The 71,908-nt window shown below is 47.7% G+C and overlaps 3 protein-coding genes across 4 annotated transcripts; 2 read left to right on the top strand and 1 right to left on the bottom strand.

Moving 5' to 3' along the window:
• Positions 1 to 40,730: 40,730 nt before the first annotated feature.
• Positions 40,731 to 42,795, top strand: LOC128267639 (rho-related protein racC-like). The gene is made up of 4 exons (XM_053004525.1): positions 40,731 to 41,108; positions 41,238 to 41,352; positions 41,702 to 41,816; positions 41,903 to 42,795. Exons 1-4 carry the CDS (start codon positions 40,996 to 40,998, stop codon positions 42,127 to 42,129), a joined length of 570 nt encoding a protein of 189 aa, XP_052860485.1. The 5' UTR covers positions 40,731 to 40,995; the 3' UTR covers positions 42,130 to 42,795.
• Positions 42,796 to 42,983: 188 nt separating this feature from the next.
• Positions 42,984 to 53,543, bottom strand: LOC128266911 (nuclear pore membrane glycoprotein 210). The gene is made up of 8 exons (XM_053003700.1): positions 53,374 to 53,543; positions 52,024 to 53,137; positions 49,776 to 51,954; positions 47,780 to 49,710; positions 47,571 to 47,709; positions 47,215 to 47,271; positions 46,780 to 46,935; positions 42,984 to 43,093 (listed from the first exon to the last, which is right to left on the bottom strand). Exons 1-8 carry the CDS (start codon positions 53,541 to 53,543, stop codon positions 42,984 to 42,986), a joined length of 5,856 nt encoding a protein of 1,951 aa, XP_052859660.1.
• Positions 53,544 to 54,269: 726 nt separating this feature from the next.
• Positions 54,270 to 56,696, top strand: LOC128267210 (angiogenic factor with G patch and FHA domains 1). Of its 2 annotated transcripts, none has more exons than XM_053004004.1 (6): positions 54,270 to 54,442; positions 54,513 to 54,749; positions 54,826 to 54,957; positions 55,221 to 55,599; positions 55,694 to 56,200; positions 56,265 to 56,696. In XM_053004004.1, the coding sequence occupies exons 1-6, from the start codon at positions 54,287 to 54,289 to the stop codon at positions 56,672 to 56,674; spliced, it is 1,821 nt and encodes a 606-aa protein (XP_052859964.1). In that variant the 5' UTR covers positions 54,270 to 54,286; the 3' UTR covers positions 56,675 to 56,696. The 2 variants fall into 2 exon arrangements, with proteins under 2 accessions (XP_052859964.1, XP_052859965.1); XM_053004005.1 differs by lacking the exon at positions 55,221 to 55,599 and adding an exon at positions 55,031 to 55,127.
• Positions 56,697 to 71,908: the final 15,212 nt, after the last annotated feature.

Here is a 71,908-nt window from a genome sequence, read left to right as displayed (position 1 = left end):
GAATGCCCCTTTCTGATGGAGGGCATTGTGGGGAACTTGTTAATTAGTAACAAGAGGAAAGGCCTTCGCTGAATTCGCTGGTTTTTTTTGGGTTTGCGACAGTCTTTCTTTGTTTCTGCACTTTATTCTTGCGCCTTTTTACGCTCTGTAAGGAGCAAAACAATTTATTTAATTTTTGTTTTTAGCTGTTTAGCATGTTCTGGAAGATTGGTCCGAGTGAGTTAGTTAGGTTTCCATGAATATAACACCAGTGTCGAGAGGTTAACTTATTAACATAGTATTTATCTATTTTTATTAGTAAAGCGTGTTCCGAGCCGGCAACGCATAATTGGTTCGAAATTATGTTTGCACTAGTTTATATGCGAAGCATAACAATACTCATACTAATTATTAGGTTTATTAGTGGACTTAAAATTTATGAAACATGAAATGTTAACCAAACAATCCCTATACAAGAGAAGAGTACAATTGGAGAAAATACCGCAGTGAACGACGAAATGCGTTATGCTTCGATAGCAAAATACTATGTTTGGGTTGGGCTAATGAAGAGAAAAGAAAGATTTAGAAACCGGAGACCAGACCAGACTCTTTAACATCGAATTTTGTTTTCACTCCAAAGCGTGTTTAATTTCATTTCACAGCCCTGAGAGATCCATAGTAAATTCATAAATAGTGCAAAACTTGAACTTCACCTTTTACACTTTTACCCAACGGTGTTCAGATCACCACCGTGCGATAGCTTCGGTTCCCTTGGATAAGCTAAGCGTTCTGTGAAAGTTTTCTTTCTCACAAACACAAGCACAGCCTTCGAAATGTTTCGATAAAAGGCGGGCGCCACAGAAGATGCAACGATCAAACGATGTTTCACGAGGAACCACTAGACACTTCTTCTCAGAAGGGCGCCCCACAGCCCAGAAGGGTATGCCACTCGCTGGCATACCTAATCTATTTTCACTTCTTTACAAGCTCGTTATCACTGGTCCGCCGGCAGATACGTAGAACGCAGCCCAACTAACACCGCCCGGCATCGTTGGCGACCATCTTCAAGATCGTTTGGCCTCTCTACGAACAAGGCAGGTCGCTTAATACACAGCGAAACGGGGGAACGGAGGGTCCCGATTGCAAACCGATTTCGATACTGACCGAGCCAATAAGCAGCATGACGCCGTTCGCCGTTGGCAGCAACGTTGTGGTGCGAAGTAGGAAGGATTTTCAGGCGCAAGATGCCGATCGTCGTCGTCGTCGTCGTTGTCGAGAAACGGGACACGTCTGACACCCAAAGCCGCCAGCACGCCATTTCGGGCCTCGCCAGAGGATTGTCACTGCAACTGCACTGTAGCAAGCCGTCGTGCAGTCGCATTATGCACGTCAATCGATGCAAAAACGATGGGATGAAATTGAGCGTAATTGGGTGCATAAAGAGATCGTGAGCGATGCGCGCGATGGGCGGTGGTGCACTTTCAGGCAAGAGATGCTAATTTTATCGATCAGGTATTAGGCGATTGCGTTCGTGAAGAAGCAACCGGAGCGATGCCACTTGTCCTCTGAGCGGTGTTCATTGGTGTGTTGAAAGGTATGTTAAATAGTATTAAACCCCATTTGAATACTTTCAAATGAACTCCATTTCGATGGTCATGATCATGAAACGGACTAATTTTTATCCAAGAAACTATATTTTTTGATACAGCAATTTTACTGACGTTACCCAAAACGTTGTGAAATACTTAAAAGCTTTTCCATTTACGATTTGCAGATTCGACGTATCGCTGTGTTTTATAATCGATGATAATGTCCAAGAAATATTTTCTTCAACTCCCGTACAAGAGTTGGTCACCGACAACATTTAAACATTATTCTGCTGAAGACCTACCTCTGTTGTGGCCGTGTCCGTGTATCGTTCTTTTTTTAATCTAGTACAAATAGGATTCTTTGTTAAGATTTAGTATAAAGTTGGGCTGGCACAATCATGAGTTATATTTTGTAGAGACACTCAAGAGCTTTTTCATTTATGAGACCAGCTTAATATCAGTTAAAAGAATACCGTTGTCACATATTCTAAGCACACAAAAAGCCATTAAAGCGACTTTTCTGTGGTTGGCCCTGTCATGGAATTATGACATTTGTTCAGTGTGCATTTACGATGTAAACCATTTTTGATGAAAAATGCTAGCTTATCGTCATACCCACGGCAGCTCAAACAATTATTGCTATGGTCAGAGGTCCTGTCATATGAGTATTATCGGATAACAAACAGAGTTTAACATTGTCAACCAAAGTGCCGACTAAATCGTTAGCAACAGATGTCAAAGCCAATTTTTGTGGCTAATTTCGTTGTTTTGCAGCCGATAGCAGAAATACTCATTTTCACTATCCAAAAGGGCACATAAAAACGCTGAAAACCTAGCACCTATCATTTCCCTCGACAACCTACAACCCGTGCCGTGACACCACCGGAAAGCTGATGCTGTGATTGCTATAGGTGTGATGAATTTTGCAGCAAAAAATCCTACCCAATCCCTAAATCCAACAAAAACGTCAACCTATCCGTTTGAACTCCCCAAGTTACGCTGCGGTGCCAGAACTTGCCAGGTTAAATCCGGCATGGGTTAAAAATAAATAAATGATCAACATCACGGCCCGAAACTGGTGGCGGCATGACTTTCCCAGAATCGCCTCGAAACGCCAGGACCTGCAGCAGCAGCAGCAGCAATAATACAGGCTGCATTTAGATGCAAATTAGATGACGTCTGCTGCGTGGCGTACAATATTTTGTGCCCCGGAAATGCTGACCCGTCGGTGCAAAGGTTGGTTGAAGGGCCCACACACACTGGCACACACACACACATCCACGAGCAATTTCGATTCTCTGTTGGCCGTTTTAATTGCTTGCATCAAATTATTGATCAATCGTCGATGTGCAGGAGAAATTATCATACAAATGTTTTGAAAACAGTTCGCTGTAGAGGCCACAGCAGTGCCAGCAGGAAGGATACACTTTCAGTGGCACTTTAATGGTGTCAACGCGCTGGTCACACCGCAGGACGCCACCGCGCCCCACCGACGGTTTGCGTTGTTAATTATCAGCAAATGTGCCAATCAACCAAATTGAATGTCTCGCGTGCGCGTTAGTAAAATAAAATTGGCACACCATGGGAAGTGGAGATCCAAATTATTGTGATGAGTTTTATCGATACGCCCTTCCCGTATGAGGAAGCGAGACTTTTCGTGAACATTTTGCGTTCCAATTACGCAACAAGCGTTTAAGACAAAATGGGCACAAATTTGAGTACAAATTCAGAAAGTTGTTATTCCTTAGTACTAAAGCTATCATTTGAATATCCTTCAAGTATTCAATTTGTTCCTAAACTCTGTGGAGCTATTCGCAATGAATGACTAGGGAAACGCTAAATACCTTTATTCCCCTAAAAGCCAGCAGCTCTACCGCGAAACAAATAACGAACAAGTTAGCGACATCGTTCCATCGAAGAGATCCACCGTATGTTCCGTTACATTTCCTTACAGTGTGAACCTTAAATTACCGAACCCAAAGGGAGGATTATGCTGCTCCAGCGGTATGTTCCTTAATATACGAGCGAAACTTTAGCTGGGCACAGCGAGATATTTACTTTCCCACCTTCAGGGTAGCTCCGATAGCACACACAACGGTCGCCGTACCCTTTGGATCCCGAAAACCATTAGCATCGGTCTTGGGAGCAGCGAACGAAGACGGGATGAATTCTTCGAAGGCATGCCCCGCACCGCTGTTGTTCAACGGTTAGGTAATTCCAAAAGTAATGTCAGTTCTCTTCAAACACAACAGATATTTCCTTTGTCAAGCAATCGCGACCGCTTTCGTGCCGACCTAATGTTTTGCTTTGTTTCAGCCGTGCGTCGGTTTTACGCGAAAAACTTCGGAACAAACTTTTCCCCTAACTCGCGCTCGCGTCGAAGCGACCGCAGTCCTTGCTAAGATCCGACCGACGTTCCCGTGGGAAGTGATTTTTTGCATCCCTAATCGAGGCTCAAGCTTAGGCTTTTCCCGGCTCGTGACAGTCATTTCAGCAACTCTGTCCCTTTAACACACGAAACAACACATGTGTGGAACCGACACCGAGTGCAGGATACGAGCTGCGGTAGCAAAAGGTCTCCCAAATATAGCAGCAAGACAGGCCGGTGCCACCCTTTACGAGAGCAAGGATTGAAAGAGAGAGAGAGAGAGACTGAAAGAGTAAGAGAGAAGTTTTCGGGATCGAAACGCACCAACAACAACTTGCAAAGAACTAACGGCTGGGTGTTAATTACTATATCTCGTCACCGCAGAATTGCTGCGGTTTACAGCAATGTGTCGCACTTCCGGCCCACGGATCGTTGGCTAAAATACACTTGACGGAATATTTATGACCACTGCTGAGGTTTGCCCAAAGACTTACCGGAGGTGGAGTCGACAGGATGCCGGTCCCGACGAGATACGCGGCGCGGCAATCTGGCCGGTCGGGGGTTGAGTGCTAAAAACTTTCTGTTTACTAGAAGGGAAACTTTCTGCGGTATACTTGCGTGCTGTGCTTCAGCTGGGCCGAACCCCCCGAAATTCTTTGGGATTTCGGTAAGCCACATCATCATTCAACGACTAATTTGCGATTGAATGTTACAGTTATTTTATAAACTCTTTTTAAACACGTTTTGCTAGAAATTGTAAACTATCTAAAGTCTGTACAACATTTCCGGGTCAGTAATGGAGTGCAACTATTGGTAAGAACGTATCTTGGGAAAACATGCCAAGTAGAAGAGAACCATCGCTGGAATCACATTTTCGCCTGTACATTGTGCAGCTTTCCTGAGATTGATAAGATTGTGCCATCGGGTAACGTGTGCCGAGTGTTTGAAAAAAGATTGGTGCACTCCGGTCTCTATCTTCTGCTAGCTTCTGCTAGCGAGTGCAATTAAACCAGGGCACCATCAACCGACATCAACGTCCGGTGCCGGTAGCTTAACGGATCAGCCAACATGGCAGCGGGGCGGAAATGCGAACAATGTGGAGCTGTTGACATTGTTTCGCAGTGAATGATTGCTTTTCTCGCAACGATGCCAGAAGATTTAGTCACTTCCCTTGGGTTTTGCTGGTTTTGCGGGACTAAACGCTGCTGCCATTGAGATGTTATGTGGATTTCGTTAGACAGTTCCTTCGGTTCCACTCAACGTGTTCCTGGAGGTGGAAAAAATTTATTGAAAACATTAAAAAACACGACTACATGATTGGGAATCAATTTTTACTAGACGCTCTTAAAAAATAGTTTGTTTAGCTTTTGTAGAGTGTTTACATTCCACCTACCAATCAATATTTCGTCGATCAACTATTGAGACTAACAAATTTGAAACGATTTCTTGAAAAGTTCTGTATTATTGGGTTTTGTACTATTAATTGCAAAGGGATATTGCAAAGGGATGTACTATTAATTGCAATAGTGTGCTTTAAACATTTTTTTAGAATCTAATTTTACGAGAAACGCATCAACAGGATACGTCAATAGCCTGGTCCGGTTAACCAGCTTCAAGCGTGTTCGCTGCTCGAGTTTCATCCTATTCAAAGTTCTTTAGCTCAACTTTATTGGTGGTACCAGGCCATGCCAACGTGCCAGCCAGGCCGAGAGCTAATGATGGAACCGTTATGGCCGGTGGCAGCCACCGAAAGCAGCAGCCACTCACAGTTGCTGCAAGTCCAACCAAACCGAGGCAAGCTCATTTGGAGTATTTTGATCCGCTTACGTGCGAGAGTATTACGTTGAACATTATTCAAGAGGTTGTTAATGATTCACGAGCTGGGCGGAACCTACGGTCGACACCAGAATCAGTGGGCCGCGCGGAGAGGCGACAACACACAGAAAAACAATGGCAAGATAAACACACCGCCCACCGGGCGACGTACCTAATCCTCTTTCCGTTTAATTAAAGGCACCCGAAAGCACTCTGCTGCATCGACGAGTGGACGAGAAATTCGAGACGACACACCGGACACGATCTCACATGCTGGGCTGACCTAAGATCCGAATATGGCCCACCTGATGGTCAACCAACCAGGATCGTCACTTCTTGCGATGCGATTTCAAGTGCGGAACAGCGAACCGGCCGGGAACAAATTTGACCAAAGCACCCGGTGTCGGAAATTCGAGCCCCAAATCGGCCTCCTGTCACGAGCCGCACCGAACACGGGATTTTGCTGCACTTCACGGAAGTTGTGTTGAGGAGAACACCTCTCACCCACGGGTCGAGTGCCATAGTAACACACTCTCCACACTGGATGAAATGGCCACGCCAACGCCAGCCACTACACACAAACGCAAACAGTACACCTCGTAGCGCGTGTGTTACACGGAAAGTATTCCTATTCGACACGAGCCCGGGAAGAGCTCTTCAATGGGTTTGGCGCGAAGTCCTCACGAAGAAATGACCTGAACATGGTGGCGAACATTATAAATTGAAGCCGTTCTTCATTGGATTGGGTTAGGAGTAGCTGTCGGAGAACAACAGCATCTCACAGTATACAATTCGTGGCACAGGATGTGCCGGTGTGTCGATGTGTGAGCGGCGGCTAAAATCCTTACACAGAGCTTGGAATGCAGAGCATTCGCAAACCGAACCCTTGCTAGCGACACTTCAGTTATTTACACGCCGCATAAGTGTAGATTAGCTGTCGTACTTTGCGGTCAGCCTTCGACACGCGAAAGGGCTTCTGATAATGGCAACTAATTTTTGCCAAAGCTTATGCGAAACGTAGCGAGCTGAACGCATAGAAAAGAATCCCAAATGAACGGTTTTAGGTAACTATGTTTCCTTCTTATCTGTTCAGCATCTCTTATCGACTGTCAACCTTCAACTGCCACACAAAAATCCATAGCTTGTTTGCCTAGCATAGTTATAGAATGTAATGCAATTACAATATTTTGGAAAAAAAACACCCAAAGATTTTTCAAGGCATTTGACGATTCTAGCTGATACCTTAACCAAAAGGCATTCTGGCATTTTATAATTGGTTCTTGAGTTTCGTTAATATTTTGAATCCTAGAAACGCCGTTCTTTACGGAAAGAAATTGTGGAGTCTCCGATAAAAACCTTCATGTTTTTGCAAAACGTTTATAAAAGTGTATAACATCAAGCAATATGCCCCCGCAGATCACACAACTGAGACAACTAGTTGCTGCCAGTGCCATGACGGAACCGCCCCAAAGTAGCGCTTATACTAGCACTCTCGTGATCAGCACTCCTTCGTTCCGCAAATTCCCCGGAACGTCGGAAAACCACGTCCCGGCCAAAGCGCCCTCATAACAAAATCTAGTTACGTCCGGTGTACAGATTCATTCCACGATACGAGAGAAAGCACGAAGAGCCAATTTTGCAGTGCCTTGGAAGGAGGTCGGTCGAGACGCATCCGCATCGACAACCCGGTCGCTGGTCTCCGTCGGAGATTAAACGGTCGCTATTAGGAAGGCCAAGTGTGAGCAACGCATTTAGCAGCAACATTTTGCTGACGCCCGTGAAGGTGATGCTGCTTGAGAGTTCAAAGTCAAGACATCGCAGCCGTACCGGACACGGTCCCGGGGTGCACGGCTGCAATTCGATGTTTGTGCTGCCGCGTTGATATTGATGCTGAAGCACGGACTCGATGCATATTCGGGCTGGTCAGCAGAAATCATCGGACATCAATTCGATTGCTGATTTGATTCCGATAATTTTCCGGAAATCGTCACGTTGCTCCAGCAGGGGCTTAGTTGACAGTGGTGCTGTGTTTTCAGGATGTATACTGCACGCCAAGGATGCATATCTTTTATCGGTCGGTTCGCCCGTCAAAAGTGCATAAAATCAGCCAACATCTGCTTTTTGATCACTGCCATTCGAGATCATAAAACCTTTCATAAAGCCCCAAGGTGTCCTTCCCCGGATAGCAAGCCCGTTTACGATACCGTAGCAGCCCAAGTGCCCATCTCATTCAGATGGGGGGATGGTGTCAATCAATTAGCTGGTTACGATCGCTCGTTTGCAGGACTTATCCTTGAGCCCACAGCCCAGAAACATTCCGACAGTGTAGTCGCCCCACAGACGGCGGCAAGCGTGGCCGGAAATTATAGACATCAGAGTCCGCAGACGATTACGGCGTCTTGGAGGATCCGGAACAACATGCTTCTATTTTGGGATGCATCATCATGCGCCACGCCCGGTTGGGCAAGCATAACCTCCGTTCATTAGGGGCTACTTTGGTGGGAAGTGAGCAAGAGCATACACCGAGCCCGGCGTACTATTGTCATCATAATTAATACTATCACACGCTGCTCCTCTATTTACCGTCGGAGGGTAATTATTCTCGGAATCTACCCTGTGCATGAAGCGATGCGAAAACACGGTGGCGGTGTGCTGCATGCAAACCGGTTGCATGTTACAAGCTCCTCACAGGCTATTCGTGTGCAAACAGCGTGATTTGTTGTTGAACGGCATACTCCCGGCGATCGCCTTAAGCTCCTCTCGGCAATCACATTAGCGCATGTGTCAAGCTTAAGCAGTAACACTGAAACTGTGGCTCGCAACCGAAGTTCGATGTGGAGTCGATTTTAATTAATTTCAAGAAACTTCCCCATCACCGTTGGGCCAGTTAATTATGCCATTACCGTTACTGCAGTACTGCGTTAAGCTGGACCAATGTATAGCGCCATAAATGATATTTCGCTTCGAATGAGTCAATGTCTTCAATTTTAAAATAATTTATTTACATCACGATGATTTATTACCTTTGATTGTTTTGATCATAACGACGTTCACTCCACGACGCCATGTTTTATTCGATGATATTCCACAGTTCTGGTGATTCGAGACATTGAAAATGAAAAGCTTCAATAAGAGTATCGTTTATGAATATTGAAGCTAGATGCACTTTGCGCTAAGCTTCTCAATAAATAAATAAACAAAAATAATAAACAAGCAAATCGATGAATAAAAATATAAATAAAAAAATCATAATAAAAGAAATATGTAAAAACTAAATGAGAAAATAAATATTATACTTTGCTAGATTCACGGACCGATCAAATAGAAAGGTAGGAGCTTGATAATTTGTATCTGTAAATGATTGTCTACAGCTTGCGGAATTGATGAACTTTGCTTGCAACATTAAATAATATTAAAGCATGACATAGTGAATAAAAGATCTAAGTTTTGATCGATTCAATTGTTTTCTTACCATCTTATATCGTCTCACACTACGAATAGTTTTGGAAAATAAACATAACTATGATAACCCTGGTTTATACCACACCATTATGTTTCCTCATTTTGTAATTTTAATTCTTATTTATGAAAGCTAAAACCAGTCCATTTAACAGTTTGAAAACTTCCAGCGGAATGAAAATAAATTAAACATAAACGCTGCAGTTGCTCAGCGCAACAACAATCACGTTTCACAACCACTCTACACTCCACGGGTTTGAAGACTTTAACAGCCAACGCTATAATTTGGCACTTAAAGCTACGACGGCCCATACACGCCCGCCCGAGCCGAGTCGAGCTTCCTTGAGCTGACTTACTTCCGTGGCTTGGTCTGAGAAAATTCCCTGCACGAGCCATTTCGAGAGCACCGTATGCTTCCCAAAATAGGATTACCGGCCGGCCGGTGACACGGAAGCCATCAGCGACCGTCAAGGGCTCCTGAAGTTGTGCGTGTGTGTGTGTGTGTGTTACCGTAACGACTCCTTACAAAAGCTCGTCACCGTTGAAAACCCGTGACTGATGCGCTGTCGTAATGAAGTCGACGCCCAACAACAAGGACGGGCTTAGGACGGAGGCCGTGTGTGTAACATGGTGGCCACGTGAACCGGCCAACCGTCCGCCCCCTGTCGGGCCAGTTCGTGTCGCATTAACGAAAGTTTCGTCGAAAGACGGCAGGATGCACTCGTGGCCTTCGCCGGATGCCGACACCCGGCACCATGCGCCATGCCGCACCACGCCGCGCCCAGCCGGGCCGCGTAAAATATGTTAGTGGATGAATAATTAATCCCGAAAGGAAAATGTTAATTAATTCATTGCCCGCGGAACATGCGCTAATTAAATTTATATCACAATTATCATCTCATTAGATGTGAAATTTATTTAATTTCGCTCCCCGGCTCACGCGTGGCGCCTGGCGCCAAGGCGCAGCAACCCGCCGCCTCACGCGGATTCCGTCATTCCGTCTCCGGCAGCCGCGCGAAGGACGGGCGCGAAGTGTCGGCGCCGACGACACTATGGTCCGGGCGCGCCCCGGTCCGCTTGTGTGAAAGATACTCTCGTGGTTGAGTGTGGCTTCCACCGTATCCGCCCCGCCCCGGGGGCCCAGGATGCCACCGAAAGCTCATAAGCTTCTTTGGTACGCAATTGTCGCTGCCGCTGCCGTACAACCGTACGCCGCCGTCTTGCAGCTGACGGCGTTGCAGGATATCCCATTTTTCATCCACCACCACCCGCCCGGCAAGGCAAGACATTCTTTTAGCAACGCTTTCTTTCGCTCCACTGGCAGGCGAGCCTCCGTCAGCCCGGACGCCATCAGCCCGGACGCTACCGTTACCACAAATTCCTCATGTAATTTCAACATTATAATAAAATACTTCCGCTGGCGCTCTGTATCTCTCTCTGCTCTGCTCTGCTCGAAAGCGGTAAGTGGTTGTTGTCTTCTCGTTACTTCCCTCACACGCTCTCTCTCTCTCTGCCATATGAATGCCGGAAGTTGGTGGTGCAAAGTAAAGTTTAAGAAGTCGCATTTCTGTTTGTGTACGAAACTTTGGCCCCGTGATAAGCACTCGAATTAGCCACCGACAGTGCACTGCCCGAATGCGGGCGGAGTTCTTGCTGGTGGGAGACCCGAAAGTTTTGCTTCGTGCAAAAAGATGACTAATGGCGCAAAGTCGAGCACCGTTGCAACGGGTTTCGTGTGATTTTTTTCCAACCACTTCCGGTGTGTGTCTGTGTGTCGTGGCGAAGAAACCGTTCACTTTCCGCCGCACCGCGCTGAAGGATGCGCTTCGGTGCGATTTGTTAGCAAACGGATGTCCTTTCGAGCCAATTGCCGGGCTTCAAGGGGATCAATAAAGCAGAAACTTTGGATAAGATGATACGGCCCCGCCGCGCTTCGCAAATGGTTGGCAATCGGGCTTGAAAATCTGAAGCCGCACCGAGGCACGGGACTCGAAACGAGAAACTTTCCACACCAAACGAGCGCGACCGTTCGATGACGAAACCTATTGCTGGCTGGCTTGGAGCTAGTTTTACCCCGCGAAGGCTTTGTCTTTTCGAAACAGCTTCACATCTTTGACCGGACCGAAGTCAAGAAAGAAATACAACCTGCACGTTGCAGGCGATGGCGATAAAAGTAACATAACCAAAGTTCCGTCACGCGAACACCGAAAGTGCATTAGAGTGAGCCAACGATCGCGATTCGGAGCTTTTCCAAACGATTAACCTGTTTGCGGCGGAGACTGCGGACAAAGACGATACCAAGACGGCACAAGGCTGGATGTGAAACTTTTGGACCATTTCACGGGCCCCCCGTGTACGACGCGAGCAGTAAGAAATCCCATTTTTGCGTGTTGCGACCGACGGGCGGACAGTTTCTCTCGAATAATTGAATCTAAGCATTTGTCGAATCGAGCAAATAATCTCCCTCCCCGGCAAAAAGAAAGCCGGTGCAACATATTGGCGGCCGAAAACATAAAAACCTTCTCTCGAGGGTTGCCCACGACACATGCGCCGTCCTTACGGACCGACATAGGCACTCGCGGCTGTAATTAGCCCTGCTCGCTACAGCCATTCGCTTTTAGAAGGAATACATTTAACGATTCCATTGTTTGCACCACTGTGCGCTGTCGGCCAAGAAACGGGCAAAGCACGGCCAATAACGCAGCGAAAATTAAACAATTAGCACACGTGTAGAGAACGGCAAGCAGGGCTGTCGTCCGGAGTAGGAACGCGCTCAAGAAAAGCGACGTACAACCCGTTTCCAATTTTCTCAGCCCCCCGCAGAACCTGAATGCCAACGCTGAACGGCACTGTCGGGCACTGTGAACTGAGGGGCTCTCGAAATCGCACGTTTTACAAGGTACAACAGACAACACTTTCTACTTATTTGAAGCCGAGCGCCAGCGATTCTTGGAGACGAAACGAAAAGGATACAGCCGGCTGTGGGTGTGCTCGCGCTCGAAACACCTCCCAGAAAGCGGAGAAAACGGGTTTGGTGCAACTTTCCGAAAAAACGTCTTCCTATACAGTCCTTCGTGTTCGTGCGAGAAACGCGGAAAATAGGATGTCTGTGGCCGTGAACTACACAACCCTCTGTCTCTCACTCTCTGACTCCGACGGAGTTTCCCGTAAGCAGACTTCTTGAGAAAATAGTAAACCAAAGTCACTTCGCTCGTACTTCTGGCGAAGCTGCCCTTGACTTCTGCGACGAACGTTCCGGGTTGCCCGGTGAAAAGTCCTAAAGAATGTCCTGGTGATCTCACGTACCCTTACCCGCTAGAAGCTTCCGCATTTTGGTCAACCGGCGCTATGTTGATCGCGCCGGTTGTTGAACGTCAGCGTTCCTTTCATATCCCGCCCCGGTACGGGGTGTATTATTGGATTGTAGTTGTGGTTCGCCACCCCGGAACAACCCGTGGCCCTCTCAGTAGCCGACACACATAAAAGTATCATAACAAATCCCGCCCGCCCTTCGAGGAGGTGCTCCCGGTCAACAAACGGAACGCGCGCCCCAAAACTCCCGAATGTGGTTCCCGATTCAATTTCGCAACAATGTTTGACCGGGCACAAGAAGTGAATGAATAGGGCTTGCCGGTCGCTCCGACGCTCCGAAGAAGTAACGTAGGAAGCTTTTGATGTCGGGCTTTGGCGGAGCGTGGCGTGGGATTGGGATTCTTTCTTTCAGCTTTCAGCCGGGCTTTTGATATTGGGATGCCGAATGCTACAGCATCATCCGTAATGCGGTTTAGCGCAGGAAAACTCTCCCTCAACTACACGGTACACACGGTGGGTGTCAGCTGGTAAGCCAATCTGAGAAATGTACTCCAAGGAAGAAGAAGCACACTGATGGTTGAAAAGTTCAGCACCGCTTCACGGACCTTTTCGGGTGGGTTGCAGGATTACCACGAACGCCTCGTCTTGGTGTGTAGGTTTTTTGTTATTTGTAATTAAACGCTGGGACTTAGGTCTGCCGACATGTCGAGATGAATGTTAAAAGCATTTAGCAATCAAAAAATCCCGAGAATTTTACATTTAATCGGGCCCCAGAAACAAGCGCGCTCTGCCAAACACTGAAGCGTTTAATCCGAAATTAACAACAACGTAAAGGAGAAGCTCGAAAAATAAGGAGAAGCTATTAAACAAAGTGCTCCGTGGAAAAATTCTTGGAAAAATTTGTGGAAACAATGAAATACTAGTTAGATTGCACTTCAAGTAAACAATGCAAAACAATAAATTCACTCCGCAAACCGGAGAATAGCTCAAAATAATTGCCCACTTTCCAGATCGAAACGAATTTCCTCCTATCAGTCTCTTGTTGTACGTGAAAAACCTACAGCCAATCAACGGACATTACACACGAAGCAAACACATTTGCTGAAGTTTGCGAGGTGTGTTGTTTTAGTCTATTGTTCCTTTCTGAAGAATTCTGTGAAACGATTGGCGGCCAAAAGAGAACTTTTCCAGTCGAGCCACACATTTTCGTTTGGGGCAACCGTTTCTTTAAATACATTAACAAGCCAGAAAACCTTGTCAACTACCTCAAAACATTTCTCAAACACGTCTCAATGAGGCACCTAATTACAATTAAAGAAAGCATAACCAAAGCAGGACGATTGTGATAAACCCAAGGATAATTCATTACCCTTCGAGATGTAATTTGCTGGCACAGAAATGGATTACAGATGAAACATTATCGTTTGCTCCTTCACAATCGAAGATGTAACGTCCCGGAAGGTGGCTGGCAAAAAATATTAAAATCCCCGAGCCGAACGTTGGACCCTCACCCGCCGGGCTGGCAATTGGTCGAAGCGCCCGTGCGGCAAGTGGTTTGTATTCCATTTTTCTTCAGATTTTTTATTCCCCCAGGCAAGGTGGATAAATCATACGCCACCGACACGTGCTTCGCCCCAGCTAGGGTCCCGGCTGCGTCGGTACGTTCAAACGCCTTCAAACGCGTTCGAGAAGCGGCAGACGATCTGCCCCGGCCGCTACCACCCTTAGATAAATTGATCATCAAGCGGCCAGGCTCGGGCCCCACCGGAGGATCCTATGAGCTCGGTCGCAGAAGCATTTCCAATGCGCCCGAGGCGGCCCAGCTCGGCTCGGTCGGAGATTTTGTCTTCTGCCGTAGCGTGCCCAGGCAGCCCGGGCGAAGGTTTTCCCATTTCTTTTTTGTCGTATCCCTTTATCGGCAATTCTTCCCCGGCACCGGCATCCGGCAGAGAGGGCTGACGTTGGGTGGGTAGAACGCGCCATCAGCCACGGTATGATTGCATCTGGCACGCCGCCGATGCCGGTACCGGAGGCTCATTCAATCTGAAACCCTTTGGACTGCAATGCCGGCGTTCGGCTACATGTTGCTCATAATGTAAGTGTATAATAGAAAAATAAGCACTCCCCTGGGCAGTGCTTCTGGCGGCGTCGGTGGGCCCCGCTATCATTGCAGTCGATAAAATGCGCAGATCTTTGCCGGCCCCGGTGCAGCCAAGACCGACCGAGATCCGTTCGGGGTTGCGTCCGTGTTTGGACTCAAATAAAAGCCCGCAAAATACGCCAGTCAACGACCACAGCAGGGGGCCGGTATAAAAATAGGAACGGCGCTCGGGGTGGGCATAGTTTATGTACTGCGTGCCCGGGAGCATCCTCCGAGATCCAGGCACACCCGCTGGGAAAGTCAAACCGCAACCTCTGCCTCTCGGGACGAGCACAAGAGCGCCTTATTAACAGCCGCAAACGACAAGCGTGCGAAGGTGGTGCACAGCACGTCCTTGCCACCGACACCAACCCACCGAAGTGCTGCCCCGTGTCCTTTCATTCCATCAGCCGAGATTTGTGGCGCTATGAGCCGGACTAATGTCACTCCGGAGACTCCGGTTGGAGTTGCAACTAACCCCCCAAACAAACACACACGGACGCAGGCACACGACACATGGACGAGAAGGATACGGAGCCATTCAAAACCAGAGATCCTTGGGGCCGATCCTGGCGATGCAGGCTGGACGACGCTCCTGGTCCTGGTCGACGCTGCTGATGGTCCCGAGTGTTGTCTTTGTTTGACATCCAGCCACCCACCAGCCACGCTCCGGTGCCGGGGGGAGGGACCACTGACGATGGAGTGTTGCTACTTCAGCAACAAAACGATAAGGCTAGTTAGTGGGTGAGAAGAAAAATCGGTTTGATCCGCTCGCCCCGGTTCGGTTCCGTTTCTTTCGCTTTTTCTCCGGGGGCTTCCCGGAGAGCCCCACCGCTCGCCAGGCCTTGCCACTGCCCTTCACCGTTAGAGGGACCGACGCCCCGACGACGGTCGATTGTGTGTGTGTTCCGGCGCCATTCTAGGCTCGCCGCAGGATCTCAGTCATCAGCAGTCTCGTTATTTAGTCAACAGTCGGCAGAGTCGTCCTAGCCACGGCAAGGCTGCTCGAATTGGGGCTGGTCCCGAACACGAATTGTTGTTTCCGGTATCTTCCGGGCAACGCATGGCCCGACCGCTGTGACGGTTGCTGAAGTTCAGATGTTATTTTCCACTCCATAATTATCGTTCCAGTTCCAGGGACTTTCAGCCCCAAATAAAGCGAAGGGGGCCCGCTCCGATTGCTGGCGCTAATGAATAGGGCATGATGAGAGAAACACCCCCTCGGTCACGCACTGCGCCGTGGGAGAAACAATAGAACGATGCCCCTGCGGCTCGGGTGGCACCAGGCACCAGAACACCCGCATCCTGGCCAATCGTGGGAAGCAGCAGTCCAGAAAAAAAAACCCACATCACGCTAGCGGGCTTCGGGCCCGGGTGATCGTGAAGAAACAATACTTTACCGTCCAACGTTACTCACCCCGGCACTGCATTGCCCTTCCGGAAGTCGCACAATACGCACCCCGTTCCTGGGCAGACCGTGTGGGAGAGCAACCGTTGGGGTTGGACTTTTAATTAACAATATGCCGTGGCCTTCCGGCAGCCGCTCGATAAAATCTCTCTCGACCGGGGGCGACCGTACATCGTGGCTCGACCCGATGACCGGGACGTCAATCTCCGTGGCCGATCGGCTAATGGATGTAATGTCTGGTCAATAGGACACTAGCTCGTAACAAGCTCGTAACCCGCAAACCGCAGCGCCCACCGCAGCGTGGGCCACGCAACAGTTGGGTTGGGTTGGGTTGATAGGGCGCAGTAAAAATCCTGGAACCGACCTGTTCGTCCAACCTGCACGATGGGCCCATAATGATTATGGCGATGATGGTGGTGGTGATGGCGACCATCGGTTGAAGTGAGGGCAAATTATTTCGCTGGATGCGCCGATGCTAAGTGCCAGGCGGAGTGTCATTTTATGCTCAAGTGTGTGATGGCTACCGGTTACGGTTAGTGCAGAGTGTCCGTGTCCGTGTGTGTTTGTTTGGGTAGGTTCCGGCCTTCGGAGGGATACTATTTTTCCGGTTTTATGGAAGCTTCGGTCGTATCAGATTGATCGCTATCAAGTGGTGCGGATTGGAATTCGCCGCGCTTCGCGCCCTGTTCGAAGGCCATCGAAGGATGTTTATTGGTTCGGCAAACGTGATGGCGACCTAGAGCCGGCACTAGGAACACACAAACACTCGCGTTCCAGGCGCTATTTGATTTGGGCACAGAAGTGAGCAGAATCTTAAGTGGTGCCATTGATCGGCTAATTCATTACGGTAGCATCAGCATCAGCGACCAGATTACAGCTGATGAAGTAGGTCAAGTGCTAACCATTCACTGCGATCGGGAGATTGAATAAAGTCCAATTTATAGGCATTCTAAATGTACGTATTGAATGATGTTAAAAAGAATAAATTTTCATAGAAACATAGAATAGAAATAGAACTACAATGATAGAGAACTACACATAGAAATACAATGATATTTCTTTCCATTGTTGGCCATAGTAGATCGCGGTAACTGCATTGTTGTGTATTTTGTAAAACTCTGACGTTTTTGTATGGCAGAATGCAATAATAATGATAATAATAATAATAACAATAATAAAAGAAACAATTCCATTGATTTCAAAACTTGGATTAAAAGTCTACAAAGACTAACTTCCCCAACTACTTAAACCTTAAAATCTAACTGAATTAAAATAACTCAACTTGTTTCTGCGATTCAGAAAGAAGATTTAAATCGAAGATGCATCACTCTTTTCGGTCGTAAAAACATTTCATTCTTAATTTTGTGCCGGTAACGAGTGCTATCGCCCTTCCGCCTAGGAAAAACTAATCAACAAATTTCACTGTTATTTATGCAACTCGATGGTCCAGCTTCGCCGCAGCCCCACTGCATGCAAATGATACACGGCAGCAGGTCCTTCGTACGGTACCCAAGCCAAAAGCAGCCTTGGAACCCGTAGCACCCGAAAGAACGGTGAAAGAATCGAAAACTGAACCACACGGTACTTGGGCCAATATTAGCTTCGAACGGGTCGGCCGATAGGTGACGACAGAATCTGCCGGCGAGACCATGAACACTACCGAAGAAAATTTGTTATTTGTTTGAAATTTTATCGAATGGAGAAAACTCCACCCGAGAACTCCAACACAAACTTTTGCAAATCATATTATTTCTCCGAGCCCTCGAATGTAATCACGGGACTCCCGTTGGCCTGCGGAGGACCGAACGATACCGGTGGCACCGGGAGGCGGAATGGGAAAGCAATGAGCTCTAATTGAACACATCCTTGTGTAGAGCTCGGGCCGGACCTGGATGGTGTGCTACGATCGCATTACAAAGTCGGGGCCGCCAGGCAAACCGAATGGCGCACATGCGAGGATGCGGAGGACTTAAATTATGATCTTTATATGTTGAATTATTTAGCCGGTAAGAAAGTTCATCCCGACCGGTGCACTATCGACGACACCTGCACCGGTACGACTCGGGCAAAACTCTCTCTCTCCGTCGGGCGTTCTTCTTCGTTAGACTTCGTCAGTTCGCCCCTCGGGCAGTTTCTTAATTGTCTTTTCTTGGCGCACTGTGCAGCAAACTTCCCATCCCTTGCCCATGTGGGTCAACGGTGTCAGCAGCACCAGCACGGAGTAGGGAGTGCGGTGCTACACCGCCCCAAGAAAGGGACACTCGCACACCGCCTCAGGGGAGAAATTAAATTGCATGTTTATACGTAGGGAAGATATGCAGCCGTACGTAGGACGGTCGGACGCAAATGCAAAGAAAGATACGGTCCGTTCTCTGGGTAAGTTACCTCGTTGGTGTCGGCGAACGCCAATGCCATTCGCCTTTCTCGCAGGGATCCTGGAGGAACGGTTGGAGCTTGCTTACCCTCTAATCTGGCATTCATGGCACATAAGCGTTTCCACTCCATGGCTCGATTCGTTGATCTCTGATACAAAAGTGCGCCGAATGATGAAGAAACAGCCTTCAACCTGGGCTGCGGAAGGCACGGAACTAACACACACATAGACACGGGGGAAAACATTACCCATCGACTGGGTTTCGAAACGAGAAGCCGGCCCGCAAACTCTCATAACCAACCCGGACTTCATCAGATGAACATTTTCCTAGCGGCCCTCGGAGGAGTTCGAGGCCAAATGGCGCGCGCCAACTCTTACCGGTCGGTCGGTCCGTCCGAACTAACCGAAATCTTTCGCTCCGTTTGAGGTTACCCCTGATGTAAGGTGCAGATTGCGGTATGCAAAGATTTGACACCTTCGCTCGGCTGGTGGCCGGTCGATGCGGTTCGGCGGAGGTTTTCCACAAATGTTTCCACAAGAAGCAACACCAACAGTCAACCACCGGATGTCGAGCCGGTTGCCTGGTCGATGAAGAATTTTTCACTGTCATTCCAGTGGTACCCATGAGCGTTGACAACAGTTTAATTGTACATATTAAAAACGGAACCAAACCGAAGAATTACAAATAACCACCACGAATGTTGCAAATTTACACTTATAACAACCTTAAAGAACCTTACATATCCAAAGCTCACAATTTACAGTTGAAATGTTCCAATTGTTACATTGTGTGGACCGCAGGTACACAACATAATCACCATTTGTTCGTTGTTCCTGATGTCAGCTTTCGAATATGGTTCTACTTTGAGGCGCTCGTCCAATCTCCGTTCGAGCCGTCGTAAAGGGAGCACAAGATAATTGTTTCCTTGCGATCAATTTCCGTAACCAACACTTGGTCTTGGCCACATCGTTTCGAACCATGCCATCGACCTAGTAGTTGCTTCCACTCTCACACCAGCTCGTCAACGGTAGCTTCCAGAGCATACAGAGCTCACATTTAGCATTATCGTCCTTTTAACGCACCGGAGAATAGCTGAATGAGTTGCTGTTTTCCCACTGGAAGGGACTTTCGGTTCACCGAGACCACGCGATGAGGCATCCAAAGCCTTGAAGCTGAAACGCTAGCACACTTCCCTGCTACCAGCATCCAGCCGGGGAGCATCGCACACGAAGCCATGCCGCAGGACGCAAAGTAATTGAACATTAATGCTGCTTGAATATTTACGATTACAAAATCTGACGCGTTTATTTTACTCCACGGTGCGATTACATGGATTTATATTCCTTTGCTCGCCGCCGCACCCGGAATGGAGCCGAACACACACACACACACTACAGTAGCTACGGATTCGATTCCATGCTGCCCTTCCAGCTGCTCCAAGGCACCAAAAATAATCCTCCCACAGTCGGGAGGCGGCAAGCGAGAGAGGATAAATCCACAGCCACCAGCAATTGTTCCTACACACTACAAACCTCTTCCACTACACCCGATGGAGCTGAGAAGTTGGCATGCTTCGAGCGTGGCTTCTGCAGTACCTGCAAGAGCCTCCGGCCCGGGCCAGTCGCTGGGAAGCTCAATTGGAGCTTGGGCCCCTAACACCCAGCGGCGCACTGTGCACCGCTACGTAGATAAAGCATATTTGGCTCCGTTCAAGCTTCCCTTAAGTGTGCTCCGTGCTGTCGTACGAACATGTGTGCGGGGTTCGTCGACGGCCTTCAGACGCCATTAGAAGAATGGAGATTACCGCTCGTATAAATTCCGTCCACAATCTAGCGGCGCATCTGATTTCTTATCGGAACGGGTTGCGCCCGATCCACCGCCGGTAGAGTGTACTACTAGAGCAACGAACACCGTTACATGCTGTCCACGATCGGAACATACTTTCGGTGGTCGCCCATTGTTCGCCCACATCCCAACCAGCGGGAACGCCCGTCCGGAGTGGTTCGGTTTTTTCTTTAAATTTTCACGCGCTTTCCAACCCTAAAATGCCTGCATTAAATCGCTAAACTTGCTCAACTCTCTGCGTTATCGTTAGCTTCGTGCCGAGGACGCCGTGGAGGCGCCTGGTGCTTCACGAAAATCTTGGAGGCACCTACCGGACGCGATGAACGCGACTTCTGGCTAGATGTTCTTCGACGCGAAATTCAAGCAGTATTCATCCCGCGTACACCATATTCACTGGAACTGTTTTACACTGAATCAAAAAAAGCTTTCAAGTGTTTCAACTCAATGCCTAGAATATGGTTCTTTTTTAGATAGCTGCTGCTTTTTTTCTTGCTTTCCGTACATTCCATACGCCAAATGCAAAGTCAATTCTCTGCAAGGTACAATTAACTAGCATATATCCATTATTTAAGATATTCTAAGGTCTAAGGTTAAGATTCTCGTGAAGGATCATACAACAATTAGCAGTTAGCAAACGTTGAACGTAAGACTCATTAGATAATAATGAAAATTTTTAGGAATCATTTATTCAGTTAAAAAAGTCACACCAGATTTACCTAATACTCTCCTAAACCTTCACGGGTGCTTTTTTCATTACAACGGATTTCAGTCAGCCACACTACTCGGCAGAACTTAAGTCCTTCGTTCATTTATCGCTCAATCATAGTGGAGTGCACTGCACCGGTCAGCTTCCAGGTTCGCCCAGAACTGGCAGCAACACGAAACAGGAGTGTATTCAGTCGTCAGAACGAACGTAATGCGTCCATTATTGAAGCGCATTACGCAAACGACGGTAGCATACATAATGCACGGCCGCAAACCTAAGGCCGGCAGTCGGAGTCGGACCCGGACTGGTCCATTCCGGAGCGTAGACAATATTCGTGTCGTATTAATTTTGGTTTCCTTCTACGCTTCTACAAAGCGATCGACAGTTTGCCAAGGAGTGGACACCAAGAATCATTATAATTGTCCCATTATGTCCCAAACACTCTGCCGGCGCTGACTATGTATCCGGAGCCTGGCGAACCTGTCGCTTGAGTTTTCCGAAAATTTCCCAGCACCAAGACCAATCTCGGACCCATGGAAATAAAACACAAACAGACGAGAGAACTTTCGGCGATGTAACAAATTAGTAAAATAGATTAACCACGCTTCGCAGAACCGGGAGCCGACCGGGAATCTGAGCAAACACTTAACTGGAGCTGGCTACACGTCCCTTGCGGGACCGACGGAATGGATGGAATGGTAAAAGCGATGTACGGTGTTCTGGGTGTTCTGCTCTGGCTCGTCGAGAGAGCCGAAACTGTGTGATTCTTAAGCCAACAGAGCTGATGAAACGAAATCGAATAGCGGGCTGGGGCTAGCGAGATTTGGAACGCAAAAGGGCTGCCACCGGGGTCGGTCACGGCAGTGTCCGGGAGTTCGATCGCCACAGTTCGGATGCCGTTAAGGCTAATGTGGCCATCGGAAAGATCGTAGCGCCAGGGCGAACATCATACATTATGGACGGGTTGCTTGAAAATCTTGTCAGCCTGGCGACCCAGTCCGGCGGTCGGTTCACAATCCTATTAGATTACAGTTTAATTGGATCGATTCGAACGGTCGAGCTCTTAATCGAGTTGCAGGTGAACTCCGAACCCGCCCGTTGCCATAAAAGAGAAAGGAGCTAAGGAGCAAGTACCACGAGTCACGGGCTTCGCATCACAGCTTTAGTTCGGCAGACCCACTACTCGGTGAATGTGGCTAAAGGTGCTTGGAAGGTACATATTGAAGAAAGGAAATTGCTGTAAGAGAGAAACAGTAACTGGCGCCATAAACGCGCCGTGGACGAGGATTGTCTGCTGAATGACATTGACTTAAGTCGTGGGCTGAATGCATTTGAGGACTGACTACACTTAAGGTCATTGAATTTGTAATGGCGGATTATTTGTCTTTAATCTGTTCAAGCAGAACGAGCTGTATTTGATCACCAATTTGATCCTTCAGCTTGATGCACTGTCAGGGATTGAACTGACGTCTTTCGCTTACGGTCAAGTTCAGTTTTCAGAACCATACAAACCATCACTGCGAAGCAGAGTGTAGGTGCTTAAAAGAATGAAGATAATTGAAAAATGTTAACACCAAAATGAAGAAAGCAACATGTTCTCCTTAAAGTTACTTTTGATGTCCGTTTGACATGGTTCTCGCAGATCGATCACACGCCAATCAATCGATAGCGCTAATAAACTGCATAATACATGAGACCACGTTCACACTGAATATGCATGTCCTTCGTAATGATTTTCGTTTGCCCAGCATAAGGTGTCCCGCAAGCCGCTCGTACAGCAGGCGGTCTCACAGAAATTCGATAGTTTTCCGGCACCGACCACACTCAGCCGCCACGCCTTTTGCGGTCAGCATGGGGTCATGAAGCTTTTTTTATTACAATTTCGTTCGTGTCCACCGGCGTTGGGGGCGCAGAAGTGGCCCGTTCGATGCGACGCGAAAAGTTTGTTTTTTACTCTCTTTTCTCACCGGTTTTTTTTTTGGGCTGGCAGACAGCGAACGATGATAAATATTTTCCTGGCAAACTTTTCGATTATGAGCCCCGGGGCCTTCCCGCAACCACCATCGCCACCACAAACGGGATTCGGGCGGAAAGGTTCTGGCTTCTGGTGTTGGGTCGGTTAGGGTCTGTTTGCGTTCACCAGGAACAACGTAACGCCAGCACCGTTCGCTGCAGTTCGCTGCTCCCGGTCGCTGTTACTTCACAGGGTGGCGTGGTCCGAGACGAGCACCGACACCACCACAAAAAACCATCGCCGCTCGAGAGTTTGATTAAAAGCAAACACATATCGGCCATAAATAATGACCGGTCCTGTTAGCGGTCGGCACCACGCCGAATGGTAACAAATTTCAACGCTAAATGGTTGCTTTTCGACGTCCTCCTCCGTGCGCCTCCGCACGGGCGAAGGTGTCAAATTGTTTTTCCATGTTATTTTTTATTTCCATTAGTGTTTGGTTAGCAGCGATGTTTTTGCTTTTGCCGTTGTACGACAATCAATTGACACGGCCCGTATCCATTATTGAACTGTTTGTACGATAGAGAACCATGCGCCACAATCGAGTCCTGGAAGTGCCATTTAGATTACCTCAATTTGCATATTGCTACCTGTCTATTCAGATGCATTGTACAAGGTTTTAGATAGTCAATTTGTAACGAGTGCTACTTAGAACAGCAAAAAGATTGTAAAAATCCTCAGGAATATATGGTATTTACAATATAATAATAGTAATTTCTTGTTCAATACAGCAAAGGATAAGGTTTTTGAAGCATGTTCGTTCAACCAACTAAACAAACCAAGTATAACCAAACAAGGAAGCCCATGCGAACGACTGAACAATTGGGTGAACTTATACCAATCAAACAGCCAAACATAATGGCTCCCGCGGGGCATGCGGCATGCCGGCCATCTTGTTACCATTTCCCTAGCCAACGCTAGCATGTTGCTGCTCAATTTGCAACTATTCGCAGCATCATTCGCAGGATTTGCGCCATTCGATTTCGTTTTCTGACAACTTTTTCCGGCCTCCATTTGCGTGACCATTTCGTGACGACTCCGCAAGCAGCCAAGGCCCATGTTGATCCCTGTGCGTCCTTCGCACTGGGCTCGCATTTGCAATGGAAATTTAGCGCCAAAACCCGAACGCAAGATGTTCGTTGTCTGCGGGTGAGCCTCGCGCTCCGTGAACATAATCTGATTCCGACGAAGGATCCGTTCGAATTAGAAATCACCTCGATGCCGCGTATCTTCGCGCCAAGTTCGCACCGAAAGCATCCCCAACCTCTCCGCAGCTTCTACCTCTGTCCAGTGTCGCCATCGAGGACAGTAAATCGAGGAGCTCGACCATCAAAGTAGCAAATCGTCCGACGCGGCTCATGAGCGGCCTATCGAACGACCTATCGAACCAAATAGGCCAAATCGACATACCAGACGACCGACAATCTGTGCCTCAGCCTATGGCCAGTTTTAGAGGGTCATGAGGATTGCGAGCAGGTTGGCTGTGCGATCGACTGCGGAAATCGAAACACGAAACGCCACATTCGGTTGCCAGCCGTATCGATGAGTTTTGGGCAGGCTACACTCCATTTCACGCGATGCACTTATGCTACGAGGCAATCGATTAGCAACAAAGTGCATTCGGTTAGCCGCCGCTTCCGGCTGCTCGAAGAGATACGATAAGCCAATCCGAGGCGTTAGTATGGCTATCAATAGGTTAGCATGCTTTCTTCTCAGTCCAGGTGTGAGGTGGATCATACTTGACAGTGTGACAATGATTGGCTGACACACGAGATAAATTAGCCATCGTGTTGTGTTTTTCAAATAAAAATTCTGTGTGTAACCGATCGATTACCTAGTAATCGATTACTCAGTAATCGGTAATTAAATTAAATGAAATTTGTAATTGAAACAAAATAATTTAATTTAATAAGGTCCTATTAACAGATTTTCTGAGTAAAAAAACACAACTGCGCTTCGTACAGTCTTTGTCCATCAGGAATTGGCGCCAATTTAAAATTGACCCAATTTAGCCCCATGCAATTATCCAACAAGAAACCGCATTATTGGCCACTCACCACCGCTTCGGCGTATCAATAACGCGGATATTGAGGTAATAATTGCACCACAATTGCGCAAAACTACAATGGCGTACAAACACTAGACCGCATCGTCCTGGCGTGGCTCCGGAAATAAACAAAAAAAAATACACTCAACAAAGCCCACTCATCAATGACTCGTAGCGAACGGGAGCATACTCTGCAGCGGTGGCCGCATGCTGTAGTACATCTGCTGCGGTACATCTGTGGGCGTTGGACAATATCGCGGACTATTCCGCTTAATTAGAACCAATATCTGTTATCATTAGAATTGATCGGCCATCGGCCTCGCGTTTGCTGGGTCGCGCAGTACGTGGTCCATCGCAGCTGCAATACGATGGAACCAATAAAAACGGATACTTTCAAATGCGGCCCGTGGTCAATTCCGGAGAACAGCTCGGTCTAGCACGCTCTGCAGCGCATTAGAGAACACAAGAGAGTGCTCGAAAATTATATTCATAATCAAACTAGAGGCACATTCGAAGCGGTTGCACATTCGAAGCCAGGAACGAAGGCAGACAAAAGCAATAGACTTCCACAACGGTAAAGCATGTTCTGAAATATTCCTATTTATTTTGTTTGAAATGATTTTCTTGTGAAAGCCAGCTATACCAGGTAATGCAAGTTCTGAAATAAATGTGGGAATCGTGGTAGAAGTTTCACCGGGGTCCCACAAGTGACAGCTAGGGGAAGCGCACGAGGCGCAAAAGTGAGTTGTATGACGGCGGTGAATTGAGCAAGAGGTGTTTTTCGATATTACCCGATGATTGCAATTCAACTCAATCATTACATAAATATCATTATTTAGTTTAGATTTAGATAGGTTTTAATAGGGAATAATTTGGAATGTAATTTAAATAATTGTTTTCAGCATCAGTGTTACTGTTAAAACAATACAATTAAGAACCGTCAAAAATTAAATTACACTATGTTTTCCAACCACCATCTACAATTTAAACATTTCAATGACTTCGCTATGTTTTATTATTGCTTCTTTGGCCTTTGTAAATTAATATTATATCAAAACTATTTAATTCAAGTTATTATGCTTGAATCATAGTATAAATATCATACATCAACCTATTCAACCCGCGCTAATGCCTCCACACGATTGAGAAATACCACGGCACCTTCCGCGATGCAAAACGTTTATGTTAATTTTGTCGATAGATTTAAAGAAATAGTGTTTATAAATGCGATTCAGTCCATCATCCATCATAATTTAGTGGAGTTTAATTAGCCACATAACTATTAGAAAATCATGTAGCTAATGCTAATAAATGTATTATTAGCGTTGTTAAATAGTTTTCTCAAGTAGTATGAAGAAAGACAAACATCCTCACGAAGCAAATGGTGATCAAACTGAACAGCACTGTACGTGTGAGTTCATTATGTTGCCCTAACAACTCATTGTGCGTGTTTATCATTTATTCAACGACTAATAAAATGCCGGCCACACTCTGGCATCTGGCCTACTGGGAGACATCATCAAGCAAACAAATCACGCAACCACACGAGGCTAGTGTTGGTACACATTCGACGAGTATTTGATGTATCCATTCCCAGCGATCATTACACGCTGAAGAATGATTCACCCATTTCATCCGGCATCACCGTAAAGAGAAGGTTAGAGCATAAAGGCCCATGTAAAGCCTCCCACGGAATAGAAAAAATCCTTTAAATTACCGATGTACTAGAAACGATGGCTTTGGGTCGTAATCAAAAGATTATGTTACCGCTAGGTGGAGCGAAAAGACCTAACAGACAGGCAATCTGTCGCCGTAACGGCTAAAGAGTGAGCAGAAAATGATCCCAGATGGGCCGAGAATGGAAAGTAAAAATGCCCCATCGTTCAACGGCTAATGGACAGGACATGTGTAGGCACTAACCGAAGCCACCGATTTCGGCTATCGTAGAATGATAAATTTTATGTCATTTTTCACGCACGAACAGGCAGCAAGCGGCAGACTTTGCTAGGATCAGCATTATCTGGCTGCGAGACAGGTGCTCTGTTCGACGGACTCGAGCAGCTCACTCAGAAGAGCATTCAACGATTGTCGCGGATCATCAATATTAGTCATTTGTATGCAGCTCGCGGCCGGCCATCGTCCAGCGCACCGAGGGTTAGGAGTAGGTCCCTCGCCTTTCGTATCGCCCTCTAATGACTGCCAATTCCGGCCGGATGTCCATTTTCAGCAAGATAAATGAAAAAACGGGAACTCCACTGACCACTTGGCGCAGCTCCCGACTTTCGGACGAAAGGATATGGAAATCGTGAACCGTAAGGCACGTGCCGGGCGTTATGGGCCGTAACATCGGGCAATCTGGACGCCCGCAAGTCGTCAGCTTGCCATAAGAGCGGATTTTTCGCACACCACACCCAGGAACCCAGGATGGTACCGGGGCTTAATGAACGGTTTTCGGTTGATGGATGGTTTCGGATGTTCCATAAATTGTGTCCGTGAGCCCGACACTAAGCTGATCGAGCCGGGGCGAGAAGGGAAACATAAAAATAAAACAAGCAACGTACTAATCATTCTGGAAGCAAACTGGTGATAAGATGCATAACCCAATAGCCCCGGTTCCGGGTCGTGGGAGTTGGGAGATAAAATGTCATTAGCAAATTCAAACAAAAAAAAACATCAATATTAAAGAAGCACATTGCCCAGAGCGCCACTGATTTGTTCTCTACGAAGCAAGAAAATCTTTTCAATACACCGAGCAACCTTATCGATATCGATTGAACGTGTGTATGTATATCAGCTCACTGCAATCGAAAAGCATCATCTTCCTTTCAATGAAATTTCCGTGCAAACATGAATAAACCAAACTATCAATCATCTGCCAATGAGGTCCCTTTTCTTTCTTCTGCCGGGATTGCTTTCGCTTCGTCGATGAATAATGTAGCAAAGTGCTAAGTGAGCTGCACGTTTCTTGACGCGGGATTATTCAATTAATCAATTATTAATACATGCTTATTACATTCCAGCTCCGTTTCATGCCTTCATGATAAGTACCGAATTGGTATTCCAGTCAATAAGCAAGTCAATTTGATTATTCATTCTTTTTCTGAACTTCTTACATGGAATGCATTGAAAAATGCACGTCACGTCGCTTGCTCGCAATTCTCCAGCATTTGTTGAGTTGGTACAGGCTTTTTTTCACAAAGAACAGGCTTTTTTGCAGTAAATGATTTACATTAATGTAGCGCAAAATGAAATGTAAATATATGCTTCTCCCTTGAGAAGCATACATTTACATCAAACGCTGTTATCATTCGCGTCCAGACGCAAGCGCCAAACTATGTTTCATAACATAAATTGTGTAACATGGTTTCATAAATTTAAACACAAATCATGAGCGTGAAGAATTTTCATACAAAATTGTGAACTACAACCAAAGGGTGCGAAACATAGAGACACAAGCGAATGAAATTGTAAATCAATGCCTAGGTGAGGCTACCATGCCATATACGGATTGATATGCTTCGAGTGTATTGATTGAAAGCTGCTTATAGATTCGAAATCCATTCAGCCAAACCGTTCGCACCGAACGCTCACGGTAGAGCGGCTTTGTGAATAGTTCCCCTGCCTGAATGGTAACCATCTCGTCGGAAGCATTACAACATACAGTGAATGCTGGCAGACCTACAAAATATGCAAATACGTGCTGGGAACGCAAAACCCTGCACGCAATTGACAGGGCATCCCCGCCACGCACGTGCTCCATGTTAATGCCTTCCGTCAAAAGGGTTAGGATGGGTGGTTCCCGAAAAAAATCCTAGAATCAATCACAGGCTAGAATGCGCTCCCGATGAAGCAGAAAACTCTCGAAACATGCGTGCAAGTCAATCGTACACGATTACAGCAACGAATTTTCTCCCTAAACTCGCCGTGTTCTTTTTAATATCATTGGCGTTGTTCCCGTTTCTGCTTCGGAAGCAGCTTAAGCTATGGAAACTAAGAAACTTTTCGAAAAGTTTACCAAAAGTAAAGTAATAGTTTCTACAAATATCGATTATTGACTCTGTCAAGAGCAGATTTAGCAAAACCAATTACAAAACCGCTGAAATTAACGTTATGACACTGTTTATAATATAAAATGTTGAATTATTATACTATGTTTTGGTTTGTTTGATAACAACCGTTGGGAGACTGTCTGATCCCCTGAAACAGCTTGTGATGGGCTGTCGTCGACCATCTGACGCTTTCATTCCTAGCCACAGGGTGCATTAGGAAACGTCCAACAATGGGCAAAAAAGTGCCGAAACTGAGAGGGTACGCACGTGCAAAACGTGCGTTTAATATTCAACCCTTGCGTTACGCAAGCGTTCGTTTCCATTTCCACTGTCATCATACATCAATCTCAGCCGTAGTAAATATCGTATAATGTGCCCAAATTGTTGCGCTCCTTTTGTGCCCTTCCGGAAAAACCCGTTTCCCAAAGGACCAATCGGTTGTGATGAGAGCCTCGGCACCCATGACGGGCCCCATTTGAATAGTGAAATATTTTGACACTTAACAACGCACTGATTGACTAATGGTCAACAGTTGGGCGGATTGAATTATGATGGTAATCGTCAATTCGGTGGCCGAGCAATTCTCGTTGGTACGAGCAGGGAAATGGAACATGAGTGCTTGCGTCTGCCTCGCTATACACTGAAGCACTCGTTTGTCGTCTGCCATGAAAGCGTCTAATTAATGATATGAAGACTAGCGTTGCAGAGACAACTACCAAGTGTACCATCACGAAACGTCAACTAGTATCAGGATGCGCTCGTTTTCGGCGATTTCTTTGCCGGGAGAATACAATTTAATTAATGAGTTAATCTTCTTAACATACACCCACTGCTGAGTTGACCGACCCGACTGAAGGCCACCAAATGCCCGCGAAGAGAAAGAACGCTTCATTTAAATTAAAGATCTGCCACATGTGATGGATAAGCATCAAATAGGAACTCACTTGATTATACGAAGTGAGACATAAAAGGAAAACAAACACCAGACGGGCACGCAATGGTGGTTTCGTATTTCGCTACCCTGCGGAAAAATGCTCCCAATTAATGACGTGATGGTCCCAAGGCCCACTTCACGGAGGATCACGACACGAGCAACACTTGGGGGAAACGGCCAACCTCGGTGACTCAAATTCCGCCTCGTTGCGCCGTAGCGAATACGTAATGTTTCTCGCAAAATACTTAAGGTAAGTGCCTCTCTCGTCGGTAGAAAGTAGTTTAATGAAATAATTACTGTTTAATTATGTGCCACTAACATGCACCGGCGAGCGAGCGAGCGACCGTTTGTCATTGGGAACGGGACGGAAGCAAATAAAAACGGTGACCTTTTCTACGAGTTGTGAAGTTGGAAAAATCTCACAGCTATACCATTTGTGGCCGACCGGCCATAAATGAAGTCATCCGGGGTGTAACATTTGAATGGGTGGGAAAATTGGTGCCCATTAGACTAGCCAAACATTTGATTACAGATTTCACTGTTTGCATGTCTTAAATAAATATCAATTTTGAAAGAAGCAAACCAGTTTAATTTTGTTTAAATTGAATTCTTAATGCCGAAACATGTTTACCGTTCACGATAACTGTTAAGAAACTGTTAACAATTACTCCAGAATTTATTTCCGTGGGATAAACTTTAATCCAAAAGGCAATACGCTCAATCACTCTTTGTGCTCTACAAAATGTAACTAATAATTTGTGCAAATTAATGTAGACTGAACTTACGAAATTGGCATTTCACATAAACATTAGCTTTATACATTTGGCAGCTGAACCTAAGGCAATTATGGTAAACTGCAAATATAACTGCTGCATGAAAAGGTTAATTTTATTGTGGCAAACTTGAAAATCACGAAATGATATCATTCCATATTCGATCATCTGGTAAATAGATCGTTTCATGTGGACTAGGCTATGCAATAATTTAGAATCATTAGGCCCGATATTCGAACCAAACCGTAGATGTTTCATACCAAATGCATTAATTAATGAACCTCGTACAGTCGAATCGCAACATTGTCTCTGCACCGTGTCAGATTCTGCAGTCATCTCGGGTTGGCTTAATTGAATCTGTATTTGATCATTTTAACATCCATTGACCTGTGTGGACCATATTTATAGGTTCAGACCGTTTCTAGGTAGAACAAAGGCATCATTCATAAACCATTACTGCGTGTCAGGACATGCAACTTAAATTAAATTCCATCCACTTGCTAGAACATACCAGAACATTACAGAAAATGTAGACAGAACTATACGATGTTTATTAAGGCTACACTTGGGCGTCATGATTTACCGGCAGAACCGTTGCCAACACCTTAGCCACCTTGCCACGGAGCAACATCAAAGATCGATTATGCAAGGTTAGATCCTGGAGCAAGTTTTGCCAGCAACAACAACAAAAACCACGCTTCGGAAACCATGTTCGCGCAGGAAGGTGTCGTCACCCGGGGTAGGTGTTCCCAAACCGAAGCAGGAACCTAAACTGTGCAGTGTGCCACACCGAACTAGTATGTAAAGCCCGAAACGCGGCTCGGAAAGATGAGCTCCGTCGTCACCGTCGTCGACGCGACCGGAACGATACGATAAAATCCTTTCGCATCTGGTGCAGTGTGAAACTAGCATAACGGGTTTGCTTGGCCGTGGACCATCCCATGCAATTCCGTTTACCAAAACAAGGGACAAAACCGTGGCCTGTGTGAAAGTGATGCTTGTCTAACAAGCCAACCGTGAAACGAGTGGATCCACACAATGTGTCACACAGCCTGCCAGGACCGGTGGTGGCAGATCCTGGAGTCACAGAAAGGCCACGGTGGTTGCAATCTTACGACAAACGGTGGCCGGAATGCCGCACCGAAAAGCCCACCAGACCGGGGCAATCCGGAAGCTCAAGAAAGACCGTTTCAGATCGAAATGGGCTGCGAACGCCAGCTGCTTCCGATGCCCTTTCCACATCCGTAGCCCCCGGCTTGCCGCTGACGCTGCAGCATAGACCGAAGCTACGCTGAAGATCATCGCGCGTTACTGGGAAAGAATAGGTCCGGATGGTATGAATATAATATGAGGTGAACTTGGTACGATGCAATACGTAGTGCAGGGCACCAGCGTCAGCGTCAGCGCATAGTTTCGGCTCTGGGAAAGAAATAAAAGAAACCGAAGCACCAAGTGATACGAAAATTTACTTTGTTTATTGAAAAACCACTTGTCCAAAACCTCAACATCCAATCGCAACCGGCCACCAACGGCGACTGGTTCCCCGGTCGGTCTTCAGCGTATCTAGCGCACGTTCTACGATACTTTCGGGGGAAACCAATAGAACACAACACCTCTCACATGCGATCGCAGGGCTCAGCTGTGCTTATGCCGGCGGCTGGCGGTAGAATATGCAAAGCATCGGCATACACGGTCGCTTCCACCGATTGGTAAACAAATGCGAACTGCACTTCTAGCGCTTCCGGAAACCCTTAAATGCCTGTGACGCAACTTCCGACGGTGCATACCGGCTGCTACACCACTCCCGCCGCACAAACACCCGTTGGCTTGAGGTCCAAAGTAAGTGTTGAGTGTGTTAAATTCGACGCCACGTGCCCGGAACTATCGTTGTTGGCGATAGTTGTTGTTCTCCACAAACTGTATCCTGCCGCAGTCCCTCGGCGTGTCCACACCGCACAGAGGGGGGGTTTGTCGAGCCCAGTAATGTAATGTGTAAATGAGAACTTTCTCCAGCAGTGTGGTGGTAAAAGTTGTTCGATAGGTTTTGCATCTTGCGTTCCCGGTGCTCCCTCGCAAACTGTGTCGATGTCGTTTTTGTCGAGTCTCGGGTTTTATTTTCAATTTTCGAACACTATAGAGTACGTATTGAAAACCTCATTTCAGCAAGCGGAACCGTTTCGGGTACACTTTGCGCAAGGATCTCCTTTTCAAAGGATGCAATTAAAGCTCAAATTACGAATCTCTCTGTTGGTATTATTGTTTTGGCTCTCATAAGATAAAGTCAGTCATTTTACTTACTTGGCTTATTGCGCAAGCAAATGGAGCGACACTGACTAGATAATGACGGCACAAACTAGATAAAGTACAGCCAAAACTCAGTTAACGCACAAATATTTATTCAAGTTGAAAGGAAAATGTCATAACTAACACATTTCAAATTTTACTAAAACACCATAACTCACAACAAATATGTTAGTTCCACATCAAAAATAATAAATCGTTTTGTATTCTAAAAAAAATAGATCACTGCTGTTAACTGACTTCCTTTGGAGAATTAAAATATTGGCATATTTCTCGAGTTGCTTTTAGCTGTGTTTTGCATAAGCTTTTTCTTTATGATAATAATCAACGTGGAACAGAAGCCTATAGTTAAATTTACTGTAAAGATTTACTAAAGAAAAAAATCGACCACAAAACATCTCAAACCGCCGCACGAACCCACAAGAGGCACTTAATTTTCACCATCGCCCAATTTATTGCTTCCCGCTTGTCGATAGCCTCCCATTAATCAACGCGTTCGCGTATCATTCAAATGAGTTCGTTGTTTCGTTGCAACTACAACCCCACCAACAACACCAGTTCCGGTGGGTGTGAGATAGTGAAACCATACGGGAAAAAAAACCCGGATCCTCGACCACCACCGAGGGCTGTTCGATGGATTTTCAAGTGGTCACTTAAGCACAACATCATCGTTAAAGTGAGAACACTCTCAGCGAACGACAACAACACCGGACAGCAACGGTAAACCCCCGGTTTCCCTCTCTGGGGAAAGCCAGTGTCCAGTCGGCTCAACAGCTGTAAAACAATAACGCAGCCCAACCGCAATCGCAGGCGATGCAGGTCCCTGCGCACCAACGGAGAGTATCGCGTCCTGCGTCCGTTCGGACAGCGGAATGCCCTCGCACATCGGCAGCGCTGAATTATCCTATTAATTACCATTATTATCTGCATTAATCACGATGACAGTTTAAAATTGATTATTTTTCAAACACTGCTCGCGCACGCGTGTGTGAGTGTGTGCGAGCGTGTCACCGATGCAACTACAATGTACCCCGACTGGGCCACCATTTCGCAGAGCATAATGAATTGATATTGGACCCTTGCTCCGCTTGAACCGGTCCGGTTGTGCGATCAGCCGGGACACAGCCGAGCCGAGTGCCGGAAGTTTTTCACCCACCACATCACCACCGCCGTCCGGGACAGTGCGAGTTGAACGATGGCCAGATTGTGCCCCCGAGATACTGTGCCCCGGCCGGTCCTGGCTTTGCGAGGGTATTAAAAGCGCATTTCAAGCGCATTCTCCCGAAATGGGCCGAGCTGAATCAGCAACAGCACCCCGCCAATCGTCACGGTAGGTCACCGGGGAGGATAACGGTCTCCTTTTTGGAGGAGATTGGTGACACACATACACACACACGCAGAGACGAAGGATCATAATTCGGCCAACAGACCGGCGGTGCATTATTCTTTGCACATTACATATTTCATGCGGAAGCACTGGAACATAATAACAAAATCTTTCTTAATCTATCGAGAGCTATTTATTTTCCGGAACCATTTTGTGCCCATCGAAACGACGAAGCCAAGCGTAAAAATTAATTTTTAAACACTTAAAATACATTGTTATTGTTTTCAAATAAATTGCAAACTTCATAGCAATATTATATCGGCCTCTCTGTCGTAGAAAAGGGAATCAATTTAAGCCGATAAAATTGTGGGGAATTTGAATAATAATAAAAATATTGAGTATCCAATTTTCCTAATAGTTATGTAACTGTTTTGTGATAATTTAATAATAAACAAATATAGCTCTACATATTCCACTCATATTCACCGGAAACAATGAAACCTTCACACCCAAACCGTCAACTGATAAATTTGACACCATCACCAACAAGTTGGCAACGTGTAAACTCGCCAATTGAGCTCCCATTCTGTCTGTTTCGGAACATTTTGGGCACCCAATACTCGCCACTGGCACCACCAAAACCACCCAAAAGGTAACCCCGGAGCCAAGCAGTGCTGATTAAAATATTCTTCCGACCACCACCGGACGGCCATCGGCACATGGCTAGCCACCGCGAACGTTGAGTTCGAACTGGTCGACTAGACATAATTATCATGATGATGATGTTAATGATATTTAAAATCACCACAACCGGTCTCGGGAACTCCTAACCTCACCTCACGTCAACGGGGACGAGGCTTAGCACACCTGAAACCCCTAAAATTGCGGTGACATAAGCTCCCCGGCCATTGTGAGTAGCAGTACCGGACGGCCGAATGAGCCCTTTTGCACGATCAACCGGCGAGAGGCTCCGGTGGGAAGGCAGTTCTGCAGTGTATGACGATGACGTAGAGAGAGAGCCGCACCCGAAAGGATGCAAGTGGTTTTCGGGTGCACCAAGTTGTGCATCATAAATATGGGGCGGCTATGGTGCGCGGCTGTAATTGATTCTGGGACGAAAAAAAAACACACACACCTCACCAAACAATTCCTGTTTCCGTTTCGCGCTGTCGAGAACAGGTGGTTTCTAGCGGGTTCATTTGGGTGCGTTACCGTTTTGCTATTTCACGCCAAGTTGGTTGAAGGTGCGAGTGGCCAACCGCAGTCGGTTGCCCTCGAAACGATGCGAAAATTCAATTCAGCTGCACTTTCTCCGGCGCTGACGGGTGCTTAAGTGCAACGCGTGGCCACTCGGTGCAATTTGTTCGCTTTCAAATCCATCAGCTGCAGTGCTGTTGCATTATCGTTAGCAGTGCCACTTTCGATAAGGGTACAGATGTTCGCTATTCAAACACCGGCCCCGTACATTGGGTGAATTTTTCTAGTCCCTACTTCTGAGCCCATAAAATATCACATAATGTTCATGTTAAGATTATCACGAGAAAAGGGGAACTTGTGCAGGAAGTTACTGTTTGAATACTGTTTGGCATTTTATCTATCAATATTGGAATTAAGTTCTTGATTCCTGTTCTCCTTTTCAAATGACAAATAGGAGGTTTAGCTATTAAAGCTTAAAATTATTATTCCAACCTAAAATCTACTTCAAAACTAACATTGAGCATACTGTCTAATGGTATAATAAAAAGTTTTCCGTGATTTGGTTACACAAAAATCCTAACCGAAGCTGATCAATGGCAAATCAGTATAATAACTGTGCAAACGTGGGCTAAATATATTGCCGATGGTAAAATTAATGGACTAGCAAAACGGAAAAAACAACATAAACCGGAAACACAGTAATGGATTGCACATTATCGGCGTCCCCACGAATTTGGAGAAAACAAAAATGGATTCCTAATGATGGTTGCCCGCTGGCACCGTGATTGTGGGCGCATAAATTTCAACAAACCGTTACGTTCTGGTGGCCATTGTTGTTCGTTTTGTTTTTAATTTTCATTTCTTTTTCCCCGTGTGTGTGTGTGAGCAGGGTGTGAATAACAGGAGTTAGTTTATGGAACAAATTGGTAAATATTTATCACACCGCATTCCAACGCAAACCATCCATTCCGATTGATAAATTGTCCAACATTTTTATGCTCGTACATTTTTTTCGTTCGCATAACTTCATGAGTGCGGTGGTACGATTAGCTGGGAGGATGTTTTTTTGTTGGCAGCAGTTTAAGGTCCTTTTTTGCCGTATGTCGCACGTACCCTGCAGCGCCCAATTAGCCTCATTGTGACCGATCGATTGGTCCGGACTTCCTGTTCCGCATAACAAATGGCGTGGGATTTCGGGAAGAAAACCGACCAAACCGTTTCACGTTCGAGCGCTCGCCGATTGTGGTCAACCATTTGTTAGCACGTTAATTCGTGTCACCTCGCGGGTCACCCACGTAGGTCAACCATCCCTTCCCTGTGGTCCCACCCCACGTCCCCGCTTGATCCTTTCGAGACCACAACGAACCAACCGGAGTACCGCGAGAGCCGTCGAGAATCGAAATCCGGATACACGGTGAACAGCCGGAAAAAGCGTTGATTCGAGCCCGGCGTCCGATCCCATGCCGTTGTATGCGTGTGGTTTTGTGGTCAACATGGTCACCCGTCGTACCCACCTTTAACCCACTTCACCGGGGCGCCGCCGTGTTTGTGTACGTGTTTGCTTTTAATCAAATTGCTTCCCTTAGGCACACATTCTCGCATACCGTGCATGAGAAAGGATCGAATGAAGTCCCGTCAGCCGCCACTAGGGATCGCTAATCACCTTCCCGACCGCGCCGATGGTTTTGATCTTCACGCAGCTCGTCACGAATGCCATTTGGAGCTGAAATCCAGGCCCCAGGAGCCGCTTGGAACGTCGAAAGGGTGGCCCAAAACGCTAATGCCGTTCCGAGACTGGTCCGCGAAACTTACCGGTTGTTCCTCGGTGAGGTAAAGTGGCAACGCTTCGTTTAAACCTTTCCCGGCCGCCTGAACCGGACAGCATCGGAAGCACCGTAGAGCGCGCAATTATCCTGCGGAGCAGTATTCACACCGCAGAATGTAGCGATGTTGCAGTAGGGCCCGATAGCCCCGCGGTGCTGCTAGGACACCGGGCTCGCGAAGTCATCAGTTTGATGTGCTGGAGCGAACGCGTGGAGCGGACGAACGGATCGGAACGCATCCTGATGGACGCGATATCGCGAAACTGCGCTTCATCAATGAGAAGAGATCACGGCCCAAGGATGAGCCGCCGAGATGTAAACCCGGATGCACCGAACCGGAAAACCCGGACGAAAGAACGTTAAGCTGGACTCGCAACTCGGTTCCTACCTGAGCGCCAGTAATGGATGGGCGTTCTAATACGGTTAGCCCGAGAGTCCTCTGCAAGTTGGGGTCCGAGTTGCGACTGAAAGGACTTGGTGCTGCAGTGCCACACCGGACAGCAAACAGCAATATTCTCATCGAAGTACGTAGGCACACGCACCCACACTCACTGGCCGCAAATGAAAGGTCTGCCGAGCGCGATAAGGCACGCTCATTACTTTGCAATGCACCTTTCCCATAATTCTTCGAGTTGTGGGTCGTGTTGGCGAGCTAATTTTGGGGAGGCAAAATGCGTGCGGCTAAACCGGCCACAGGCCAATGTGTTCCGTCGCGGCCTTTGCCGGGCGCCTCACATTTCCCCGTGATGTGGTCGGTTATCTTCGCCGACGCCTCGTTCGAGAAGCGTCCATAGCAACGGGCCGGCAACCTTCGCGCGGTCGGACGATGCGGCGATCGATGGTGGTTTTGTTATTGAATGTTATGGCCAATGCCGCAACAGCAGACTGGCCACCGCTGTGGACGGGCCGGAATAGCCCAATCAAAATCCTGGCCGACCCGGGGGCTCATTTGAGAATTTCGCGAAAGCCACCGGGCGCCTCCATTGCCGGGCGGTTTGGTTCGATGCAAGCGCACTCGTGAGGTACCGGGAAGCACAGAAAATCAATTGTTGCGAATTTTCTACTAATTTTGTAACAGCTCTGTAGCCAACAATAAACAACATTTCAAAAAGCATCATGTATTCCGTTACAAGATATTTTCAGAAAGTACTATTATCGGGTAGAACAGTTAACTGTATAGGCTTTAACTGTTAGATAGAAATAGGAAACAAATAAAGTTAAATTTAACGCCAAATTCTAACTGACGTGCTTTCTGTCTTTATTTCAAACGTAGCAACGTACACGAAATAATTTAGCCGCTAATAGAAGAAACATATCTCAAAGGTTTAAAGTCAATCGCAGCCATGTTCTTCGTAACTTTGTTCAATTTAGAGTAACACCTTTGCGGTGAATAAAAGAACATTGGCGTAGTAAGGCTGAAAATATGGCAAAGAAAAATACGACGACAAGGATCAGCTGTTGCATCCAATTGACCAACTTCCGAACCACCTAATATTCCACATAACGGTCCAACATACAAGTGGTTTTAGAACGCTTTATTGCTAAAATATTAGGGATCGCTAAGAAAGGCGGATGAAACTATTCGATTGTAAAAGTAAATTACTAAAATAAATGCAACATTTTAATCTTATTATTCTTCCATTTACTCTAGAAGCGAAACATTTTGCACGGCGAGAAAAGTGCCGCTTGGGCTGCGGATTTAAAGGATTCCATCAAAAGTTCTACTTTTCCACCTTCCCGCAGCATGTTAAGCACGGTGGCAAGTGAAAAAGCCCAAACTGTAAGCTACACAAAGATTATCTTCAGAAACTTCGTTTACGGAGTAACAGAAAAATGGTGTGGCCTTTCGGAAAAGGGTGGTGTGCGGCCGGCAATCGACCGACCATCGACCGAAATTCACCGGTTTTTGGGCAGAATTATCGTTGAAGCTTCCGGGCAGACTGGGGCCGATCGCTAATGTTCCAACCGGTTCCAGCAACTGAAGTGGAAAGAATGGACCCCCCCTCGTTTGGCCCACTTTTCGGGGCGAGACCCGGGTTCCGGAGCGATAAGCCCACTCACACGGCGTGGTAACCGAATCGAAAGCTTGGTTTGCGGTTTTGCATCGGATCGGAAGTGCGAAGCGAGCGCGGCCATCCGAGAGCGGCCGAAGCACAAAACCCGTCCATCGATCGATGGCACTGATCCCCGAGATTAGCCGAAAGGCCTGCCCGAAGTTACAAAGTGCCCGGAAGTTGTCTACCGTAGGGCTCAAGAAATCTAGCAAAGGTTCTCGGACCGTACTGAAGGGGTCAGGCCGGTGATCAAAGAGTCGGTGACGTTAGGCCCCACCACTGCCAACTCTTTGATAAGATAAATCGCGCGAGTGAGCCGACCAGCATTCGGTATATGCAACGAACGCACTAACTGGTGTGCAGTGCAACCGTGAGTAACACACTCCACGTACGTAATAAACGGCGAAAACGGCTTTGGTGACCCACCCTGGTAGACGTCATTGCTGTTTGCCAAATGATAAACGAAGAGCCACTTGCACCATCTTCTCTTTATCTTATTTACTCTTTCTTTATCTGTAGCCTTTAGTCTTTATTACTAGCCTTAGGTGTTGGTGTAAGTAACGTTCAAATTTTTACCCTTAGTCTGCAACAAGTCAGAACTGCAACTGTCGCAACCATAACTGTATTGGCATGCTTTCCCCCTTCGCTTCACATCATGGGTCATGTCACCGATCTTGGCCGATAACTGCGAGCCCCGCTGCGAGCCGTGGGTCACACACCATTACAGCCATTACAGGTTCCGATGGTTTGGTCACTCACTTAACCCGCAATCGCTCGGCCTCGGTACGCGTCCTCGCAGCCACGATCTCACCGTCCGCCTGTGCGTGCGTCCATCGTGTCGCTGGGCTTCCTTTGGGCGCTTATCGCACGGCCATTCGATTAGAGATGCCACCGGGCCACAAGCCAATATTAGTCATCCGTAATGGACCGGAGCGAACCCGGCGCCGGTACCTGTGTGTGGTTTGCGGGCGTCGATGGTGGTGGTGTTGGTGAGATGGTGTTTCGCTCCGCCCTCCGCCCGATCTCAACCTGACGGCCGCCGGTACGGGGCTAGATAACGGCGAGCGCCCGTCCGTTTTGCAGCCACCGGAACAACTCGGACCGATAGAAGTGGTATCGGTTAAGTCAGTCAGTGTTAAACTTTGCCATTGATAACGGGCTGGATGGGAGGTTTCCACTGCTGCTGCCCGGTGGTCGCAAATCGCCGCAACTTCCCGGTCGTTCCGTGTAGATTACTGCATTCCGACACCGCTCACCGACCGTCCCCACGCCGCGTGTAAGGAACGCCGTAGGACGCAGGGCACGTTGCAAGTGCGCTCTGTGCGTTTAATACACTATGACGTTTCTCATCGAGCGAAAGTGAAGGAAATAGACCACTATAGAGACCGCTAGGGGACGAAACAAGGCTATTCGAAAGATATTAGATCACCGAAGGGAGCTCACCAGGAGTCGCAGTGAAGAAACACACGAAAGCGGACCAATGGCGGACCGGATATTGAACATCGTGGTGGTTGGCGATGGTGCCGTCGGAAAGACCTGTCTGTTGCACGCGTACACCGATAAATCGTTCAAGCATTTCTACCAACCGACCATGTAAATAGTGCGACTTTAAACATACCGCAGCTCATTGGGAGTTGTGCAAATAGGGAAACAATATGAACCAATCTCTTTCTTTTTGCCTCCACGTTACACTCACCGCTACCATCGGTGCCATACGGCCAGATATGATAAGGAATCTATTGAAATGATACTCGATGGGCAGCGGTACACTATCCAGCTGCACGACACGGCCGGCCAGGAGGAGTACGACAAAATCAGACAACAATTTTACAAGCGCGTAAGTGTAGGAATGTAGTGCATTTCCATTGGTTCTGCCGTTTACGAAAAAGGATGTTTCCGGTAATCACTTGTTGCAATTTGAGAATAACTTTCACGATCGTCCTAGTTGGACGGTTAATTACCTTAACTAATTACGGTTATTTACGGTTAATTACGCGCTAAACGTAACTGTTCTACCACCAAGCTTTGTAGTTTTGGTAACTGACGATTTTATTTATTCCATGAATGTAACGAGATTTTAACAAATCGTCCTTTTTTCGAAATACGCCAGGTTTCATGCAGAAAAACAAATCAGTTTTACACACTTCATGTTTCATTTTTTTGTATACATTCGTATCGTACCACAGGCCGATTGTTTCCTTCTCTGCTACAGCATCGACAACAGTGTTTCGTACGAAAATGCGGCTACAAAGTGGATCCAGGAGATCAAAACGGATCCACCCATCCCGATCGTGCTGCTTGGTAGGTTATGGCAAAGCAGGCAAAACACCGGAACCCGTTGAAAACTCCACTTTTCTTGTGTGCTTTCTCTTTAACATCACCACCAGGCACCAAGTTGGATACGCGACGGGGTGGAAGCAAGGAAGTATCGACGTCTGAGGGCGAAAAGCTGAGGCGTGCCATCAACGCTAACTCGTTCGTCGAGTGTTCGGCCAAAGCGGGCACTAACGTGGAGCTGGCCATCGAGGAGGGAGTCAGGGCGTGCCTGATGGGCGTCCCGGAACCGCAACCCGATGACCGGTGCTGTCCCTTCGACTGCTGCACCCAGTCGTAGCGTTTCTTTCGACGACAACGACGACGACGAAGATGACGATCGACCGATAAAGACACTCGTAGGACGCCCGTAGGAAGTTTATTGTTGCGACTACTAATTTAATTGAATTTATTTCCTAACCTAAACGAGGCTGAAAAGTATGTACACACAACACTGCGAGGGGAGCGCGTTCGTTGCTTGTTTGCGGTCTTGTTTAAAGTTCACGGAGCTGCCTCGTCGTACGCTACACCACTGGGCCCGTCTTTTCGCTCTCACGGAAGATAGAATGTGTCAAAGTCAATGAAGTGCCAACAGTGCTGGCCGCAGAATATAAGTAGTAAAACTAAAAGTATCGTTCGTGAAAATGCCAAACTTAATGTCTAAGAAAACCAGCAACACTAAAGACAAAAACTGAATACCACTTTTTTGGCAAACACACGACAACTCTTCCTAATCGAAACACATAGGCACAAGGTAACCAGTTGTTCTAGAATAGTAATAAACTAATAGGAAAAGTTACGAAATGAAATTACGCGTTGAGCCTTTTATATTATTTTGGCGAAATCAATAATAAACGAAAAAAAAAAACAAGATTGATACTCGTCAGCATGGAGAAAAGTTGTAAAATAGTAGCAAGTAGTAGTAAGTAGCAAGCAGTTGAGGTGTTTCGTCTTCATTTGATCACATGGCGACTCGTCTCGGAGAAAGAACTCATTGTTGCTTACGGAAGAAAAATGCTCCGACCCAAATGATGGCTAAATTGAAATGTATCGCCAACGAACTGCAGCGATGGTCTACGACGTTTCGTTTCATCTTTCATTCCCCGCTTCGCTGGAATTCGTTCTCACATTTCCACTACGCACACGCTGAGGTATTTACAAGTAGCGTCGATTCACTCGTTTCTGTGGCGATATTATCGTTGCATCACCGTAGATCGGTGACCCTAGGGAAGTTCCGCTGGTGCTAAAGTCGTGACTTAGATTGCCTAGACCGAGGAAAAGAAAACCGATTAGCAATCAACCAATGAAATGTTTTTTTCATTAAATATTAATGTGTGATAAACTTTTGAAAACTCAAGTTAACATCGCTCGCCATAGCTCTATGATGGAACAGGAAAAATCGCAAAAAATCGCAAGAAAAAAATATCTTAAATGGCAGCCCCGTCGTAGTGTTTTCTAATTTGCACGCCTTTTTGGCTGATTCCAAACTCAAACTACAAACCGTGATTCGCCGAACGGTCGAAAGGTCGAGACAAAGTGTAGCAAAATTATGTTAATGCGTGCCCATGCGCTTGTTCTAGCGCATGTTCGTGTACTGATTTCCATATCACCGTGGCACTGTGTTCGCACAGTGACTTGTGCACCGCCAGTCACGCAAGGTTCGTGTCACGATACGGTCAGGGTGGATTTCATGGAAAAAACAAACTTCTCCAATCACCTGCGCAAAACACGCTGATTTTTCTCTCTGTCTCTGCCAGGGGGCTTTTGAGGGCAAATACTTGCATATTCTTACCAGCACACGTGAGTGACGCGTGCTTGAGGGAACAGTGACATTCGAAACGCAATCCAGAACCACCTCGAACCCGACATGACAAGTTGAAGAGTGTGAACCAAGACTGTGACTTGTTCAAAAACTGCAAATACATATTCCTAACTTTGATGAAGCATTCGGTTCTGGCACGACACTCGCCGTCCTTGATTTTCAGTTCACCATTCCGTTGCCACAATCTCAAAGTTCTTTATTCACGGACTTCCCCCTTCGGTGGACGATATGTCGTCGTTTCGAGAAGCGATTGTTCTCAAAGGAAGCGCACTGTAGCTGTCAAAGAAACCGAGAACATTAATCAAAACCTGATCGTAGGTTTTTTGCCAAGATTGTAGACCATCCACTTTCGGTACAAATTTGGTTCAGCCTACAAATAAAGACAATTTTCTGTAACCTCAATCCGGCCAATCAATACTTTAACTACACAGTGCGGGCACCACCGAAGCACACCGAAGCATACACCAATCTACAACACGAAAAAAGAGGATCGCATAAAAAGCAAAGCAGTACAATTGAATTGCACAGCACATCCTAGCCGAAACCGTATCCGTGCGAACACCCACACACGCCTGGCCTGGCCAGGAGGCAGAACAATCGTAGGCGCTTTCACGCTTCCCGGAAGGTGTAACCGAATGTCATCAAAATCCAATCAATCAAATTTCACCGCAAACTACAAGCCAGCGGAACTGTGCTGGGCTGGGTTTGCTGTAAATCATGGTCGCGCACGTCCGTGCCGGCTCCTTTGCCCTAGCCCTACCGCTCCCCCCCCGAAGCCCATGACTAAGCAGCATAGTCGCATCACCGCATCAGAAGGCGGCCCCCAGTGCGTGTGAAGGACGCCGGAGCTGCGCCTTCTTACGTTCGAATGGTGGTGCCGCTCGGTGTCCCGCGAACGCTTCTTCTGCATCTATCGACTGCTTAATCATGGCGCTGCTCGGGACGATGCGCAACGTGGGGTGGAGGACACTCAACCCTCACACTTCCGTTTCTAACTCGCGAAAAGTGCTTCCGTTTGTGTTTCATTTTTTTCTCTTTCGTCTCCCCACCATTGCGTGACAGAACTTCCACCCTCTCTCTCTTTGGAAGTTCTACATTTTCCCGGCGTTCGCCTAGCGCACCGTTACGACGCCCTTCATGTCTCAACAAAAGCTTTGTAAGAAAAGTGAACTTCCGAGATTTCGGGAACACATATCAGCCGAATGTCAGAGCAAACAAAATGAAATATGCAGATTTAGAAGCAATGGGCTCACCGAAACGCACGCACGAGCAGTGGGAAACTCGCCCGCGGAAAGTCGCGGTGTCCCCTATTCTGCCAAACAGGGGATACGGGTTTTAGCGGAAGTCGTGCTGAATGCTAAACATACCGAAAAATCCACAATACGTGGAACGGAACATGGGAACATAAAAAGCAGATCGTGTGGCAAAAAAAATGGTGGTGCCACTCACATTCCCTTACCGACCGACTGATCTTGTTGTGATTTTTTCGTTCGAATCCCCCAAGAAAGGGGACACTTTGACTTCGATGTGCGTGTGACACATACGCACAATCGTAAGCGGAAACGTGCGTTTCAGAAATTCAAATGTAAACGAAACATGAACGATAAAAATCGGGACACCAAGCGTAACTTCGTGGCTTCATGACGTACAGACCAGGCACAGCGCCAGAAACCATAGCGAGAGTGGGAATTGAAATGAATGATAAACAAATGGTGAACTGACGATTTCAAGAACGCCATGCCCGTTCTTGTGCCGATGAGTGTATGGAAAGTTGATCATCAAACACCATCACTTACCCTGACGCCCAGTCGTTTGATCAACAGTACAACAGTGGACCTCTCGATCCGTTCAGGTGTATTGTGCAAGGAATTTTGAATACCTGAATATGAAGTGAATGTTTCACTAACATTATTTTAATTGATCCTATCCAACACCATCCCCTGCGAATCAGTGTTTTCCTCTCAATTATATTACTAAACTTACTAACATAAATTGATAAATTACTTTCATTCAAAAAAAAGCGTGCCAAAGTTCGTAGTCGTTGCGCACCCATCCTGACCGATATGCACGTAGACCATCATATTCTCAACAAGATTACATTTTAATTTATACCGTTTCTTTTGCAATTTTACAACCGGTAACGGTAGCCCCTGGTTCGCGTAAGAGAACGAGGCGGAAGGTGTGAACAGAAAATATGGCACCCATTTTTCATGTCCTTCCTTTTTTTTGTCCAATCCGTGCACTGCCAAACGGCGAACCCCCGAGAAGAGTGTGTGTGTGTGTGTGTGTGTTGTGGGACTTTTCACCATGAACCGCTTATCGCTTCTCGAGTAGTTCCGATCGCATTCCATCCGAGGCCGAAGGCCACTGCAGAAACCCGGAACGCCAAAGCCCGAAAAATGCGAAATGGGATAATCTGCCGAAAGGAGGCAGAAGGGGCTCACGGGGCCGCGGGCTTCGAATGGCGGAAGGTAGGCAGATATGGCCGCCTGGCGGCACAAAATATGGCTTGCTCCACTTATTTAAATGCTCGTTTTGGACATATTTTCTCGTTGGCGCTTTGTTGTGCAGTTTTGCTTTTCTTTCACTAAGCTAATGGCCAAGGATTCATTACCTGGATTCTTTTCTCTTTCACCATTTTTGCTTTGTTCCATTTGTTCCGACCCCTCGCTGGTTTGTGGTGGCCTTTCATTTACCGTAATAATTTCTATATTCAATTTTCAACACCCTCTCACACCGACGGTACCGAGGGCCTTATCGAGCATAAATTAATAAAACCACCTCTGGGATGGGATGCAACCTAAAAGGGGGATGCTAAACAGAAATCCCCGGGGCGTACGTTAACACCCGTCCTAACCCGGATTGTCGGAACTCGGCCCGGAGGGGATCTCGGGTTTTGTTTCTCTCGGGGATTTGCCTTTTTTTTGCGCAACTGACAGGACGGTGTCAGACAGGATCTGAATATGACAGCGATTTATTGTCGCACCGCGGAACGCAACCGAAAGCTGTAATTTAAATCAAATGTTTGTCTGTGGAAATATTCTCACTTCATTCTTGTTTGAACTTTTTTGTTCGATAATTTTCAGCGCAACTTAAAAACTACTTAAGAGTCTCTTCGTGGGAACGTACCTTGAGATCCCCCAAAGCTGTGCCCGGGGCTGCCGGAGAACGGCGACGACGAGTGCAGACCGTGGCTGCGTGTCTCTAATGGACTAGCAAATGGACCGCTGCTTACCCTATTATCGTAGGATGATAAATTGGGTCCATTTTTAAATGGCGATGGCCCTGCTGAAGAGAAGAACGAGAGAAGAGATCGGAAAAGGGGAAACGATGGCCTCCGCGGAACGGAGATAAAAACACCCAAAAGCGAAACGGTCAGTCGCAGCGCTGTGTAAATTGAGAAACACTTTGCCGAGCCACGCCGAGCGAAAGCGAATGGAATGTGGCCAAAGGGTGTAGGGGTTGCCAACAAGTTGCCTGCCCCGTTACCCTTATCTGACTCATGTCCGTTTTCTTTCGCAGCGCACTTCAAGCTGAATGCGTCGTTTTTTTATTTAAACTTACCACTGGCATCCGGTGGGCTGGAGGCTCTCTGGCGCGGTGGAGAGCAAAATACGATTACTGTGAAAATGTGGAGAGCGAAAACGTAAAATGGAAAAGAAAAGATTAATTGAGTGAACGGTGTAACACAAACATTTCGTCCGAGGTCAGTTTCAAGTGTCGCGATAAGCACGGAAAACATTAGTGACAAATTGCTCTCGATGAAGGAAATTAAATAAACCGAGCACAAAAATGAAAGAAGATTGTAATTCGATAAGAGTGAGTAAGATGATGATGTATTATCAGGGCGAGAAGGATGTATGATCACAAGTTTTTCGAAGGGACGAAAATTAAGACTCAAGACTTCGAAAGCAGCTTACCCCAAACGGTCGCCGCTATCACGACGACGGTGGATATGACCAGCCCAATGTTGCTCATGTAGTGCAACAGCAGGTCCGGCGTACTGCTGAACGGTTGTGTGGCACACTTTCGTGGAGCCAACGGTGACAGTATCGGAACCTGGGGAAAGAAAACCACGAAGCCGATATTAACCCAATTTTTCGACAAACATTTCCAGGTAAAATCCTACCTCAACGGTTTGCTGTGTGAGAGGAGAAAGTACCGCTACCGACAAACTGTCGGCCCACTCCTCGCGATACGAAGAGAGCAGTTCCAGCTGGTACTCGTGCATGCCAGCCTGTTTCTGGTGCAGCTTCACAGCAAGTACGTCGGGTTTCGATGACTTCACTTCCACCCTCTGCAGTAATCTATCGAGCCCCGTGACGGTGAGCATTTGTTTGCCAATCTGTTCCACCGAGAACGCTTCGGGTTCGATGCGCACCGCAGGGACCACCATCAGCGTAGAGGTGTCTACGAGCCCGGACGATCCTGCCAGACGCACTTCCAGCACGAGACTGTACTCGTTCGCCTTGATCTCGTTGGTCACATCATCGATCGTCGTCAGCAGATCGATGTTGCAGCTGTACGCACCGATCGTGGTATCGTAGCTCGGGTACGTTTTGAAGTGCCTTAGCAGCTCGACCGTTCCAACCTTCACTAGCAACTCGCACTCGAATAGCCCGCTAAATGAGCGCTCGATCTGCTCGCGGCAACTAGAGGCATTCAGTGCAATCACGTTCACCAGCTTGTCGTGCTGTTGATGATTTTTGATCACCAAATGCCCACGGTACGAGTGACCGTTGAGTATGTCGTAGCTTTTGAAAAACTCGATCCGATCCGCTTCCAAGACGTCGATGCTAAACGCTATCCCACCAGCTCGCCGATCACCGTGACTGATCAGCACCTCACCAGTCGCACCGGAACCACCGCGTGAGCCGACCACCCGTGCAACGCCCGTTTTGGGATCGATGTTCACCAACGATTCGTCCGAACTGCTCCATCGCAGCTCACTGCTCAGCAGGGGCGATGCGAAACAAACGACGTCACCCACGGAAAAGAGTCTCTGGTTGGGTGTCACAACCGCTCCGCTCTGCTCTCCAACCACCAGCTTGAGATAGTCTTCCGCAAACTTCACACCCGTCTGATCACGCAGTGCCACCACCAGCATATCGGCCGTTTCGCGCATCAGCTCCAATGCCACGCTGTAGTTGGTGCCGGTGTTGAGAAGCACGTTGCCCCGCTTCGACAGCCGATGCTTGAGCGAAGCGACATCTTCGAGGCCGTGGGAAAACTCGTTGCCCAAGCTGTCGTGCATGGACACTTTCAGCGTCAGGGCGAACCCTTGCGGGATGCTGTGCTCGACCTGCTTTAGCTTCACCGTCCCCGGTTGCAACGATATCATTACGTACTGCACGTGCTTCACCTCGAGCGGGATCGTGAGCGACTGTTCCTGGCAAGAGGCAATCACCTGCACCCTGCCGACGGTGTCACCACTCTTTACGAGCCCATCACGAGAAACCTGCACCACCGCACCACTACTGGCGGCACTCTCGTTCTCCAGCTGGTAGAAAGCATCGTCCAAATTCGCCTTGAGTTGTATCGTGGCCCGCGGTGGGATCAGAATCGAGTCGTAGCGGAATGATTTCGGTGATTCCAGTTCCAGCAACCGGAACACGGTGACGTCCATTTTGGCCGTCAGTTGTTTTCCGCTCGGTGTTACGAGCGTAACGTGCAGTGTGGCCTTTCCGGGAGCTAACGCTCTCACGCGCACCACAATCGCATCTTTCTCCCGGTACTCAACACCGATGTCCTGAAACACACCACGGATGTCGAGAATATCGGTGTGGTCCGTTGACCAACGGATGTTGACTCCCTCAACGGTGCCAAGGATGAGTGGTGAGATGCTAGGGACGGCCCAAACGTACGCCGGCATTACGGCTCCAGTTTGGATGCGTGCCAGCGGCGCTCGCAGTTCGATCGCGTCCAACGGCACAACGTTCACGTTGATAGTGTCCTCGGAGAAAACAATCGTCGCTCCTGTGGTTGGATTCGTGCCCACACAACGGCCCGTTACTTTCGAGCGGCCGACGCGTAACCCGGACACAACACCCGATTCAACCTCTGAGGAGACAGAAAAAAACATTTACAAAAAACGAAACTTTCACCAGATGGATTCAATCACTTACCAATCACATCGTGCTGCTGGACAGTGTAAACAATGTTGGAATCGGGCGTGGGTCCTCCTTTTGAGTAGATTTGTAACGTACTTCCCACGACGATCGTGGCATTGCGTGGCAGTAGCATCAACGGTGGAAATACCTGAACCGTGGCCGGCGCACTGGATACCTTTTTCTTGCCACTTCCGGAACTGACAGTAAACTTTGTCTCGCCCAGTTCCATCCCCGTTACGACATACCGCACCTCTCCAACACCCAGACTGGCCTGTGATCCGTGTGCGACACTCAGAACCGTGGGATTATACACCTCGGTCCGCAGCTCATACAGCTCCAGCCGGTCTCGTTTAATGTCCAATGGCTGATCATTGCTATCGTAAAGCCGTGCGATGGCTTCGATAACTTTCGTCTTTTCAACCCGATCGGGAGCAAGAATCGTGATTTTGCCTACCGTCACGACGGAAACGTAGAGGAAGCTTGGTTCGGTCGCCAGACATTGGTCGGTAATCTCCAGTTTCACCTCGCCTGCCTTCCGCGGGCTTATGACAAGTTGACGGGACGTTGACTCGAACTGCGCCGAAACAATGCCGGCCTCCGATGCCTTGATGTCGTAGAAGCCGCTTCCCTGAACAATCTTGATACGCTCTACGGCGTCGCTCGTGAGGAAAAGCGTCAGCCGATCGTACGGCAGCAACGTTCGGTTGACAGCCAAGAAGTTCAGTTCGTTTTCGATCGTCGGCTTCACCAGAGCGGTTCCGCTTTGCTTCTGCACACCGAAGGGTGGGCTTTCCGGTCTTATCGAGTGTCGCTTCAACACCTCCGCACGGTAATCGCTGACGACCGTCTTTACCTTCAGGCTCACGTCCAGTTGGCGGGGAAGCGTGAGCGTCACGTAGTCACGCACCGGAACTTCCACACCATCCAAGTGGTCAACCTCTCCGTTTTGTACGTATGGTAGCGTGAGTGGCACTTCTCCCTGCCCTTGCTGAGCACTTCCCGATTGTTGCTGCTGCTCCATCGCGAAGAACTGCCACTCGAGCAGCAGGGAGGAAATGTTAGCCAACCGTCGGTTGAGTACATCCAACACCTCAACATCGATCACCATTTCATCGCTATCGTCGCTCTTTACATGCATCATCGAACTGCGACGCTCCAGCGGACAGCCCATCTTCACTTTGTCTGCGGTGATCAAGTTCACGAACCGTGGCTTCACGCAGTACACCTTCGTCACAAATTCGGCCACGTACGGAACAGCATTCGTTGCGCCCAGTGTATTGAACACCTCGAGCTTTAGTTCGTAATCGCCAAGCTTCTTACAAAGCACACGCAGTATGTGTTTGTCCTTCGAGAACCCACTGCCAACGATCGTCACGTCGAGTCCTTTCAGATCGTACAACAGTTGGCGCTGCAGTTCAGCTTCCGAGTTGTACATCCGCTCGGGCCCATTGTAGTAGAACAAGTTTCTCGACGAACCGATCGGTAACACGACCTCGTTCTCGATCGGATTCTCGATTGCGAGCCGCTCGAAAACGTGCAATGTGACCTGATCGGTGAGCGGTTGATCCTGATAGCGGTACGTGATCTTCAAGTTTGTCTGACCAACCATCGTCGAGCGGAGGTACAGTATTCGGCACGCACCACCTGCTAACGGTTCTTGGGTACCTTCCTCGTCAGCGTTTGCGGGACTGTCCACGACGGTGAAGATTTGGGAGCTGAACTCGAGCTCGAAGTGAAGGTTTTCGCACGTCGTAATCGGCTTTTGGGTCCCGTTGTGCTGCGCCCACAGTCCCACGTGCAGCCGAACGTAGTCTTTTAGCACCGTTTCGAAGTTGTACCGGACTACTTCCAGTCGGATCGGTGACAGAAACACAACCTGGGCCGAAGCAAAGATGCGCACATTTCTCGACATGGCCACCTTCACGTGCGTCGCCTTGATCGCCGATGCCGCAGCGTGATCATCCGTGTTCTGATCTGCGTGTGCTTTCACTTGATCAATCCGCGCTTCGGCCAAACCGGTTTGCGTGACGGGTACAACGCTCGGATCGAGCGAAGACCAGCTATAGGCACCGTCGCCTCCGGTCGCGGTAAACTGAAGCTTCTGGCGGCGTAGGTTCGGATCGAAGGGGAGAATTACTTCCGGCGGACTGATCGCCAGTCGGTTGTAAACGATCAACGACGCCTTAGCGGTGAGCTGCAGAAAAATCGAAAACCCGAATAAGACCTATGATAAACCGAGCCGATCGCCTTCAAGATCAATTACCTTTTCGAACTTTCCCGTCACGGGACTGGTGCCGGTGGAGATCGTTTCGCCAAAGATACTGCTTCCGTTGCCGGTTACCCGTATCGGATAGAACAAGGATTCGTCCAGCGTCGAGTGAATCTTGTACTGTGGCCCGAGCGTTATCAGATGATCGTCTGCCGTGAACAGATTGAGAGAAATCTCGTGGCTTTCGCCCTCGACCGTAACCCAATTGTAATGCGGCAGCAGGTTGATGGTTAACTTTTTCGCGTCGACTACGGTCAGCGAAGCTTTCGGCAATGTTGCTTTGGCGTTCGCTTCGTCGTTTGCCACACCGTGCGGTACGTTGCGATCGCGGAGCAACACAAACGTCCGGCCCATCTTCAGGCCACGTGCCTCATTTCCACTGATCATGGCGTACCGTTCGTCTTCCATCTCCAGATAGTACTGACTGTTGAGGGCGATCTCGTGCAGTTTGCCCTGCTTCAGTTGCAGCACCTTAAACTCGATCGTGTCACCGGCCAGAATGTAGACATCACTCGGATCGAGGATTAGATTGGCCAGCACCATAATGTTGACGTCCACCGGTGCTACGTGCGAATATTCAGCGTGCGGCAGACGAGCCGTAACGCGGGCCGAACCCGTGTTAATGCCCTCCAACAACACCATGTAGCCTTGGACACCGGCCACCTCCAGTTTCTCGATAGCCCGCGGTACAACGTGAAACTTGCTCTCGGAGAAGGTGAGAAAGCGCAACACTTGGCTCCAACTGCTGTCGCCATCGTCTCCACGTATGTCTTGTGCCCTGTGCGAAGCGATCTGCCAATTAAACTCAATGCCCTCGAGGGTCGTAAACGCGTTGCCCTGTGCGTCCTGAGCCCATAGTTCAAACGTTTCCGGTGCTTCCTCGAGGTATAGCTCGCGGGTCGTCGTCAGCACTCCGAGCTGATCGATCACGTCCAGAATGACGTCACAGCGGAGCACCTCACCGGTGGCCAGATCCTCCGCCAGCACGATAGCCGTGTTGCGGCGCTTCTCCTTATTGATCACCGTCACCATTACACGATAGGAACAATCGTCATCGATGTCGTCGTACGAGGGCGATATCTGTATAAGATCTAATCGTGACGAAGTCCTAAAAATAGACCAGATATCAAAAGTGGTTGAAAGCTTGAACCGCAGTACCGAGCCGGTTGGAATTGAGATTCCAACCGGAACAACCGGTGACATCAACAACCACGAACGTTTTTGTTTACGCAAATGATGTCAGCGGCCGACCGGCACGGCGTCGTAGTGACGCCGGAAGCATGTGGATTTCGAAGGTTAGAAACGAAGGTTAGACACTCAGTTGCCCACGCCAAGCAAACTTACCATTTAAAGCACCCTTTCTCAACGACCTCGAGAGTAAAGTTTACGGAAATGTGGTCGAAAATTGGCAGAAGAACACGGGGATAATTCAGCTTGGTGGCATCACCGGAACGCGTGGATAGCAGCATCAAAACCGCGGCAGCTAGCGTCAGCCGCAGCCAGGAAGGCTTCATTTTGCGCCCACCAAATTCCTATTCCTATTTAACTCCACTTTCGGTACAACAGATCAATGATTTCACTTGAAATACCCTAAAAAACTAAGCAGCGTGATTTTGCGGTTCGTCAGAAAAGTCACTTCTTCTTGTTATTCACATCGAACCATTTGCCGGCAAAGCGCGCTTTCATTTGTGCGACCTGTCGACAGCGAAGGATTTCCGCAAGGCAAAAATCGATGAAGGAATGAAACGAACCGTTGCACAGTGGAGAATTAGTCTCACAAGTACGGACATAATTTACTTTAGGATGAATGTACGCAATTTCAAGTTTTTTGTTTTCTTTGCATGTGTTTTTATTCTATTCATCATTTTATGTGCAAGTATTATAATTCATTTTCTTAGTTTTCGCTCTATTAAGATATTTAAACGTATGAGCTATGATATCTGCACTACGCTAAAACGTTTAAATGCATAATCGTGAATTCTCGGAATCCACCAAACACGGAAGGTTGAAAATTCGGATTGGTCATAGATAACATATCTTTTTTGGGATAATATAACTAAAATCGTCATTGTTTTAATTGGTTTACGACCGACTTTTCCCATAGTGCGTTGCAGCCGTTTAGATAAATGGTTCATCGATTCTATCGGTTTCATCGATTTTTGACCAGCTGTCACCTAACCTAGGACTTCCAACTGCCTGGAAAACGAAAACAAAACATCATTCCGGTACACACATTCTGGTTGTTAGAAAATAATCAATGGCACGGAAATCGGCACAGTTCAAAATATTTAAAATAACCAATTTCAACGATGTGACCGCCAACCAGCTGTGCAGTTACGTACAGGGTCTTCACAGGCACATACAGAGACAACAAGTCCGGATACAGAAACTGAAGTTGAAAATCAAAACGCTGGTAGGTTTCCATCAACTCCATCAGATTGTTATCAAACGACTCAAATTCCTGGATGGTCTTTACCTTTCAGCGAATACTGCGCAAACGTAATGGTCAAGCGAAAGGGAACGTAGTGCAAGACACGAAAGAACATCAGAATCATGCATCTAATGAGAAACCCGATACAAGAGAAGAACCTCTCGATATCAAAGCGTTTGTGGAGGATATTAAGAAAACTGCCCAAGATGTGGATATTCAAAATCGGTACATCTACGAACCGACCTCTGGCATGTACTACGATCCAGAAACCGGATACTATTACAATTCCGTAAGGCTGACAGGAACCTGCCACAGAGCACTTTCCCTCCACGATTTCCCTCCTAACTTGTGTTCCTCGCCTTTAGATCTACGGACTGCACTACGATGGTCAGAGAGGCTGCTACTTGAAGTATAACGATACCACGCAGGAGTATGACTTTTACTCGCAAGTCATTCCAGAAACTATGCTAGAGCCGGATAGCAAAGCCAAGAAAAAGGTACATTCCGGGACGAAACCGGCGCTTCACTCCCTGTGGTATTAATCTTTCTCTTTGATCTGCTTCCCCGCAGGTTCAAAATTCTTCCCTACCTTGCCCTTCACTAGAAGACAGTCTTGTAGCTCGGTTCTCTTCGTTAGAGATCGAACGTATACGCCATTGCGCGCTAGGTAGGTGACGAGTGCGGCATTGATAACAGCGGCCCCCCTTTTTCTTTCTTTTTCTCTCAAACCATCGATGAACCTTCTGGTACCCGGCTTCAGAAGCAACCAGCGGAGTCCGGCAGTAAAAGTACGTCGAAGAAAGCCCGAGACAGTGACGACAGTGTCGAACGCAGTCGACGGCACCGAAAGCACAGAAAGCGTTCTCGACGGCGTCACAAGTCGCGGTCTCGTTCTCGGGGATCGTCCAGTGACGACAGCAGCATTAGCAGTGTCAGTTCAACTGCAAAACGATCAAAAAAAAAGAAACGTAAATCGAAGAAGCGTAAGCATCGGAAGTCACGATCCATCGAGGCACTGGAAGAGGGTGAGCTGACCAGCAGCGACACAAGCTGTTCAAAAGCGCCATCGGTGGTAATGGTCGACTCGAGTGGTGAAAATAGTGCCGACTCGTCCGAGCAGTTTAAAACCAACTATAAAGGTACATGAGCATCGCAAAAGGGGGCCGCTGTATTTACATGAATGTTGTTCTTCTTTACCAACTCTTATGATCAATGCATTTGTATCGTACATAGACGTGGCCAAGCGCTATCCACCATCGCTACGAATAGTGGTGAAGGACACTAACCTGAAGGATTTGAAAATCGGTTCGCTGTTTATCGTAACCTGCAAGGGTGGGACCCTCGGGCGGGAGGGCAACCATGATGTCATCATCCCGGATATCAACATATCCAAGCGGCATCTGGAGTTCGTGTACAACGATCAGAAGGCCAGCTATCAGTTTGTGGATCTCGGTTCACGTAACGGCACACTTTACAACGGGGTTCCTGTGAAGATGGCCAAAAACCAAACACGCAGTGATCCGGTCGTTCTCTTGCACGGCAGCGTTTTGCAACTCAATCAAACCAAACTGCTGTGCCACGTGCACGAGGGAAATGCAACGTGCGGCAAGTGCGAACCAGGCCTGCTGGTCAGCAGTGAACCGACTGTGCCGCTGGAAAGCGTAACGAAAATCAACAAACCCGTGTCTCACAAGGAAGGCCTAAAATTGATTCAGAAGCGCTTTGGATTGGAAAATGAGAGTAAGTTCGTGGACCAAGGTTTCTTTTGCAATGAATTTTGCAATGCCAACTATCCTTTCCACAGAATATATCGGCGCGCAGGATGGCCAGGGACAGAACCAGCGGATTGGACCGGACTACCAGGATCGGGCGGCTACCCGGCGCAAAGTAAAAGGCAGCTCGAACGAGCACGAAAAAACACAGGTAGCATCGCTGGATCAATCGATTACCAGCGACAACAAGGGCTTCCAGATGCTGTCGAAGCTTGGCTGGAACGAGGGTAAACCCCTCGGACGAAACGATGACGGCCTAACGGAGCCGATTACGTTAACATCGAACGTCGGCACGTCAGGATTGGGGTGCCAGGGTCAGCTGCAGCTGGGCGCTAATGTGCATCCGGTGAATCCTAAGCGCCACAGCATGTGGCGCAAAACTCAGGAACGCTTTGAACGGTCGACAGCCTTCAAAGCTGAGAGTAGCGATGGTTCAGATTAGTTAGTTTTATTGTGGAAATTAAAATAAATTTTGGACATGTTGCAGTTTTGTATTGGGAGCTGTTTGATTTGAAAAAGAATGTCAATATAATCTGTGTTGCGATGAGAAAGAACTTTTATACTAAAGAACCCCTTTGAGAAAGGCTCGACATGTGCGTCGCACCTTCGCGATTCAAACACTAACAGGAATGGATACTCATAGCCAGCGCAGCCAAAACTTTTGCCCATGAAACAATCCTCATTACCGGTGAAGAATCTCTTCTTTCGGCGAATCAGCCCGCTCCGTTTGTCTTCGTTATCCGAGCATCGAAAAGTTGTTTTTCCACCCACTTCTGGCCCATTCCTTTGGCCCATGAAGGATCCGTCAGACGGCTGACGACGGGAGCTTCTATCTTCAGCTGTTTACCATTCGATGGTAGTGATTTTTTCCTTGCCCTTAAAGAAACATGAATGAAGAGAAAACGAGACGAAGATGCTCAAAATATGCTTCAGCCCGAAAGGATAATAGAATTACCGCGTAACGATACATATCCGTCGTCTTGAGCCGAACTTTTACGACCCGGGGGTCGTGGGAAAAGAAAACACTTTTTTCACGGCTAGACTGGCGCGTTCGGAAGCAAGGCAAGTGGAGCGGAGCAAAAGTTTATTAAACAACCACACAGACGACAACCGGCAGAAGAAGTATGACGAAAATTGAACTTGAACTCGCGAGAGACGACCCGACGCGCCCACCATGATGACGGTGCGTAAGGACTCGAAAGGAGTTCATGGTTTTTGCACGGTGTTTGCCGTTTTTCTGTTGTTGTTGGCGGCTATATTTGTTGCTTTTTGCTCTCATGTTTTTTTTACTCATCGCTTCTGCATCCTTCTTTCTGTTCACAATAGCCGAGACGGAGAAAGTGATAATGCTTTGGCTGTTATCGGTTGTCCATTACGCCAAGTATTAATCGGGTTTCATCAATTTGTTAGATGATCAACTAATTCTACAAAGTTACGTGGCTTTCTGAATTGAGTTCTTCTTTTCGAATGTTTATCTCCGAAAACACTACACTCAATATCTATAAAGCATAACTCGAATAACAGTTTCGCTCAATTATTCGCTGTTTTCGAAGAGATGATTCCTCATAATCAAGCAACCCGTCAGGCCCAGTCAGTCAGTCAGTCCGTAATTACTCATTCTGGCATCCCCGTGAAACAGCTCGCAAAACTGTCAGCCTGTCCGACCAGCATATGTGGAACTTGTTTCTCCAAAAATCGTCTGCCAAGCCACGGAAGGGGTTCGCACTTGAGGAACCCAGTTGCACCAAAAAAACGACCGCATTAAGCCAAAAGTGCAGCTTGCCAACCCGTCAAAAATGTGCACATGGTTGCGATGCAATTCTTGCTGGTCGGCCCTTCGACGACTTCCTCTTTCTTTTGCTTGTCTTACATTTGTTCTGGCCACAAAGCTGGTTTTTGAGCCAACACGGGTACGGGCGCACTCGTTTGGACGTCGCTCATAAGATCGACATCATCCTGTCTTTCCGTACTGAATCCTCCGCACCATCATCGTGAATACACACAGGCTCGTCCCGTCCTTTCGTTGGCCCCCAACACCGGCCGTCTGGGCGGGTTTGCGTGTTTCATATTTTTGCCTTCCACCACAAGGAGGGTGACCAATGATGGCTGAATGACTTCGACTTTTGGCGAAGCGACCGTCTCGCCTCCACTGGTCTGGTGAACTTGAACTTGAGCGCGGCAGGAAACCGAAATGACGTAAGATGGCATAAGCGACCGCAGCAGCATAAATTGAATAATGATATTTAATGGCTGTGTCAGCCGTTTTACACGGACCGTCGGGCTCTCGTGGCTGAAAATAAAATGTCCTTCTTTCCATTTTTTTCTTCACTCAGAACAACCTCTTTCGGCGCAGACGGTGGTGCATTTAATTAGGACACGTGGCGCGCACGCTATACTAGCAACGGTTTGGGACCCAAACGCGTGTTTGGCAGCATGTTATTTTGTTTTCCCGAAAATGATAAGTCCCGAAACAAACCATGACGGATCGTGCCTCGCCTTCACGGAACGAGAAAATTCAATTTTGTGGTAGTTAAAAGGATTGGTGCGAAGCAAAAGTAAAAAATACTTTTCTATCTGATATGCCTCCGTTCTTTACAGTTTTGCGTAATTGAAGGTAATATGATCTGCTCCTTAAATAAAATAATCTCAATAAAACTATGTTGGTTTAGTTATGGGCGCGATTTACAAAGTTGGTTAATGACTTTCTTCTTTGATAAATGTTTTTGATGAGTTTTTCATGAGCTGATTAATTTACTTGCCACCGGTTGGAATTCGAGACAAAATGGAATTATCCATTGTTAAAAACAAATGTGCATTTTACTCTCCTTTCGTTTACATGTTGTGTCCGAATGGCGGCCATATTACGAATTATTACCAACTAGGCATACTCCGCGCACATAACTGCAGCATAACGGTATGCCATCGAAGGCATGGCCTTTGTTGGAACAACGCTATCACGCGTCCGACGAATGCCGTCCGGCAAATAAAACCTTCACAGAATGTGAAGTATTCACGGCAATCAACGCCGCAATTTAAACGCGTCCAGTTTTTGCATCTCGATGGGAATAATAAAATTAAACCATACCGTATGATCGAAATGGCAAGGTTCGCGGAGAGCCAATCGACAATCTTATCAATAAATATTTATGGTAAATATGTTTCTTTGCAACAATTCGCTGACAACGGCACATTTTCCACATGCTATTACGGCGGCCACTCGAGGCAAGTCAGCAACGGTCGATCGTGGCCGGTAGAATTAATAAATTACGAGAATGTATTCAAACCCTTCTACCGCAACCGATCGTGCCGGAAGACGCCCGGTAACTCCTGCCCGGCTGCTGATCGATCGGTCTGCCATCTCGCGGAAAGGCTCCCGCCCGGCCGACCAACCGTTGATCACACGTTAATCGAAAACATAAAACCTAATGGGTCACCGGCGCAGATAAATCTTTATAAATTCTACTTAAACTGCTACCATTCAGAGGCGAATGGTCTCCGTGTGAGGCGTCCAGAACGATGCTGGACGTTGTACTCGTTCTTCTTGCACGATCATGCCGATGCTCGAATCTATGCCTTTATGTACAAAGCGTAGTCAATACGATCCAATACGCGATTGGTTTTAAACATAAATAAACTTTTTGATCAAAATCAGTAATAGCACGTTATTCGAAGAACTTTTGCCTTCTCCTCGTTATTTTATGTTTTATTTGTTGTTTTCGTTCGGACGCAGAAAAGTTCCTCAGTCACACTAAAAAGTTTGTCTGGCCGGAATCGAATAATAACGGGAATCGAACACCTGATCAGGTTAGCAGCGACGAGCGCGAACGGTTACGCCACCACCGGTTCGGTGCTATCACTTGGTAATAGACAAACAAGTTGACACCGGAAGATAAATAAGGCTCGGGAATAAATAACGTTCCGCTTAACAAACATTTGTTTTACTTACAATATGGAGGGACCCTCTCCGGGTGTTGAGTAAGAATTATAGGCGATCGGGGCGGCGTATCGCAATGTGTGGTGATGCGAAAGATTTATTTGCCCGCGATCGCCAGCAAAAGCAACATTCCTCTTACCAACATTGTGGCCCTTCCAGGCCAGCGAACGCTAGAATGCAAACAGTTTGCGAGACAACGGCACGTAGCGTAAAGTGGCGTGGCGGATAACCAATTGTGCCGTCAGACAGCGCTCAAGTTCGTTCGCTCATCATATTTTCCGGCGCCCGCAGCAGAAGAAATACTTTTCCAAAAAATGCACTCCGTCCGTCGTACCTTGCCCGGCTTGCGGCTCACGTTCGGATAAGAGCGTCAGGGGGCGAGACAATCACGACAACGACGACGACCCAAGACAGCCTCAAGTAGGAGCCTCGTTGCCCGATAGCGTATAATGAAGTGTTGTCTGTCGTTGAGAGGGCAAATCTCCTCTTTGTTTTATTTGTGTTTTGTTTTTTGCTGAAATCTGGAACGCCAGTGACGTCGGAACGCGAGGCAGCAGGAGTAACTTGTTGAATTCGGTCGAAGGATTCGTGTCGGGATCTTTCCCCAGTCCCCGGTCGTCGCAACCCACCGCTGTCGGTCGCTTGCGAAGGGTCACGACCGCCAAGGCCCGGAGCAACAGTTGTGTTCCATCGACGATACTTGGATCTCTAAAGACGGATAACGCACGCTCCGCAAGCATTCCAGGTTGGAGTATCTTCAACATCTCGACCGACGAGACCAGCAGTGCCACGACGCGGACGAGATGATGAATAATAATTATTACAAGAGAATATTACTTAAAATTGCTGTTAATTCTATGAAATGATTGATGCTACTACAAATTCACAGCAAAATACTACTATTATTTGACGAAGTAGAAACTAGGAGGTCTAGAAAGTACTGATTTGGTTAAGGTTACGGTTAAGCTATTACGCCAATGCCTGTAGATCTGTGCGACATGCGTTTTTCGTTAAATTTTATCATTAACATACGGCTAATGTAGCGTTGACGAGGGTGAGCCTGCACAAGGCTGAGAGGTCATTTGGATCAAAACTTGAACTTCGTTTCTCCCTCACGGCAGCGCACGATGAAAGAAATGCAAACCCAAATCTGTCCCAGGCCGGGTAAGGTAAGGATCTCAACTCACCCTCTCCAGCATACATTGCAGTTTGCTGCAAAATTTGTGAAGATGTGCTTATCGGTGAGAAACCCCGACTGCGGGCGAAGGTAAACCACTCCGAAAGGACAAGGGTCACCGTATCATCCACCCGTTCGCCTCCAGTCTGGGACCCTGTCCGACAGGACCGGGTCTAGTGCTGTCTGGGGTTTTTGGGCAACTTTCTTCGGCGCCACCGACGACGACGACGACGGTGAGAGATCATGCCACAAGTGGTGCCATCGCAATACTGGGGCAATTACGTTGCTTGTTCGTGCCCCAATCGGATCGGGGGACTCCTTTTAGTCAACGTGACTCGCAACGAGTCCCCATGCCGTGGATGGCTGACGGGATGAACGGAACTTGTAAGAAAATTTAATATTTAATCGCCATCAAACGAAACCACCGCCATTGATTTAGCTTCAAAGGATCGCAAATAATTTTAAATATTACAGGTCAAAGGTAACACTGGGTCAATCACGACGCAGTATTTATTTTTTTAATCTATGTAAAGTGATTCGGCAAGTGTTTCATGGTTGATTGTTATCCATTATTTAATCCATCATCAAAAGATAGTCTCACCATCAAAAGATATTATATATCCAGTCAACAAAAAACATTCTTTATCTATCTATTTATTTATTTACTTTATCTATCTATTTAGTATTTAGTTATTCATTTATCTCTTTTTAAAATTGTGGCAAAGGACATCAAAAGTATTCAAAAGCTTTTTCTGTGCAATGAAAGCAATGAACTATATCATTTGTATTCCCCAATCCGTATGTTCTTTTAAATTTCACCATAAATAAAACAACGTTTGCCCCCTTGAACATCGTATATGATGGAACAAATAAATAAAATACCAAAATATGAATGTTAGTCTTCAAATGATTCTTTTGAAGTTGATATGTTGCTTTGTAAATATTCTACTTGTCCGGCGCTGAAACCCACAAGCAATCTTAAATTACAATCGTATCACTACAATACTATTTACCTAAATATTTTCAGACACAAAAAACAAACAAAATTTAGTAAATGAACAACAGCATTACATTCCCACGCACAAAACTTGCACTTGCAAACGGCTGGTCCGTCCGAGGCAAAGATCCAGAGAACGTTTTCATCAAAATATCGTTTCGGACCTTACGGTGCGCGTTTGCGTCGGTCGGAGCGCTAGCGCCCTGAAGGCTGCTTTCATGTTGGGCTTTTATGCAAAGTTGTTTCCACGTTGAAGAGATAAATTAGGTTGAAGAAAAACTTTGCAGACACTTGTCACCGAAACTTGTCACACAACTTGCCCGACGTACGAAGCCTAAAAGTTTAAAAGAATTTGCCCGGATCCGCCGCCCGAAAGAAATAATGATACCGCGTCGCTCGCCCGCGCAAAAAAGGCCGCCGGTGCGGACGGCACGTGTGTTTAAGGTTCGTTAACTTCATTCGAGTGGACTCTCTGACAGAAAAAAGGATCCTCGTGTAAGATTTATTTTACCGGAAACTGCCCTACATCCGGGCCGGATACGTTGAACCCACGAGAGGTGGCTTATGGCGTCGAAGGACACCGAAGGATGCGATTCAAATCAAAGTACAGCTCCTTTGAAGCTCCAATTATCGTTCCTCGGCCATTACGCTACGTTAATGAATATACGGAGACAAAAAGTAATATCGCCCCGAGCGCGCACCGCTCAGGACGTGGATCGTTTGAGAAAATCTGAAGCAATAGGGTCTACCGCTTGCGGGTGTTGCCCGCATGCAGCAGCCGGCCGAGCGCAGTCCGTGGTTGCGGCTGCAACTGCACTCAATCTTAATAATGGGCCTCGAGCGAGTGAACGAGTGATAGTTACGCATAAACGGCTGGCGTTTGGCGCTAATAGTTTGAAACCTGCTCGCGAAGAATAAGATTTCTGCGGCAGCGGCGATCGGCCGATCGGCCGAGGCCCGAGGCCTACCCGGCGATCGGAGGTATTTTATGATACTTTAGTAATTATATACCATGTTTATTGAGAGATAAAAACGGTTATTTTTTCTTTTAATATGCGTTGTCAGTTTTTCTGTTTTGCAAACACAGTGCGCTCCGTGGCACTTCTAATAGCGCCATAGTTAGGGTGTACGCGGACGCGATATGTAACTCTCGACATAGTTGCACACGCACCCGTAATACCGCGGCCAGCGGTGTGCTAATAGCTAAACAGCTTTTTTACGCCCGGTGCAAGTACGGGCATCGAATGTGACTTCATTTTACGGCAAAAATGAAAGCTGCCCAACCGACTGCGGTCTAAACCTCACAACACGCGCCATCTTAATTGCTTAAAAGTCGCCCCGGAACCGAAAAACGAAGCGGGCAGCCGAAAAAAAAAACCGGCGCGCACGTTGCAGAAATCGAAAGTGTCTCGAGGATGTACGTTTCAAAATTCGGGTTATTTATGTTGCATTCTGCCGGTGCATTAGGGAGCAGCAGCGCAAATTGGCCCCGGCACGGCACTGGTGAGCTGATTGCCATCTAAAGTCGCGCCGTCCTCCGGGGAGGGCATCGCAATTGCAGTGGGCAGTTGGGCAGTTGGTGTGTCACATCTCTCGACACGGTTGGGGTCGCAGAAATGAGGGCAGTCATGCAATATTCATTCACCTACCACCAGGTACCCGAAAAGCAAAACAGGAAGAGGCCGAATGAGAAAATGTGCCGCCGGCAGTAGGTTTCGAGGAAAGAGAGCTTATTTATCGAAGACAAAAAGGGAAAGGGAAAAAAATGAAACAAAAAGAGCCAATGTTAATGTAGTTCAAGACACGAGAGACTTAAGTTCAAATGAAAATAAAAATTTGCAGTTTTCGCAAAATAAACGGCGATCAATTGAAAGACATTTTTTTAAAAGACCCACATTTCGTTCGTCCGAGCGATCGCTAAAGACCTTGGCACACAGACGCAGAGTGACCACCAACTATCGTGAAAGATAATAAACATTTTAAAATGTCGCATCAAACTACCAAAAACCGACCAAAAAAAGGGGCAGGAGGGCAATTTGTGGCAAGCGATCGAGTGGTGCGAGACGATCGACGAAAAAAATCGCGATGGCCACAAAGAGTCCGAGCCCGAAGCTGCGAGCGAGCAAAAGAAACGCACCAACCAACCGAAAACACCGAGGTCCGACTTTTTGGAGAGTTAACGAAATCAAACAAAAAATCCAACCAGAAGAAACCAGGAATGGCGCACGCTGTTGGAGTCTGCGTACGCTCCTGAATGTTGCATTGCAATGCAGTGCCATCGGCCGCGGGATCCTGGAATGCACTGACGACGTAGTTACTGCAGCACCGCTGGACCGTTATGGACCGGGCAATCCAATTGCAATCCAGAGATTTTATATCAAAGGGTCAGATCGAAAAAAAAGTGTTGCTCACAATCTGACGAGTAAGGGTTTTTTTGATTTTTTAATAAATATATTTTTAATGTTGCTGCTTTCGTTGCTATTTTTGTCATTAATTGTTTTATTTCTGTCTGAAATTTTGCCTTTTTTAAGTAAACAAAAAATTCTTTAATGGACTTATTAAACTATTCGATTGTTATGCCACCATGAAAGTCATGTTACTTTCATTCGATTTCCTTTTTAATAATGAAAATCAGCAACTTGAATCAGTAGCTTGGAAGTTTCTGTAGCGTTTCCCCTGTTTTTACAACAACATTAGTTGAGCTTTTCGTGAGGCGCTTCTCAGGAGCGTGAACATGACGTTGCGTGCTGGGCCGCCCGGGCCGCCGGTGCATCGAGTGTATGACTTTATCTTGGCCGTTCCATCGGACAAGAGATACTTACATACCCGGTCGCAACCACCACCACCAGCACCGCACACCGAAGTAAGGCTTCTGCTCCGGAAGGCATCTAGGGTCCGGACCGGACGGAAACGATCGCGTCGATGGCCGCCTGGCGATGGCGATGGCGGTCGGTGGGCAAACTGTCAGCTGCAGGCAAATTTTTCGGATATTATCTCGTCGATCGCCATCGTCCTGTCGGAGAATTTTGTTCCCTTACTTTTTCCCTTGCTGATGGTGGTAGTTACCCTTCTCGGTTCGGTTCGGTAGATCAAGGGGACTCAAGGAGACCCAAGGAGAACGGTGGCGGCGGCGGTCGCTGTCCCGTGGGTAATTGTATTAAAAATTCAAATTACGTTTTTGCGCAATTGCAGCCAGCGCAATGCAACCGGGCGGCCCGCGTACTGCCGCTCGGTACCCTCGCAACGCAACGGCATTAGTTCGCGAAGCGTGCTTTCGGGCGACGAGCCCGATGGCCCGATCGTCTCACGCGGTTGTTGTCTTGAGGTTTCGCTGCACTTCGGTTGCACATTCGCACCGGACAAATGCGGCCACGGCGCATTGTAACCCTTTCACCGCGGATTGCTTTTAGTTTAGCGAAATAAATACCTTTGACCCTGCACTTTAGCCGTCCGGTGCCGGTCCGGTTTGGTCGGCGAAGAAAGGCCGTTCGCGCATCACCGAAACGGACGCAGGACGTTAGCGTAATTATCCTTCCTGCGTACTGGCTCCGGGCTCCGGTTGCGCAAGCGAAAGTCACCCAAAGTGGGTTGGTGTGTTGCCGGTTGCCCAATATGAGGCACCAAAACAGTAAACAAAATAAAACAAAATGGTGTAATAAGGAAAGAGACACACACACGCAGATCGCACACCGTCGTTTGTGGCCCGTTTGTTTGCCGGTTGGAAAAACGCTTCGCAACACTTTCCTCCGAGCAACGTGTAATTAGACGGACGTCGAGCAGAACGTCGCCCGTGGTTGTGTGTTGGCAGTTTTTCGGCAGCCCGCCGAGGACGAGGCCGAGGTCGACCCGGGCTGCACGTGTTGCACTCGGTGCTTCCGGGAGGAGAGGAGGAGATTGTAGGGCGAGTTGCCGTCAGTTACCTTCAGCTGCACTTGCACTTGAAACTTGATGTGAAGGATGCATCGGAAAAGGTGCATCGGCGACGGTTGGCACAGGGTGACCTGTAACGTAACTGGTAGCTTCGGAACAATGCGTTTTCAATGCAAAACGTGGCCAAAATCGCTGACATTTTTGCTTTGAGGCAAATCACTCTGATTTTTCAACTCTTACAGATTTTCAATTAATTGTCCTGCAACGATCCACAAAGTTTATCCATCAGTTTAAATTAATTTCCTGAAGTTATTTTACAACGTTTTACGACATCATCTTTATACGATTAAGTATGAAATAATTTCATACTTTAATTAGTCTCAAAGCGAGCCATAATTTTGATAGTAATTGTTTCAATAATGATTTTGAGGCTCTCAATGATTCAACCCTAATGTTGATGTTCTGCAAATGATCATTCCTAATTCCCATTGATTTATTTACCCTTCTTAAAACTCATTGTTTGAAGGAACCAATATACCCAAATTCCAACCTCTGTTCGAATATCACATAAGAAATTGTTCATTTTCCCTAGTTCAAAATTTATATAAAAAACAAAGTGCACAGACTTCATCTTCGGAAACACATCAACAATTCTTTTTTATCACCCTGTAGAAACTGGTCCCAACAGTGCGACTCTCGCGACCGATAGTAATAAACACCCGGCAGAACCGACCGAACGATGGGCCGTTGGTTGGCGCGTTCCGCTCGGTTCGCTAGGCGAGACCACTGAGGGCTCGGGAGGACGATAAAACGACATGGCATGTCCGTGATCTTGATCTTGAAAATTTCTCTCCCTTCTCGTCCGCGAACGCCCAGGAACGCCGTGTGGGGACGCAGCGGCATTCCGTTCCGTTGGCGTGAGGAGAATCCTTTCGACATATCCGGTCCAGCCGTAATTGTCCCACAGCGAAACGAGGGCTTCCACCCGACTTACCCGCCCGGCGACCACCGAATCGGTTATGGTTGGAGCAATTTTAATCAATGAAATGCCCGTCCCGTCTGCGCTCCGTTCCGTGCGCTTATGCCGTGGGGGCAAGAATTGTGCCCAAACCGGTCCCAGTGCCGGTCGGGAGGAAGAAGTCAACCGGGAACGTCTGGACCAGCCACGGGCCCGGGAGGTGGGTCCAGGGATACGACAAAAAAGGGAAAGCAGGTGAATGCTATGCTCCAGCGCCGTCGTCGTCGTCGTCGTCGCCACCGAGCGGAAATCGAGTTCGCCACAAGCCACGTGTTGCCAAATATGGCCACGACCTCACGACGGTTCGGGAGGAAGGAAGGCCCATCTCTCTCTCCCTCTCTCTCTCTCTCTCTCTCTCTCTCTCTCTCTCTCTCTCTTTCGCGCCGCTCCAGTCATCAGGAGCACAATTACTCATCGCCGTATCGTGCAATTGATGGTTTCCTGTTTGAGGTTTCCGTGGCTGTCACTTTTAAGACCTTGCGTCCTTTTGCCTCCCAGCCCAATCCAAGTGCTGCCCCAAAGATGCCCACTTCCGCTTCCATCACGATTAAACTGCTTCACAGGTGATTCCAGCTTGTGTCTGGAGCGGTCAAGTTCCCTGTAGATCTGTCCGAAAAATATAAGGCTCTAAGGGGGATTTTTGTCGTGAACACTTTCACATTCGTTGAAGAAGGAATAAGACGAAGAAATGCCATTTGACGGAAACAAGCAAAGCATTACGGACCGAATACATATTATTATCAACTTACAATCAGAAAGAGAGGAAAGTGAGTGATTTTAACCATAACCAAACACCGAATACGGAATAAGCGACTTCGATTTCGCATTCAAAAGAGAACGTGAAGTGTCTTGAAAAGTGTAACGCAACTGAGTGGAAAAATTAGATAGAACTTGAATTAATTGTAATAATAGTATACTGATTAGAATTATTATTGCCAAACGTTTTGTCTTTATTTTTTTAGGTGGAGCTGACGAGTCTCATAACGCCGTTCGACCGTAATAGGACGAGAGACTCGTACACTTCTATCGAGTTTATTTATATTTTAACTTTTAAAACAGACCTGAAGTGTATCAGACATTACCAGCAGTCTATCCGAATCAGTTTAACTCTACTCAGTCAACAATATATTTTTTCGCTCATTCGGTTTGAAATGAAGCTTAAAGCTGAAGCATCTATCATGCGAAAAAGCTAAACCAAACTTATTTGCCTGAAAAGTGAACTTACCAAACTTGCCAACGACATTGGTTCAATTACATGAATAACAAACATGAAGAGCATTTCATCATGTAACCCATCGCTCCAATCGTCGCCAATCGTCGTGACGGCAACGGTGGGCCAACGGTTCCCCGAGTCAAATGAACTGCTAAATGATCGCTTAGATCGAACCTGACGCGATCGGGTGATCGGTGCAACTGCCGCTCATAAGCGGCCACAGCGATCGCAGCGGATTTGCCTTATTAGGGCTCATTAAGGTGCGGGGCACCGGCAGCTGAAATGCTTATCCCTAATCGTCGCACATGAACGACCACGGTACCGCCGATTGGGGAAAATCTCACACCCGCCGCACACCTCGGCGTCAATTCGATTAGGCTCGGGCCCGCCAGAGTGCCAACGGGGGCCCCTTAATCAACTGGAGCTCGCCGTGCGCATAGCGATGTTGCGCTTGACAAACCCGCCGATACGGAGTGCTCCGATTGGCCGGGCCTAGAGACCCCACCCGGCCAGCCGGCCGCCCTGCCGGTACCAGTAATTGAACCCCTACGCCACGGGCCACTGGAGCTGGGCTTTATGCTCGGCGAGCTTCACCCGAGGTCCCGGCTCGATTACTCGGCCTTTAATCCCCGCTTTTGTGCGGGACGGAGACGGTTGAGCCGCCTCGAAATGTTCAGCCCACCCCGCTCCCCTGCCTACCGTGGCCGGCGCTCCTTCGGCGAACTCTTAAAACACTTATTATCATATCTGCTCTTAATTAATTACTCTAGCGAGCCGCGCGCGCCGTGCGCGCACACACATCGATAATTACTGTCACGTAGATGGCCGCAGGGGGAGGGCGTGTCCTGGCCACCGCTGCACCTGTCAGCCGCACCTGGGCACCGCCGGGCGCCGTGATCTTCGCAGGCTCGCCGGCGTGCCCTTTCGCTGTGCGCACCTCTATCTCTATGCTTTAATTAGCCATCGCGGCACATGTCGAGTCGGGCACTTGGACCGCAAGATTGTGATAAGCCCGCGCTGGATTCCATTACTTTTTATGGCATATTTGTGCAACCGCGCACGTCCCGCGCAATGGCGTCGGGGCCAGCTCTCGGCTAGTGACTAGAATCCTTGCCAATCCGACCGATCCGATCGATCGCCCCATCAACCAATCAGTGCACTATGCCGCGCTTAGAAGGGGACCCGAAGGTTTGAATTGAAATAAATGGGGGGCTGCCACTGTTAACGTGCTGCACGTTAATTGGCTTATCGGCCCCCCCTGTAACTGGAAGCTGTAGCGCCCCACCGAAGCAAAGGTGTGCAACCAATGGCGATGAGAGTGCGGGATTTGGATTAAAACAAATTAAGCTTTCGGCCAAGACGGCGGCACTTTCGCTCGCATCCGGCAGGATGTGCATCCCCGGCCGGGTGCAGCAAATCCCGGGTCGGCCCGGGCCGGCAGAATATTGCCGTAAAAATAAGCGCCCGAAACACACAAAAACATCATCTCCCGTACCGTCCCGTGCCCCCAAAAACGGGGGCCGCCAGCTTAAAAAGGAGGCATAAATTCTGAGGCGGCGTCGTCGCCGAAAGAAAAGTGCCTTCGCAGTGGCGAAGTTTTCGCAGCGAAGAAAGCCCTGGTGCCGGTTTTCGCGCGCGCGCTCGCCCCATAAAAACGGCCGGCAGCATAAAGCAAACAGCGAGTGGCAAAAATCGTGTGCACCGGAAAGCATCCGGACCGGTTTTTTGGCGTCTGGCGCTCGCCAGCCAGCCCGCGCCAGTTCGTCCTTCCGTCCGGTCGTCGTCGGGCCGATGCAGAGACAATTTACGGCTTGCAATTAGAGGTGCATCGCGCGCGTTGGAGATGCACCGAGCCGCGTGGCTGGCGTTACGTGAAAAGCAACCATTCATTGTGGCCAACCCGAACCCGTGGCCGACCCGTAGTTTCCCGGAGCCCGTCGCCCCATTACGGGCCGGGCGCGGCTCGTGCCGGTTTCGGTGTCGATGACAAACGATTTTCACTTTCCGCCCCGTTTGGCTGTTTGGACTTCCGCTTGCAGCTTTTGAGCGCCGACAAAATCCCGGACAAACCGAAGCCTTCATAATTCATCACTTATGCCTTTTATTCAATTGCTACGCTACGTCCGTGCACCGCCAGCCAGTGGTCTGTTGGCCATCATCATGAGCTGCAGGATTGCCGTGCGAATGCACTGGAGGCACTGAAGGCGATATGACGTGGCAATCTGACCAGATAATGATCATTAAAATAGATCGAAAAGCATCGAATGGGTCGCATGCATATTTTCTTTTTAAATTGGAACGTTAAGGGCAAGAAGAACTGGGCAAGAGCTATCGAAAACAATGGAGAGTAGTCTCTTGAAAATGACAACATAATAGAGAAAAAATGAGCGACTGAAATGCCACTTTGTTGATACTGTTTTAATACACCACGACACCACGATAGACACCACGTTTTAAGTGGAGCCTATAAAATGAACTGAAACATAAAACACAAAACATGAAAAGGAAACTGAAAACGCTCAAAAGAGCCTTTTAAATGTAAGTAATCTACGCCGTAAACCCTTAGGGGCCTACAATACTCGAAAGCAAACAACAGACCTGAAAACCTTAGAAAGGAAGCAAAGCGCTCAAAGCAGCGCCATACGAAAGCTGTAAACTGTACTTCTTCTTCGGACTGTGACTAATCCATCAATGCACCGGTTTAGTGACAATGCTCCATTGTGAGCACGGCACAATTACTCAAACCGCCATCAGAGGCTACAGAGCTGCAGAAATGTGATTAACGATCCAGCCAGCCCTGGGGGCCCTTCAATACGATAATGGACACAATATGGCTACACGATGCGATCCCGTGGTCTGCGTGGTTGGTGATTTTTCTATGGCTAGCATAAAATATTTCATCAGCATTGTCAACGTTTATTGATTCTGCCTTTCTTCGATCGACTGACGATCGGGTACGGGTCCGGACCGACGAGACGGAGACTTTCTCAGCATCCGTCCTTCCGGACAGCGCACCCATAAAACCACCCGCGTTGTGCGCGATGCGCTTTCGGTGCCAACGAACGTCAGCACATTGAACCGCCGGCAAATCTGGGACCCCGCGCAAGTCACTCCGTTACTCCGCCCGTTGTCCCCCATTGTCATCACGAGCTTACGACGAGCTTAACGTTTTATCGGAGGGGATCATTTTCAGCACACTGGCTTCAGCATCTGCCAGCCGAGCCGGGGGGTTGCGGTTTGCGGTGTGTTTGTTGATTCGGGCAGACTAAATAAAGGCTGCTGCCCAACACAAACCCCTCCGGCAAGCCACCCACCCGGCCATAGAAGGAGGAGTTTAGAAAAATATCGCAAAAATAACAGAGCGCGCCCTTGGAGCTGGACTGGAGAGGCCTTCTTCGTAATGGCCGAAGTCGAAGGCCGTGGACGGCCGGGGTCGTCTTCCCGTGGCGCAGCCCCACTCCCAGACG

The sequence above is a fragment of the Anopheles cruzii genome, chromosome 2 (genome assembly GCF_943734635.1).
Source record: "Anopheles cruzii chromosome 2, idAnoCruzAS_RS32_06, whole genome shotgun sequence".
NCBI lineage: Eukaryota > Metazoa > Arthropoda > Insecta > Diptera > Culicidae > Anopheles > Anopheles cruzii.
The sequence above is the reverse complement of the archived record's forward strand: the minus strand, read 5'-3'. Positions and strand labels throughout refer to the sequence as shown.

Coding starts and splice junctions, on each gene's coding strand:
- LOC128267210 (XM_053004004.1), top strand. CDS start 54,287: ATGGCACGGAAATCGGCACAGTTCAAAATATTTAAAATAACCAATTTC. Junction 54,958..55,220: donor ATAGCAAAGCCAAGAAAAAG/GTACATTCCGGG, acceptor ACCCGGCTTCAG/AAGCAACCAGCGGAGTCCGG. Junction 56,201..56,264: donor CTTTGGATTGGAAAATGAGA/GTAAGTTCGTGG, acceptor TCCTTTCCACAG/AATATATCGGCGCGCAGGAT.
- LOC128266911 (XM_053003700.1), bottom strand. CDS start 53,543: ATGAAGCCTTCCTGGCTGCGGCTGACGCTAGCTGCCGCGGTTTTGATG. Junction 49,711..49,775: donor CCAGCAGCACGATGTGATTG/GTAAGTGATTGA, acceptor CTGTCTCCTCAG/AGGTTGAATCGGGTGTTGTG. Junction 43,094..46,779: donor CAGCTTTGGGGGATCTCAAG/GTACGTTCCCAC, acceptor TCCTCGGTCTAG/GCAATCTAAGTCACGACTTT.
- LOC128267639 (XM_053004525.1), top strand. CDS start 40,996: ATGGCGGACCGGATATTGAACATCGTGGTGGTTGGCGATGGTGCCGTC. Junction 41,109..41,237: donor CATTTCTACCAACCGACCAT/GTAAATAGTGCG, acceptor CCATACGGCCAG/ATATGATAAGGAATCTATTG. Junction 41,817..41,902: donor CATCCCGATCGTGCTGCTTG/GTAGGTTATGGC, acceptor CATCACCACCAG/GCACCAAGTTGGATACGCGA.